The sequence below is a fragment of the Aquarana catesbeiana genome, linkage group LG03 (assembly GCF_042186555.1).
Source record: "Aquarana catesbeiana isolate 2022-GZ linkage group LG03, ASM4218655v1, whole genome shotgun sequence".
Lineage (NCBI taxonomy): Eukaryota > Metazoa > Chordata > Amphibia > Anura > Ranidae > Aquarana > Aquarana catesbeiana.
In genome coordinates this window covers 413,945,701-414,017,789 of record NC_133326.1, presented here as the reverse complement: position 1 = coordinate 414,017,789, position 72,089 = coordinate 413,945,701, and positions in this window count along the sequence as shown.

Here is a 72,089-nt window from a genome sequence, read left to right as displayed (position 1 = left end):
AGTGTTATACATATCAATAGACAGTAGTTGCCAAATATGTTTGGGACAAGAATCAAAAATGCTGGGCTCAAAATGATAGTCTTTTCTATTTGTTAACATTCAATTTGCAACAGTCATGAGCTGAAAATTGTGTGTGATTGGTGAACAAAAAACTAAAACTGTCCCTTTTTCATACACAGGAAAGCCTCAGCCAGGAGGAGGGCGTGGAATGTGGCAGCTAGGAGGAGGCTGTGGAATGTGGCAGCCAGGAGGTGGTGGGGGTAAGTGGCAGCCAGGAGGTGGCACAACCCAGTAGCTTGACTGAATCCCAGGTCCCTCCCATCCACCTTCCAACCAAAAGGCCCAGGAAGGGGAGGAATGTGGAGGAGGCAGCACTTGGGTTGATTCGGGAGGCTAATGCTGCCCTCAGAACCACCCCCACTCTTTAAGAGGCCTTTGCCTCCATGGCTGAATGCACAATGCAGGAAATGGAGGAGGGCCAATGCCTCATCTGTGAGGAAATTATGTATCTGACCCTAAATAAGGGGTTGAGGGGCAAACTCACAACCAAAACCCACCTGTGTAAGTTCGACCATCCTCCTCCTCCACCTCCTACCACAACTCCAACACCACAGCCACAGCCTGGAAGCAAGCGTGGAAGGAAGAAAAGAGTGTGATGGCCTGGGTTCAGTCTGGTTTGACAAAAGATGCAGGCAGTTGTATGACCACAGCCTTGGGACTAGGGATGAGCTGAACACCCCCCCGGTTTGGTTCGCACCAGAACCTGCGAACGGAACAAAACTTTGCACGAACGTTAGAACTCCATTGAAGTCTATGGGACTCGAACATTCAAAATCAAAAGTGCTAATTTTAAAGGCTAATTTGCATGGTATTGTCCTAAAAAGGTTTTGGGGAGGTCCTGCCCCAGGGGACATGTATCAATGCAAAAAAATTTTTTAAAAACGGCCGTTTTTTCGGGAGCAGTGATTTTAATGATGCTTAAAGTGAAAAAAAAAGTGAAATATTCCTTTAAATATTGTACCTGGGGGGTGTCTATAGTATGCCTGTAAAGTGGCGCGTGTTTCCAGTGCTTAGAACAGTCCCTGCACAAAATGACATTTTTAAAGGAATAAAAGTCATTTAAAACTGCTTGCGGCTTTAATGTAATCCCGGGTCCCGATAATATGGATGAATATCAGTGAGACAAATGGCATGGGTACCCCCCAGTCCATTACCAGGCCCTTTGGGTCTTGTATGGATATTAAGTGGAACCCCGCACCCAAATTAAAAAAAGGAAAGGCGTGGGGCCCCCAGGTCCTATATACTCTGAACAGCAGTATACAAGTGGTGCAAACAAGACAGGGACTGTAGGTTTGTTGTTCAGTAGAATCTGTTTGTAATTTTGAACTGGTACATTTTTAAAGTGTAGCTCCAGCCAAAAAAATCTATTTTTAAGCTTTTTGGAAAACATAGGGAAGGGTTATCACCCCTGTGACATTTGTTTTGCTATCTGTGCTCCTCTTCAGAAGATTTCACCTCACTTTCTGTCACAATGACAAATGTTTTTAGAAAATTTGGGGTTTTTAGTGAAACAAGGATTGGTGATAAAGCATCAGTGGAAAGGAGAAACGTTTTTCCCATATTAACTCTCACAGGAGAGAATTTCCCTTCCTAGGGGTAGATTTTATCTCACTTCCTGTTGTCTCCTTCCGTTTGCAAGTAGGAGTCCTTTATAAGTTGGATGTTTGAAAGTAGGGGCCTGCCCTATATACTCTGTAGAAAATGAGGCCTTAGGTGTTGGTGTTGCCACAAGACTGTAAGCCCTCACAGGGCCCTGCTGTGAAATATTAGATCAAGAAATGTAATTACATGCCCCTGTTGAACAGGGGCAGAAAAATTGGGCCTTTGGTGATGGTGGTGGTGCTGGTGCCACAACACTGTAAGTCCTTGCAGTTACTCTTGGTGGGCGCTGGAACGGGCCCTGCTGTGAAATATTAGATCAAGAATTGTAATTACATGCACCTGTTGAACAGGGGCAGAAAAATTGGGCCTTTAGTGGTGGTGCTGGTGCCACAACACTGTAAGTCCTCACAGTTACTCTTGGTGGGCACTGGAACGGGCCCTGCTGTGAAATATTAGATCAAGAATTGTAATTACATGTCCCTGTTGAACAGGGGGAAAAAAATTGGGCCTTAGGCACTGGTGCTGGTGCCACAACACTGCAACCCCTCACAGATACTCTAGTTGGAGGGCAGGAACGAGCCCTGCTGCAAAGAATTGCATCAAAAATTGTAATTACATTAATTGCATGCCCCTGTTAAACAGGGGCTGAAAAATTGGGCCTTAGGCACTGGTGCTGCTGCCACAACACTGCAACCCCTCGCAGATACTCTAGTTGGAGCGCAGGAACGAGCCCTGCTGCAAAGAATTGCATCAAAAATTGTAATTACACGCCCCTGTTGAACAAGGGCTGAAAAATTGGGCCTTAGGCACTGGTGCTGGTGCCACAACACTGCAACCCCTCACAGATACTCTAGTTAGAGCGCAGGAACGAGCCCTGCTGCAAAGAATTGCATCAAAAATTGTAATTACATGCCCCTGTTAAACAGGGGATGAAAAATTGGGCCTTAGCCACTGGTGGCGGCGCCCAGAAACAAAAATATTCTTACAGGCTATCAGTATGATCATTGAGGAGGAAGAGGATAGTCACTCAGCATAACAGGATAGTCACTCAGCATCAGCATAGGCAGTCTTGAAGGGATCTGACATTTCAAAAAAATTTATTCAGTTACATCAGCATCAGGTGCTTGGTATCTGGTGGTGATCCAAGACTGATTCATTTTTATGAAGGTCAGTCGACCGACCGAGTCGGTGGACAGGCGCACCCTGTGATTGGTTACAAAGCCTCCAGCAGCACTGAATGTGCGTTCCGAAAGAACGCTGGATGCAGGACAGGCCAGTAGCTCAACTGCATACTGTGCAAGCTGTGGCCAGTGATCCATCCTCAAGACCCAGTAACCCAGAGGATTTTTGGTGGGAAAGGTGTCCAAGTCAGATCTTGCCCCTAGGTATTCCTGCACCATGTAAAACAGATGCTGGCGATGGTTGCTGGAACTGATCATACTTTGGAGCTGCGGACTAAAAAATTGTCTGAACGCATCAGTCAGATGGCCACCTTCTCCACCGCTCCTTCTTTGACTGACCAAAGCCTTGGCAACACGTTGTCCAGGAACAGGAGTTTGTAACCTCCCAGTCTCTGGGAACGCGTTGCACAGACCTTTCTGCAAGGCCTCCCGAAGATGTTTCATCCTCTGCTCCCTCTGCGATGGCAAGATAAGGTCTGCAACCTTACTCTTGTAACGTGGATCAAGGAGGGTTGCCAGCCAGTATTGATCCCTCTCCTTGATACCACGAATACGAGGATCCTTCCGCAGGCTTTGCAGGATCAGGGAGGCCATGCAGTGTAGGTTTGCTGAAGCATTCGGTCCGGAGTCCTCTGGGTCACTAAGGACGACATGATCCGCAGCCACCTTCTCCCAGCCACGTACAAGTCCATGGGTTTCTTGGGACTGTAAATGATCCCTTAAAGACTGCTGCTGATGCTGAGTGCCAGGCTCCACCTCCATGCTGACACAATCCTCCTCCTCCTCGTCCTCTTGCTGTGTGATCGGCGGGCATGCAGGAACACTGTCTGGATAAAGGGGACCTTGAGAGCTAAGGAAGTCCTCCTCTTCCTGCCTCTGTTCTGCCTCAAGTGCCCTGTCCATTATTCCACGCAGCGTGTGCTCCAACAGGTGGACAAGGGGGACAGTGTCACTGATGCATGCACTGTCACTGTTTACCATCCTCATGGCCTCCTCAAATGGTGACAGGACAGTGCATGCATCCCTGATCATGGCCCACTGGCATGGGGAAAAAAACAAGCTCTCCTGACCCTGTCCTGGTGCCATAGTCACACAGGTACTCATTGATGGCCCTCTGCTGCATGTGCAACCACTGCAGCATGGCCAACGTTGAGTTCCACCTGGTGGGCATGTCACAGATTAGGCAGTTCTTGGGCAGGTTAAATTCCTTTTGGAGGTCTGCCAGCTGAGCACTGGCATTATATGACCAGCAGAAATGCACACAGACTTTCCTGGCCTGCCTCAGGACATTCTGACGTGAGCCAAACAGGGCACATGGGTCAGTTGTCCCTGTCGGAGGGCGGAGAGGAGGTTGGGGTCATTGTCGCAAACCACCATTGCTGGCTTAAGTTGGCATGGCATCAACCACCTCTGAACCTGCCCCTGCAAAGCTGACAGAATCTCTGCCCCAGTGTGGCTCCTGTCCCCCAAACACACCAGCTCAAGCACCGCATGGCATCTTTTGGCCTGCGTACTTGCGTAGCCCCTTGAACGCCTACAGAGCACCGCTTGTTCCGAGGACAAAGCACAGGAGGAGGCCATGGAGGAATAAGAAGAGGAGGGGTGGAGGAGAGAGGTGTGTCAATATCACCAGTAGTGGCATTTTGGAGGTGTGGTGGCGGAACCACGGCCAACACTACTGCACCTTGTCCTGCATCCTTCCCAGCTGCCAGCAGAGTCACCCAATGCGCCGTGAAACTTAAGTAACGTCCCTGTCCATGCCTGCTGGACCATGAGTCAGCGGTAATATGCACCTTACTGCTGACCGCCCTGTCCAGCAAGGCCAAGACATTGCCTTCCACATGACGGTAGAGAGCCGGAATCGTCTTCCGTGAGAAAGAGTGGCGTTTGGGAACCTGCCACTGAGGAACCGCACATTCCACAAACTCATGGAAGGGGCAGAGTCTACCAACTGAAAATGTAGCAGTTGAAAGCTAGCATTCAACCGCTGGGCATGTGGATGGCTGGGAGCGAACTTCTTTCTGCGGTGCAGCAGCTGTGGCAGGGAAATTTGCCTGGTATAATCTGACGTCGGTGTACCAATAGCAGATTGCCTGCAAGTATTTGGCTTTGACACACCTAATTCTACACCTTCATTCCTCTCAGTGCAGGTCTCAGAGAGGACTGAAGGTATAGTGGGTTGGAGAACCCAGCAGATGAGGAGCAAGGAGAGGTCCTCTGTGGTCTTTGGTGTGGGTCTTTTAGGTACGCTTGCCAACGAACTGCATGGCAGGTCAACATATGTCTGGTCAAGCATGTGATGCCCAAGCGGGAAATGTTTTGGCCACACGAGATACTCTTGAGACATATGTTGCAAATAGCAGCGGTTGGATCTGATGAACTCATCTCAAAAAAGGCCCACACCAAAGAACTTTTGGAATAACGCGCAGAGACAGCAGCGCCCTGTACATGCGGAGCTCTGCGGTGTGATGCAGTCAGTGTGCTGCCCTTAGGCTGGCCCCTGGAGGGCATCCTGCCTCGTTGGTGATGTGCCTCCTCCTCTCGCCTATCAGGCACCCACGTGGAGTCAGTGACCTCATCATCCCCTCCCTCCTCATCACTGGAGCAAACCTGGCAATATGCTGCAGCAGGGGGAACATGACTGCCAGATTGCTGTCCTTCTTGGGCACCCCCTCTTTCTGGGCTCACGTTACTGTCTTCCTCTAGCTGAGTACCATCATCGGAGCCTTCAAAACGCTGGGAATCCTCCCGGGGTATGTACCCAACACTGTGGTCAGTTCGGGGGACTCCTCAGGAGGACATGGTGGAGCTAGGGAAGGTGTCAATGATTCCATTGAGCTGAGGGAAGAGGCCGCGTTGGCAGCTGCTTTGCCAGACAAAGTACCCTGAGCCTGGGTGAGAGAGGATGAGGAGGATGAGAACAGCTTGGTCATCCACTCGACCAAGTCTTCCGCTTGTTGCTGCTCAACATGGCCAGCTGCCAAAAAAAAGGCCAAGCATGTCCCATGGCCACGTGCTGATGAGAATGCAACGTGTCCATGACCAGCACTGTTGCCTCTAGACACAGAGCCTGCTTGCCCTCTTTTATTGGCTTGTGACTGTCTGTCTCTCCTTGTTGGCCTTTCAGACATACTATTGTCCTGCAGTGAGATGTAGCTGCATAAAACTGGGATGTATATATACCGATTATACTTCAGCTAGCAGAATCAACTGCCTGCCTGTAGTATTATTAGTATGAGAACACCTGCACTTGTCTTCAGGTAGTTATACTGTAGGTGCAACTATGCAGGGTACACAGTACAGTAACTGGAAATACATAGTTACATAGTTACATAGTTACATAGTAGGTGAGGTTGAAAAAAGACACAAGTCCATCATGTCCAACCTATGTGTGTGATTATGTGTCAGTATTACATTACATATCCCTGTATATTGCGGTCATTCAGGTGATTATCTAATAGTTTCTTGAAGCTATCAATGCTCCCCGCTGAGACCACCACCTGTGGAAGGGAATTCCACATCCTTGCCGCTCATCATCAAGAGCCTACACAAGCACCTGGCTTCAGGTAGTTATACTGTAGGTGCAACTGAGCAGGGTACACAGTACAGTGACTGGAAATATGTCAAGAGCCCACACATGCACCTGGCTTCAGGTAGCTATACTGTAGGTGCAACTGTGCAGTGTACACTGTACAGTAACTGGAAATACTTCAAAGAGCCTACACAAGCACCTGGATTCAGGTAGTTATACTGTAGGTGCAACTGTGCAGGGTACACAGTACAGTAACTGGAAATACGTCAAGAGTCCACACAAACACCTGGCTTCAGGTAGCTATACTGTAGGTGCAGCTGTGCAGAGTACACAGTACAGTAACTGGAAATATGTCAAGAGCCTACACAAGCACCTGGCTTCAGGTAGTTATACTGTAGGTGCAACTGTGCAGGGTACACAGTACAGTAACTGGAAATATGTCAAGAGCCTACACAAGCACCTGGCTTCAGGTAGTTATACTGTAGGTGCAACTGTGCAGGGTACACAGTACAGTAACTGGAAATACGTCAAGAGCCCACACAAGCACCTGGCTTCAGGTAGCTATACTGTAGGTGCAACTGTGCAGGGTACGCAGTACAGTAACTGGAATTACGTCAAGAGCATACACAAGCACCTGGCTTCAGGTCGTTATACTGTAGGTGCAACTGTGCAGGGTACACAGTACAGCACAATACAGTACAGTACAGTACAGTACAGAAATACTGTAAAAACACCTGCCTGCCTGTCAGTATATTCGGAAGAGAAGAACAGGATCTAGCTAAACTGAATACAGTATATATATATATATATATATATATATATATATACATACAACACCTGGGATGCATATATATACACAATACACTGTAAGTGCAGCTAACTCACTCGACCTGCCTACTCTATCTAACTTAAATCAAATGTCACTGTCTCTCTGTCTATCTATCTCTCTCCAGTCTCCACCGCAACACACTACACAAAGCGTCCTTATATAGCGTGGGGCGTGTACTAAACACACTGAGCCATAATTGGCCAAAGCCTCCTTGGCTTTGGCCAATTATGGCTCTCTGTACACACAGCGCTGTGATTGGCCAAGCATGTGGGTCATAGTGCATGCTTGGCCAATCATCAGCCAGCAATGCACTGCGATGCCGCAGTGAATTATGTGCCGTGACGCGCCACTCGAATTTGGCGTGAACGGCCCATATCGTTCGTAATTTGGAAAATGACCAAACACATGATGTTGGAGTCGAACATGCGTTCGACTCGAACACGAAGCTCATCCCTACTGGGGACACATATGTCATCTGCTGCTGTTCCTGATTTCCTGGAGTCCTGGACCTGATTGTGCTCACTATTATATGGACTCCTCAGGCTACCAATTTTTCCTGTAAAATAGTTGATGTGTGCCCTGGGGTACAAAGACTTCTCCAATTTCACCAGTTTCTCCAGCGTTGCCTTCCTCTTTATTTTCTTATGAACCATAATAAATTGGGTGAAATTTTGATTCACAAATGCTTGCCTATGTGTTTTACTTCAAAAAGGACAGTTTGTTTGTGAGAAGGCAGGTACATTTCCTAAATACAATGTCAAATTAACAATGGACACCAACCAACCTCCTTGAAGTTAAAAAATTACAAGATAATAATGGTGTTGTGGTAACTTGACACACAAAACGAAAAAAAAAATTACAGAGATCACTGGAAAAAAAAATATAAAAAACAGGAGATCTTGATAAAAAAAATCACTATAAAAATAAATGTAAACATTATTATGGAGATCTGATGAAAAAAATAAATAATATTATTCACGAGATCACGAGAAATAATAAAGAAATCAGTTTGTCAGAACTCGGTGTGAATATCAGCAGCAAAACAACTTAATTATTCTAGCATTATAAAAAAGAATAGAATGCGCTGCATTAAAAGATTTTAAAATTTGCAGCGTGATAAATATGCTATCCCCATTACGAACAGAACGAGCGCTTCCGTCTTGTACTTGATTCAGAGCATGCGTGTAATTTTGTGCGTCCGAATTGTCTACACACGCTCGGAATTTATGAGAACGGATTTTGTTGTTGGAAAATTTGAGATCCAGATCTCAAATTTTGTTTGTCGTAAATTCTGACGGAAAATGTCCAATGGAGCCTACACACGGTCGGAATTTCCGACAACAAACTCCCATCGAACATTTGTTGTTGGAAATTCCGACCGTGTGTACGCGGCATAACTGCGAAGGCTTACAGTTTCTAGCGCCATCAAAACCAAAGGCCCAATTTTCTGCCCCTGTTTAACAGGGGCATGTAATTACAATTTTTGATATAATGTTTCACAGCAGGGCCCATTTCTGCGCCCAACAAGAGTAACTGTGAGGGCTTAAAATGTTCTATGACCACCAAAACCAAAGGCCCAATTTTTCTGCCCCTGTTTAACAGGAGCATGTAATTACTATTTTTGAAATATTAGTTAAGGAGGGCCCATTCCTGTGCCCAACAAGAGTAACTGTGAGGGCTTACAGTGTTCTGGTACCAAAACCAAAGGTGCAATTTTTCTGCCCCTGTTTAACATGGGCATGTAATTACAATTTTTGATATAATATTTCACAGCAGGGCCCGTCTTTTTGCACTATTTCAATAGTAGATTGCACTTATTTGAAGGTTCATGCACTTTAGCATTCATCTGGATTAATTTGACTGTATATGGTCACTACACTGTTAATGTTTTTGGCAGCGCCACTCACCTCTTTACACTCTATATTATACTAATTCTTCACTCAGTGGAGTTTCCAGGGGAGGCAGCAGCCACATTTATACCTAAGCGCAGAATAATACATATCTTATCTTCTGAAATAATGGTTGTGGAGTACAGAGATGAAGGTGTAATCCTTTACTCTAGGGTATAGGGTACGCCATGAATCGTGTAGGGGTAGCTCTTGCAATTGGATCTTAATTTGAGGGAGAGCTCTGTGGGAAAGAAAAGATGTTCCCGTGGATGTATCTTCAAATGGATTTAAGGCTACATTGAAATCACCTCAGAGTATAAGAATACCGGATTGGAAAGATGCTAAGGTCATGGATATGTCACGGAAGAAGCTAATATGAGTGGAATTAGGGCTGTAGATATTTTCTACCATGATTGGTCTTCCCCATACAGAGCATTTGATAACTATAAAGCGTCCTTTGTCATAGAGAATCAGATATTTCTATGAGGAGGTGCTTGGAAAGTGGGATGGAAACTCCTTTTGCTTTAGATAACTTATTAGTAGGCTTGGTAGGCTTTGGGGAAATTATTATTTGATAAATTGGGGATATTGTTAGACTTAAAATTAGTTTACTGTGGGAGGATTATGTCAGTGTTAATTTTTCGCATGTAAGAGCTGAGATTTTTTTCTGGTAAGTTTAATTCTCTTGCCTTAAAGGAAACTAATTTAATATTCACCAGTTTAGAGTTTGGACATGAAGGGGGCAATGTGAGTATTTGTGATTAGCTGTTAAAAAAAAAAAAAAAAACGTGGGAGGTGGGTGAGGAGGAGATGAACACTTACAAAAAATATGCATGTTTGGTAGAAGCATTTCTCTAAAAAACATGGATATCATTTCAAGGCCGTTGAAAGCCTTCCCCATTTGAATGCCAAATATTCCCATCTGAAAAAAAAACAACCCTGAATAACCTATAGGGCATGTAAACAGGGATGCTGGGGGCTGCAAGAAAGCAAAAAGCAAAAAAAAAAAAAAAGGATGGTAAATCCCCGGGAAGAAAATAAGTCTCAATTCCAGGGGAATGGGTTCAGTCTAGGATGTTATTCCATATAAGACTGGCCCCACATTCAATAAAAATTATTGTATATGCTTACTTGAATTATCTTGTATGTCAAAAACAGCCCAAACAGAGTCCCATATTTGAGATGGAAGATCTCCCAAGGAAAATCAAGATCAGCGATCCTGGAGAAGGAAAACGTGGTTTCACAGCATATCAACCCAGGAGGAATGGTGACAAGAGACGCAATGGCGTCCCTATTATATTGCGCCTGAGCCGGAGGAAGTGACGTGATATGCGTCATAGCGCATAGCCACATCAACGTCGCTTCCGCTCCTGCGCAGACAGCAACACCAACTCAGAGGCGATGCAACACAATGTCACACACACATGGCTGCACATCCCCGAACCAACCAGACATCCAGTCCCACGGAAACAACATCTAGGGGTCGGAATGGCCATTGAATAGAGATGTATTTTTAACTATTAATTAATCAATCTTTCCAGGTGAAAACCCATCCAAAAAAGGTCTATAGCTTTCACATTCATTAAGACCTAAGAGACCTAATCCAATGCATTTCTTGCTGGTGCAGTATTTTATTCCAATACCCCCTGCAGGTCGGAACATGTACTCTATCCAAAACAGTGAAGTTGACCTTTGGCATCCTATAATTATGCTCCCTGGCCACATACGTCCAAGTGGCAAATAAAGGTTGCCTATACTCATTATATGCATGTGCTTGGCAACCCATTGACGTAATTCTTGTTTTGTCTTACCTACATAAAAGGCCCCACATTGGCACTGCATAAGGTACACCACCTCTCGCGTTTTGCAATTGGTGAAGTGTTTCATCTGAAAAAGATTCCCATTGGGCAAATAAAATTGTGTCCTTCTTCCAATCGTCATACATTGAGAGCAGGATCCACATGGAAATGTTCCCCAGATCTTACAGGGGTCTCCTCTTGAATCCCCTTTGTACTCACTTTGTACAAGTTTTCCACCAATCGAACCTGCCTTTTTGAAGGTGATTTGTGGATTTTTTTGTAACTAAACTCTCCAGAATGGGATCCTCAGCTAGAATTGGCCAATATTTGGTAAAAATTTTCCTGATTTTTTTAAGTTTATTTGAACATCATAGGATTACCCTGGTTGTGTTAGTCTCTTCCATATTCTTAGTCTTTTTATGTATTGACCCGGAGTTGAGCCCTTTTATCTCCACCAGTCCCTCCATTACTTACCGCAGAACCAAATCTTCAAAGGATGTACTTATACAAAGTGAATTTATGGGAGAATTTTGTGATGACCCATGTAAGTGTCCGGGTACTATTCGTTGTGGTGGAAATAATTACTGTCAGTATATGTACATTGGAGACAACATTAAACTCCCACTGTTATGTCAATGTGGCTCATTCTATATAGGTAAAACCAAGCAAGAATTTTATAAAAGAGCATATATAGGCATATTTTGAGCATGAAGAAATGTAATCCAGACCTCCCATTAGGCAGACATGTGAGAGATATCCATAGAAGCAAAATTCCCCAGATAAAGTTCTTAATTCTTGACAGAATACACCCAAGCACTCGAGGTGGCAACTGGAATAGAATTTTATTACAGCGTGGAACACGCTGGATAATTAATCTAAATGCCACCTTACCTCCTGGCCTCAACAATATGGTTAGTTATCAACCTTTTTTGGAGGGTTTCTCATCTGGGGGCTGGGAAGAATAGACATTACTTCTAATATCTATTAGCTATGATTTTGCCAACTTCTACTATTCTGTGTTTATTCTTTTCTCTCTAATTTAGGTTTTCTGCCTTATGTCCTACTATTTACTATTTATGAGGTATTTTGGTATATATGCTCTCTAATACACTATTCCCCCTGATAAAAAAAACTCTATGCCTTCTAATATCTTGTATTCAGTCTTCTCACTCCCCCTCTTTCTTTTTCCCTTGATTTTTCCATCTGATTACTAGCTATCCTCCTTTTTCTATTGTGGCCCTTGTCCTCATTGATTTTACCCAGCACACTGGGGGGGCATTAAACGCTTTGTGCACTGATGCCCCTTCATTTTGTTTGGCTTGAGCGAGGCTCCTCTGAGCTCTGCCAATTGGTTGTGAGTGTGTGTCAGTGTTCCCTGAGCGCAGGCCGCCATCACGCCTATTTGGGGTGGCACCCTGCACTCAGGTAACAGTTGGTCCGAGTTATCCAATGGATGCGCATGCGCAGTAATGACTTTTTGTCGCTGGGCCTGCATCATGACGTGCGTGCGGCAATGCGCGTGCACAGACATCGCTTGGGTATTTATCAGAGCCATCAGCGGCGTGTCAGCACAGCTGTGACAGCTCTGATCACTGGCTCGTTTTGTCGTGCTATCAGACGGAGGTAAACAAAAATATCTCTAGACTTTCTGATGCTTTTTTATATGGCTTAATTTAAGCTCTCACTCTTTACAATACACATGCATCCCTGCAGGCACTATTCCTGGGCTGGACATCATTAATGCCAGCCAAAACTTTTTGGGATTTGCAAATATTGGATGCTATTTGAGTGACACCTTTGATATACCACCCACCTAGGTATGTACGCTGAACCTGCCTTGTGTTCTTTTGCCCATACATGTGCAAGGTATATAATTAAACTTTGATATTTGTCTTCCATTTCAGATCATTCAGTCTGATTTTTCTGAGACTCCTCTGGACCTTCGCTAAGTGATCTTTGTTGGACAATTTTTGAGCCTTTTGATAGCAACTTTGTTTATCTATTTACCTTCTTGATACATAAGACCCCCTCAGTTTCCCAGGTTGTTTGGGTTACTGATACTTTCTTGGTACGTGACCTTATGGTGCTCCTTTTCTTTTGCTTTTTCTTGTGTTTTATGCAATTCTATTTTTGATTCACCATGAAGATGTATCTTTGTACTAATGCTTATTTAATGATATATATGTTTCTTTAATAGACACTTGGCTTTGTATGTTAAAAAACCCCTGAAGAAGGGCACCAAGCCGGAAACATCGGGTCCATTCACTAGCCTACATGTGTCTGTATATGTATCAATCTATAACTATGTCTATGCACTTTTTTGTCCTCGATGATTTAAATTATTTTATTGTACATACCATTTTGTCATAAACTTCTGTTTTATATGATGAGATAGTGTTTTCAGTCACTTTTAAAGTCCCACCTACCAAAGGGGTTTTGTGTTTTTTTCCATATTCTTAGTCTTATCCTTTTTAGTTTTTTTAAATATAAGATCATGTCTTTCAAGTTTCCCAGGTTGTTTGGGTTACTGATACTTTCTTGGTACGTGACCTTATGGTGCTCCTATTCTTTTGCTTTTACTTGTGTTTTATGCAATTCTATTTTTGATTCACCATGAAGATGTATCTTTGTACTAATGCTTATTTCATTACATATATGTTTCTTTAATAGATACTTGGTTTTGTATGTTAAAAAACCCCTGAAGAAGGGCACCAAGCCGGAAACGTCGGGTCCATTCACTAGCCTACATGTGTCTGTATATGTATCAATCTATAACTATGTCTATGCACTTTTTTGTCCTCGATGACTTAAATTATTTTATTGTACATACCATTTTGTAATAAACTTCTGTTTTATATGATGAGATAGTGTTTTCAGTCACTTTTAAAGTCCCACCTACCAAAGGGGTTTTGTGTTTTTCTCCATATTCTTGGTCTTATCCTTTTTAGTTTTTTTAAATATAAGATCATATCTTTCAAGTTTGAAAACACAATTTGAGGCTTTTTTTAAACTGGTTTTTGTGTAACCTTTGGCTAAGAGTCTAACAGTGAGGGCATCAGTCTCCATTTGGAAATCGGTTTCTGTAGTACAATTATGTTTAATATGTAAATACTGGCTGAAAGGTATGGATTTTTTCAAAGCCATAGGATGGAAACTGTCGGCATGTAATAAAGTGTTGCCGGGAGTGTCCTTTCTGAATAATTTACTGGAAATTTTTCTGTATGTATTTTTAGACATACTGATATCCAAAAAATCGACCTTATTTGAATCATATTTCCTAGTGAAAAAAAAGTTTAAATTGTTTTTATTCATATGGTTGAGACAACTTACCAATTTACTCTCAGGGCCATCACATATCAACAGCAGATCATCGATGTATCTTTGCCACATGACGATATGCTGTGTATACATCAAATTCTCTTCATTAGCCAAAAAGTTCTACTCCCACTCCCCCAGGTATAGATTGGTGTAAGATGGGGCACAACATGTCCCCATAGCCACACCCTGTACCTGGAGGTAGTGGGAGCCCTTGTAAAGAAAAACATTATGTTTCAAGATGAATTCCAACATGGTTAGTATGAATTTATTATATTTACATTTGTGTGTTGCTCTTTGCTGAAAAACTCTCCCAACAGCCAACAAACCCAAATCATGCGGAATACTGTTGTAGAGAGATTCAACGTCGATCGTCACCAACAATGCTGAACTGGGAATTTCTACATTTTCTAAAATCTGTAATAGGTGGATTGTATCCTTTGTATAGGAGGTTAAATTCATAACATGTGGTCTTAAATGGTCATCAATTACCTGGCTTATGGCTTCAGAGACACAACCATTGCCCGAAATGATCGGTCTCCCAGGTGGGTTGGATAAATCTTTGTATACCTTTGGCAGTACGTACATAGTAGGTATGCGGGGATATTTAGTGCGTACAAAATCCCATAAGTCTCTTGAAATAACAGCCCCCGAGTGTGCTTCATCTACCAGCTGATAGAAATCCTGATTGAACCTACTAGTTGAATCAACTAGAGATGAGGAAATTTTAAGGTAACATTTTTTTTATCCCTAAGGATCTTTAACCACTTCAATACAGGGCATTTTCACTCCCTTCCTGCCCAAGCCAATTTTCAGTTTCAGCGCTGTCAAGCTTTAAATGACAATTGCGCAGTCATGCAACACTGTACCCAAATTAAATTTTTATCATTTTTTTTCCCACAAATAGAGCTTTTTTTTGATAGTAAACAAAAGAAGAGTGACAAGTTTGAAAAAAAAACACAATATTTTTTACTTTTTGCTATAATAAATATCCCAATTTAAAAAAAAAAAAGTCCTCATTTTAGGCTGATATGTATTCTTCCACATATTTTTGGTAAAAAAACACAATAAGCGTATATTTATTGGTTTGCGCAAAAGTTATACCGTTTACAAAATAGGGGGTAGTTTTATGGCATTTTTATTATTTTTTTTTACTCGTAATGGCAGCGATCTGCGATTTTTATCATGACTGTGACATTGCAGCGGACAGATCGGACACTTTTGACACCATTTTGGGACCATTGACATTTATACAGTGATCAGTGCTATACAAATGCATTTATTACTGTATAAATGTCACTGGCAGGGAAGAAATGTATTATATTTCCTTTTACATTTTTTTGGAGTTGATTGTTAGACTTTATCAGGATTTTCCTCATTATGTAACTCATCATCCATGTCCATCTCCCAAGACACATCACTCTCTTGTAGCAGTAGATTCAGATCACGAATGGCTCTGAATTCAGCTGCTGTGAGATTTGGCGCAATATGTGCCTCTTTCTTTAATTTTGTTTTAAATACATGCTTTCAAATAACAATTTTCTAGCAAATAAATTTATATCTTAATTGTAATCTCAAAAATAACTAATGAAGTAAAAAAGGAAATATCATACAATATATGCAAATATATTCAAATAAAACTACCATAAAATTGTGGTGAACAATCAAGGTGCAATAGAGTGCAAATAAGGTGCAATGAAATCTGTCGGCAGCAGGATCTAGTAGTGTTCACATCACACAAGCAAAGCAAATAAAAACAGTAGTGATCCCGCGCTACAGCAATAAGATATTATGAGGTCTAAAAAGTGATAATAAATTATAAAAGTGATAATAAATGAATCTAGGGACACTTGGAATAAATAAGAATCATAAAAATGATAAAGAAGTTCATGCAGTATTAAAACCCCTTCCCGCCGACCGAACGCATATATGCGTCCTCGGCTTTCCGGGGTTATACCGGGATGATGCCCGCAGCTGCAGGCATCATCCCGGTACCGTTGTTTTCAGCGGGCGATCGGCTACCCGAATATAACAACCGATGCGGCTAAAAGCCGCTCGGTTGTTATACCGGAGGAGCGGGAGGGGACATCCCCCCCCTCCCGCCGCCTCCCGCCGCTGTTACCGGGCCTCCCGTGCGATCGGGAGGCCCGGTGTCCGGTCCGCTGCCTTCGGCGGCTGGGGGCGGACTGGAACGAAGCTGCGAGCGGCTTCGTTCCAGCCTTCTTCTTGTAAATGCGGAAGCGACGTCATGACGTCACTTCCCGTTTACTCGGCTGCCAATGGCGCCGAATTTAAAAAAGTACACAGTATTCAGAATCGCCGTTTTCGGCGATCTGAATACTTTGAAGTGTAAAGGAGGGATGGGGGGTCTTTTAGACCCCCGATCCCTCCATAAAGAGTACCTGTCACCACCTATTACTGTCACAAGGGATGTTTACATTGCTTGTGACAGCAATAAAAGTAAAAAAAAAAAAAAAAAATTTAAACACAATTTATAAAGTACAAAAATAAATAAATTAAATAAAAAAAAAAAAAAAAAAATTTTTTAAAGTGCCCCTGTCCCCGCGAGCTCGCGCAGCGAAGAAAACGCATACGGAAGTCGCGCCCGCATATGTAAACGGTGTTCAAACCACACATGTGAGGTATCGCCGCGATCGTCAGAGCGAGAGCAATAATTCTAGCTCTAGACCTCCTCTGTAGCTCAAACCTGGTAACCGTAAAATTTTTTTAAAGCGTCGCCTATGGAAATTCAAAGGTACCGTAGTTCGTCGCCATTCCACGAGTGCGTGCAATTATAAAGGGTGACATGTTTGGTATCTATTTACTCGGCGTAACATCATCTTTCACATTATACAAAAAAATTGGGGTAACTTTACTGTTTGGATTTTTTAAAATTCATGAAAGTGTCACTTTTCCAAAAATTTGCGTTTAAAACACCGCTGCACAAATACCGTGTGATAAAAAATATTGCAACAATCGTCATTTTATTCTCTAGATTCTTTGCTAAAAAAATATATATAATGTTTGGGGGTTCTAAGTAATTTTCTAGCAAAAAATATGGATTTTAACTTGTAAACACCAAATTTCAAAAATAGGCTTAGTCATGAAAGGGTTAAAAGATCTTCTTCTAGTCAGGCATCTTTCTAGTTAACAGTTTCTCCAAAATGCTCTCCTAAAAGGGCTGGGTTATCTGCAAATCCTTACGTGAGTGAGAGATAAATACAATGCGGAAAACGAGCTCACAGAACTCTCACCTTAATTACTTGGGTCATCAGCATGTATCTCTTTTAAATGATTCTTTCCGCTATTCCGACGGCTACCACCAGGGGGTCCTCCGTTCCAGCATATGTTGTATCTATGTGGATATTCTAGCTCTGCATCTTCATATGATCTCACATTCCCAAAGAACAGGGGGCAGGGAGCCACACTGTTTTAAAGTTCAATTTCAAAGCCTTTTTTCTTATTATTGATGTAAGGGTCCAACCTGTTATATTTAATAAAACTAGCTGTTGTTTTCTGACATACTACACTGTTGGAGGTCTTTTTTTCTCCCCCCACCCCCGTTCTTTGGGAATGTGAGATCATATGAAGATGCAGATCTAGAATATCCACATAGATACAACATATGCTGGAACGGAGGACCCCCTGGTGGTAGCCGTCGGAATAGTGGAAAGAATCCTTTAATAGAGATACATGCTGATGACCCAAGAAATTGAGGTGAGAGTTCTGTGAGCTCGTTTTCCATTTTGGAGCATTTTGGAGAAACTGTTAACTAGAAAGATGCCTGACTAGAAGAAGTTTTTTTAATACTGCATGGGCTTCTTTATCATTTTTATGATTCGTATTTATTCCAAGTGTCCCTAGATTAATTTATTAATTTATTAATTGATTTGTTTTCATTTATTCATCACTTTTTAGACCTCATAATATCTTATTGCTGTAGCGCGGGATCACTACTGTTTTTAAGTGTAAGTGAATGTGATGAAAGATTGATGATATTCAATCTTCCTTGTGAGTCATTGGTATTAGTGGGGGTCTGTTTCCTTCTGTGTTGAATTCAGTGAGTTGACTTTCTCTAAAAAATCATCTAATTGAGATTTTGGTATTTTAGGGATGGCTCCCTGATCTTTATTTTCTTTTATTTGATTTACTCCAAATTGTATTGGAGTTCTTAGTGCCACTTGTTGGTGTATTATTGTGTCTAGTGATGTTGTGCCCGTTACTTTTGTCCCCCCCCGTGAGGATTCTAGTGACTGTGTTTCTGTAGTGCGTTTTTTATTGACTTGTTGTACATGACCTTTTATCTCATTTTGTTTGGGAAAAGAACCCTTTCTCTTTTGAAACTGACGATCCGTGAGAGATGAGACAGAGGATGACGAATTAGAGGGTGTATCTGACAAATAATCCCTATTTTTGTTATTGAAATTCTTTTTAGGATATTTTTTATCTTGGTTCCATCTGTATGCCCTACCTTCACCAAAGACATTTTTGTCCCTCCATTATTTCTCTTCTTTTTTCAACAATATCGATTTCCCATACTCCTCCAAATGCTCTTTCAATTTCTTTTCAAATTTTACATAATCCTCGTGTTTTTAATGGTGTCAGTCTGGCATACAGTGCCCCAATGTTATTATCCAATTCAATCAATTGCTGATGGTATTCATCTTGCAATAGCAACATTAAATTCCCGGAACAGTCTTTGAGCTTGTTTTCCCTGTTAGTTTTCAAATCATTGAAAATATACTCTAAAATAGGGAAAATTTGAACCCTCAATCCAATAGGATTGATGTCTTCCCTGATGTATCTGCCCAGGGATTGAATGTGCCAATGCAAGGCTGATTTTTTCTCCAAAAAATTAGTAGGGTTAAAAAACAAAGATGATAAATCAGATTGAACCTGCTCCTTTGATTGATAACTGGCCCGAATGCTGGACATTAGATCCTCCCATTCCTTTCCATGAAGGTCACCCATGGCATGAACAATATATAAAGAGAAAGAGATAAAAAAACAGACAATTTAAATATGCAAATAATTGAATCAGAACAACAAGGGAAGAAAAGATTTTTTTCCCCATCCGAAACAAAAACAGGAAGAGCCTATTTCCAAAAAAGAGGAAAGAGGCTCTATATTGGTCTATCAATTTAGAAAAACATACATTTTGGGACATCTGTGGTCATACGAATCAAACTGAGGAATCCACCCTGGTATATAATGATAATTATGATGATTCATGAAACCACACATGTAAATTGCCACCATCCCTTGATAATATAAAAATAACCTCAAAAATTGGGATTTTATTGGCAATAAAAAATATACATGTATTATACAAAAATTGTGTTTATTTATAGAAAATTGTTAAAAAAAATCTCTCATGTTGAAATTACAACACATCATTGAAACATTGTAATCATGGCACACTTGAACAAATAAAATTTGCAGACATTGCACATAGACTATTTTGAACCACAAAGTGGTAGTCCCAGTCTGCTTGTTACTCCTTTTACTTGTGATTTCTAATAAGGAACACTGCAGAGAGGGATAACCAATGCGTTTCAAAATCATGTTATGAATCTTCAGGATATAATAACACTTTCTGAAAAAACAGCCCATATTAGTACAACATCAACTCAAATTCATACATAATAAATGTGCATCAATTCATCACCAATGAACACTTACAAAAAATATGCATGTTTGGTAGAAGCATTCCTCTAAAGAACATGGATATCCTGTCAAGGCCGTTGAAAGCCTGCCCCATGTGAATGCCAATATTTGTCTTGCAGTCATATTGGCATTTTAAATACTTTAAATTTGTTACATGTTGCCATTCACATAGAACATTTTTAAAAAAGCAATAAATAAATAAATATGCAGCTTAACTTAACATGACAAAATGTGGAAAATTCAAAGGGTATGAATCTATATATTCCAAATCAGCCAGAGATTAGAGCCCTTCAGTGTGAATGTTGAAGTAAGTATTGCGTGTATAGCTTAACATGAGCAAGTGGGGTAGAAATCCAATGGTTCAGACTTGGAGCATATCTCAAGTGAACCGTGGAGTGTGAACTAGGAGATAAAAGGTTGGCGGGAGTTGGGCAGTATTATGGGTTCCTTTTCTCGCATCGCATGAACACTAGATTAAAGTGCCTCTTAGGGGGAATAAGCGCATAGCACATTGTAAGCATGAATGCGATGCATAGCGATATGCTGGGTGTATATAGTAAGGAAAAAATTATTTTGTAGTTGCCAAAGAGAAATAGGGTATAACATTCAGTGTACATCTTAAGTTCAGATCTAAAGCTATAGACAACACATGTGCATCAAAGGAATAGTATACTATGGCCCACTTGTGTTGTTAAAGCAAAGTAACAGGAATACATGCATTTATAAAAAAGAACTATTAAGCAAAAACAACCACAAATAGTGGTTTGATACATATTGTATGGCCCTTATCTTCAAACACCGCCAGGTATCATCAACAGCTAGGATTGGGCGATTTTATGTGAAGGCAAGTGAAACTCGTTGGTTCTCATCTGGTGGGTTATCTTATAACTGAAGTTTATTCATAAGATTCAGTTGAATGACACAGGTATCGAAAAATGTATGGCCTTGAAAAGAGAAATTTTAGATGTTGGTGTGGATAGACAGTAAAAGTCATATTGATAGAATGCTCTGTTACATAGTTACATAGTAGGTGAGGTTGAAAAAAGACACAAGTCCATCAAGTCCAACCTATGTGTGTGATTATATGTCAGTATTGCATTGTATATCCCTGTACGTTGCGGTCGATCAGGTGCTTATCTAATCATTTTTTGAAACTATCGATGCTCCCCACTGAGATCACCGCCTGTGGAAGGGAATTCCACATCTTTGCCGCTCTTACAGTAAAGAACCCTCTACGTAGTTTAAGGTTAAACTTTTTTTCTTCTAGTTTTAATGAGTGGCCACGTGTCTTGTTAAACTCCCTTCTGCAAAAAAGTTTTATCCCTATTGTGGGGTCACCAGTACGGTATTTATAAATTGAAATCATATCTCCTCTCAAGCATCTCTTCTCCAGAGAGAATACGCTCAGTGCTCGCAACCTTTCCTCATAACTAATATCCTCCAGACCCTTTATTAGCTTAGTTGCCCTTCTTTGCACTCGCTCCATTTCCAGTACATCCTTCCAGAGGACTGGTGCCCAGAACTGGACAGCATACTCCAGGTGCGGCTGGACCAGAGTCTTGTAGAGCGGGAGAATTATCGTTTTATCTCTGGAGTTGAACCCCTTTTTAATGCATGCCAATATTCTGTTTGCTTTGTTAGCAGCAGCTTGGATGCCATTGCTGAGCTACTAGGACCCCCGGTCCTTTTCCATCCTAGATTCCCCCAGAGGTTGCCATGTAGTTACCCACACCATTAATTTGTTCAGATCTTTTTGCAAGGTTTCCACATCCTTTGGAGAAGTTATTGCCCTGCTTAGCTTAGTATAGTCTGCAAATACAGAGATTGAACTGTTTACCCCATCCTCCAGGTCGTTTATGAACAAAATAAATAGGATTGGTCCCAGCACAGAACCCTGGGGGACCCCACTACCCACCTCTGACCATTCCGAGTACTCCCCATTTATCACCACCCTCTGAACTCGCCCTTGTAGCCAGTTTTCAGTTCATTTACTCACCCTATGGTCCATACCAACGGACCTTATTTTGTACAGTAAACATTTATGGGGAACTGTGTCAAATGCTTTTGCAAAATCCAGATACACCACATCTATGGGCCTTCCTTTATCTAGATGACAACTCACCTCTGTCTGTCAGTAAAAATCGTATATATATAAAACTATAAAACAAATTAATTTGTTCTATGACTACTAAAAGGAGAAAAAAAATGTTCTCCTTGTATTTGTACACTTCCTAACACATTGAGTTTGTACCGCAAAGTCACTAATAAAAAGAGCCCGTACCATCCACTTGCAACACTGTACAATGAATGGCAGTCTTGCACATTTGATTATCTGCTGAGTATTGTCCTATTAGTGTAGATCAAATTGAAAACGTATTAGTTAGTCAAAAGGCCTATATGTATGGCCCCAAGTCGATCTATACTCAGCCTAAATACTAATCTCTAATCGATGCGATAGGCAGGCAGCCACTTCATGCCCCCTACTGCGACTATATGGGGGAATTGATTTTAGACAATCAAAAATTCCAAAACAATTCCATATATATATCTTGAAGAGAAATGGAAAAAGATGAATTCATGTATATTGCGAGTCCTAAATTCCATATAGAGTGTTTTAAATCTACACTCCCGATCAATAATCACTAATGTAACAGTTAAGATCGAGTGCCACGTTTAACCCCCTCGGTTGGAGAGAATCAGTAAGGTAGATCCACCTGGTCCCGCTGTTAGATATCTCCCTCACTATGTTGGTGCCTCTCCAGGAAGGGGCTAAGCTTATCTATGCCCCAAAACAGAAGACCTGAGGGGTCTCTGTTATGTTTGTGCCTGAAGTGGAGGGACAAACTGTGATCTTTTAACCCAATCAAAATATTGTAAATGTGCTCCAATACACATTTACCTAGTGTCAGGTCACCTGAGACCAGGTGACAGATGCACTCCGTAGGAGTCGGAAGTGCACCGCTAAGATAGTGGACCCTAGAACTGACTGCTGCGGATAGTACCCAGGGAGTTTCAGGAAGCAGGTCTACTGGATCACTAACACAGATCCCAGTGGGAGCTAGAGCATAGATTCCCCAGGGCGCAGTCTAAGAGCCAGCAGGTGTTCACCAGAGCCTCTAGTGATGAGGATGGACTGCGCTGCAGTCTGGCTCCAGGTCGCGGCCCCTAGGGTCTCACAGCTCATGCTCATGGTAGACTGCAGGAGAAGGAAGCAGCAGGCTGGAACAACAAGGATAGTAAAGGGATAAGGCAGAGGTCAGGGCGACTAGCGGACAGGAACAACAGAGTACACACCAATGGTTTAGGGTCACAGGCAAACAGGGATAGTCGGGGAAACGGCAAAAGGTAACAGAGACAAACGAAGAGCACACGGCAAGCAGGAAATGGGAAGCCAAACACACAATGAATACACAATGGTTGATCAGCAAGGTTGGCTTGCAATGCACAGGTTAATATAGTGTTCCTAATTAGAGGCTGAGGTGGAGCAATGCCGAGGGAAGATTATATAAGCAGTCAGGTGAGAGTGGCTGGTCTCTAAATGTGAACACATAGAGGAGGTAATCTGACAGACAAAGATTACTGCATAACCATGACACCTAGAGTTTTTTTGGTACGCCCAATATACATTAGCCCGCAAGGGCATTGTAAGGCGTACATCACATGAGTAGAATTACATGATATGAATTGTCTAATGTCGAACTCCCTTCCATTTGCTGTGGATCTAAAGGTGGTTAGTCCTCTCACTTGTGTATTAACCTGTTGGCATGCTTTACATCTTCGGCAAGCATAAAAGCCAATTCTATCCCAAAACATCTGTGGTTTTTGTGGTGGATCTAACACTTTGTTGACTACACTATCACCAAAGGATGGCTATTTTCTGTAACTGAACAAAGTTTTCCATCGATAATGCTTTATTAAGCACTTTATCCATACTTAGCCTTTTTTAAAAATCTCCTCTACTTCTCTAAAATGTTTTTCATCGCTAACTTTGACTTTATCTTTCAGACAAGGAATGTCCAACATTTTGGATAGCTAAGTATAACTGGTCTACTTTATATCCTTTTTCTACAAACCTCTTTTTTAATACATCTGAATGTTCCATATAGTCTGAGCTGAAGGTACAGTTCCTTCTTACCCACATGAACTGTCCATAAGGTATCAGAGGACTTGAAATATACCTTAGTGACCAGATTGTTATCCTGTCTAAAAACATTCACATCCAAATAATTTACCTGGATAGACCTCTAATGGTAATCCAATTTGATATGATTCTCATTGGCATTGAGACAATTCATAAATTCTATTAACGATTGTTCTGAGCCTACCCAGACCAAGATCAAATCATCAATATATCTTTTGTAGAACATTAGTTCACTTCTCCTTTGGGCATAAATAAATGTAACCTCCCACTCACTCATGAAGAGGTTGGTTAGGCTAGGCGCAAACTTAGCGCCCATTGCAATCCCCCTCTTCTGAGTATAGAACTGTCCTCCATACGAAAAATAATTATGAAAAAGGCAGTACTCAAGAACCATCCTCAATCTTTTTTGTATAAAGGGAATATCATCCCTCTGACAAAAGGTCTTATTGAGGGCTAGCAGTGCGCCTTCGTGCTGAACTATAGTGTACAGAGAGGCAACGTTTGCAGTCTCCAAAATAAATCTTTATCTGGAGGTAGTGTCATTTGATTTTAAAGTTAGAGGAAGTTTTTAGTGTCCTTAAGATACGACTTGGTATTGATCACACTAGACTGAAAAAAAATGATCTAGATTTTGGCCTAACCTTGCAATAACAGATCCTATACTATTCACTATTGGTCTTGCTGGAGGATTCACTGCATTTTTATGAACCTTTGGAAGAGTGTATATGGTTGGTATGTGAATATTACTGGGCACAAGATATCTTTTTTCCTTTTTAGATATTACTCTGTTGTCATAGCTATAATCCACCAAAATTACCAAATCTAGTCTATATGCAATTGTGGGATCCCTCTCTAGCTTGGTATATGTATCTTTGTCAGTTAACATTTCTGTTAACTGTGAGTGGTAAAACTCCTTATTTAAAATGACCGTTCATTCCCCCTTGTCAGCTGGACAGATTATGATGTCATCCCTTTCTTCTAGGGCCATAATGCCCTCTTGTATATATATCTTGGATTGATATTTCTTTTGGGGGTAATTTTCTCTAAGTCTCCTTAAAACTAGTTGTTTACATACATCAATGTGTTGATTCGTCATTGAAGTCACTATCTAGACCTATAGTGCAGCCACTTATATTGTTACAGACCAAAAGGAACAACCTACTACACATTTGCTAGACTAAGGCTTCATGTACACTGCTGCTGGTAATGGAGGTTTAGGAGCAGTAGGGCGTTTTTTTCAGCTGCCCCTGAACTCTCCTCTATGTTATCTTATTAGTACATGTACACACAATCGTTTATAATTGTTTCTAGGCAGCTAAGTTTAGAAGCATTTTTTGGAGAGCAAAAAAATGCGTTCAGGACAGATGTTCAGAGGCATTGGAAACACCAAATGCCTGTAACATCTTGTAAACGTGTGTAAACATGGTAACTTGCGTTTAGCCGCATTTCATTTACAGGTGTTTTTAATGGAGATACATTTTTGACTATTTAAAAAAAAACACGCTTCTAAACGTAAACACGGCTAAACGCAGCTAAACGTGCCTAAATACAAACGTCAGGAGAAGTTTTAAAATGTTCCATGTATATTACGCCTTAAAGCCACCTACAAAACAAAAGTTCATCATTTTTTTTTTTCTAAATTCCCTATGTACCAATATACAATTCATTCTTTAAGTACATAAATTGTAAAAGAGGGAAGACAAATCATATTGGCCCCATAAAGAATGATAAAGGGATTCTGGTTACAAAGGATGGTGAGATGGAGAAGGCTTTGAATGTATTCTTCTGCTCAGTCTTCACAAGGGAAATGGGGGGGCTTCAGTAACCAAAACTGCAATCTTTATCCTCATGACACATCACAGGAAGCACCCCCATGGTTAACAGAGGATAAAATCAGAAACAGACTTGGAAAAACTTAACACAAATAAGTCACCGAGACTAGATGGCTTGCACACGAGGGTCCTTAAGGAACTCAGTCAAGTAATTGCCAGACCGTTGTTCCTAATTTTTAGGAACAGTCTACTGACTGTTATGGTAACAGCTGGTTTTCAGAAAAGCCAATGTAGCACCAATCTTTAAAAAAAGGACCAATATATATCCCTGGGAACTACAGACCAGTTAGCCTAACATCAATATACAAGCTCTTGGAGGGGATGATAAGGGATTATATACAAGATTTTAGCAATGAAAACGGTATCATTAGCAGTAATCAGCATGGATTCATGAAGAATCGTTCTTGCCAAACAAATCTATTAACTTTCTATGAGGAGGTGAGCTGCCATCTAGATGAAGGAAGGCCAGTAGATGTAGTGTATCTGGATTTTGCAAAGGCATTTAATACAGTTCCCCACAAACATTTACTATACAAGCTAAGGCCTGTTGGCATGGACCAAAGGGTAAGTACCTGTATGAAAAACGGGCTACAAGGGCGAGTTCAGAGGGTAGTGATAAAAGGGGAGTACTCTAAATGGTCCAATGTGGAAAGTGGGGTCTCTCAGGGTTCTGTCCTATGACCAATCCTATTTAATTTATTCATAAATGACCTGGAGGATGGGATAAACAGCTCAATCTCAGTATTTGCGGATATTACTAAGCTAAGCAGGGCAATAGCTTCTCCACAGGATGTGGTAACTAGGGATGAGCCTGATGTTCGAGTCGAACGTAAGTTCAACTCGAACATCGGGTGTTCACCTGTTCGCTGAATAGCGAAAAATTTGGGGTGTTTGCGGCAAATTCGAAAGCCGCAGAACACCCTTTAAAAGTCTGTGGGAGAAATTAAAAGTGCTAATTTTAAAGGCTTAGTATTAGTAGTAAGTGCATGGTCCTGCCCCAGGGGACAACAATGTAAAAAAAAGTTTTAAAAACGGTAGTTTTTTCGGGAGCAGTGATTTTAATAATGCTTAACCATTGCTTACTGGGCACTTAAACCCCCCTCCTGCCCAGACCAATTTTCAGATTTCAGCGCTGACGCACTTTGAATGACAATTGCGCGGTCATACAACACTGTACCCAAATGAAATTTTTATCATTTTTTTCCCACAAATAGAGCTTTCTTTTGGTGGTATTTAATCACAGCTGGGATTTTTATTTTTTGCTAAACAAACAAAAAAGTTGGAAAATTTTGAAAAAAAAATCATGTTTCATAGTTTGTTATAAAATTTTGCAAACAGGTAATTTTTCTCCTTCATTGATATGCGCTGATGAGGCGGCACTGGTGGGCACTGATAGGCTGCACTGATGGGCACGGATAGGCACAATTAAGGCGGTACTGATGGGCACAGATAAGGCAGCACTGATGGCCACTGATGGGAGCTGATGGGTGGCACGGATGGGTGGCATGGATGGGTGGCACTGATGGGCACTGATAGGTACCACTGATGGGGGGCACTGATGGGGGCACTAATGGGCGGCACTGATGGGGGCACTGATGGGGGGGCACTGATGGGGTGGCACTGATGGGCGGCACTGATGGGCACTTATGGGCACTGATAGGTGACACTGATGGGCACTGATAGGTGGCACTGATGTGCAGCACTGTTGTTGTGGCACTGATTGTGGGCACTGATGGGTGGCACTGTGGGCGCTGATGGGTGGCACTGTGGGCACTGATGGGTGACGCTGGTGGGCACTGGTAGGCGGCACTGCTGCCTATTGCTAGGTGTCACTGGCAGGGGGCACAGGTGGGCACTGATGATCGCCATGATCGGGGCTGATGTCCCTCTCACGGCCACCGGTGATCGGCCTTTTTTTCCTCCTCACGCTGTCAGCGCGAGGAGAAAAAATAGCCGATTACCGGCTCTGTTTACGTGGTAAAGGGGTCGGGACCGACCCCTTACTCCGATCTGTGATCAGGCGAGTCTCATAGACTCGCTGATCACAGAGTGCGCCACGCGCGCCCTGCAGGGGGCACGCAGGCCGCTCGTGCATGGGACGATGTCAATAGACGTCGTCCCGGCAAAGCAGGTCCGCGCTGTTGCCGTCATTCAGCTATAGCGTGGATCTGAACTGGTTAAAGAGAAACAATAAAAGTGAAATATTCCTTTAAATTTCATACCTGGGGGGTGTCTATAGTATGCCTACAAAGTGGCGCATTTTTCCCATGTTTAGAACAGTCCCTGCACAAAATGACATTTCTAAAGGAAAAAAAGTAATTTAAAACTACTCGCTGTAATGAATTGTCTATGGGAGAAATCAAAAGTGCTAATTTTAAAGGCTTATATGCATGGTATTGTCATAAAAAGTGTTTGGGGACCTGGGTCCTGCCTCAGGGGATATGTATCAATGCAAAAAAGTTTTAAAAACAGCCATTTTTTCAGGAGCAGTGATTTTACTAATGCTTAAAGTGAAACAATAAAAGTGAAATATTCCTTTAAATTTCGTACCTGGGAGGTGTCTATAGTATGCCTGTAAAGTGGCACATTTTTCCCATGTTTAGAACATTCCCTGCACAAAATGACATTTCTAAAGGAAAAAAAGTCATTTAAAACTACTCACGGCTATAATGAATTGTCGGGTCCCGGCAATACAGATAAAAGTCATTGAGAAAAACGGCATGGGATCCCCCAGTCCATTACCAGGCCCTTTGAGTCGCCGTATGATGATTCAGCGCCAATGACAGTTCTTTTATAAGTGAAGGCGGGGCCACACGGTGATGTACCCGGGTGACCTCGCCCACCTCTGATGCACGGGGACTTCTCAATGGCTTCCCCGTGACATCAAAGAGGTGGCCCCACCCTCAGTTATAACAGAGCTGTCATCGGCACTGAAGCGTCATATGGCAGGTGCCTCCCATGAAGGGGCGGATCTTTTCTATTTTTTGGTCCATCGGCGGAGCCATAGAAGAAGATGAATGGACTTTGTGGGACATTTTTATTTTTTTATTTTTGTCCCAAGGTGTGTTTTTTTTAACATTTTGACACTTTTTTTGTGAAATGGTACTGGTACAATGTACCCGTTACCATTTCAAACAAGGGGGGGGCCAGGATCTGGGGGTCCCCTTGTTAAAGGGGGCTTCCAGATTTCGATAAGCCCCCCGCCTGCAGACCCCCACAATCACCGGGCAAGGGTTGTGGGGATGAGGCCCTTGTCCCCATCAACATGGGGACAAGGTGCTTTGGGGGGCTACCCCAAAGCACCCTCCCCATGTTGAGGGCATGTGGCCTGGTACAGTTCAGGAGGGGGGGGCGCTTTCTCATCCCTCTCTTTTCCTGTGGCCTGCCAGGTTGTGTGCTCGAATAAGGGTCTGGTATGGATTTTTTGGGGGACCTGCACATCATTTTTTTTATTTTGGTGTGGGGTTCCCCTTAAAATCCATACCAGACCTGAAGGGTCTGGTATGGATTTTGAGGGGGACCCCTACGCCATTTTTTTTTTAAATTTGGTGCTGGGTTCCCCTTAATATCCATACCAGACCTGAAGGGCCTGGTATGGAATTTGGGGGGACCCCAAGGCAATTTTTTTTTCAATTTTGGTTCGGGGTTCCCCTTAATATTCATACCAGACCCAAAGGGCCTGGTAATGGACTGGGGGATCCCATGACATTTTTTTCAATGACTTTTATCTGTATTGCCGGGACCCGACAATTCATTATAGCCACGAGTAGTTTTACATGACTTTTTTTCCTTTAGAAATGTCATTTTGTGCAGGGACTGTTCTAAACATAGGAAAAATGCACCACTTTACAGTAATACTATAGACACCCCCAGGTACGAAATTTAAAGGAATATCTCACTTTTATTGTTTCACTTTAAGCATTATTAAAATCACTGCTCCCAAAAGAATGGCCGTTTTTAAAACTTTTTTGCATTGATACATGTCCCCTGGGGCAGGACCCAGGTCCCCAAACTCTTTTTATGACAATACCATGCATATAAGCCTTTAAAATTTGATTTCTCCCATAGACAATTCATTATAGCCGTGAGTAGTTTTAAATTACTTTTTTTCCTTTAGAAATGTCATTTTGTGTAGGGACTGTTCTAAACACGAGATAAATGGGCCACTTTACAGGCTTACTATAGACACCCCTCAGGTATGAAATTTAAAGGAATATTTCATTTTTATTGTTTCCCTTTAAGCATTATTAAAATCACTGCTCCCAAATTTTTTTTTGCATTGATACATGTCCCCTGGGGCAGGACTCAGGTCCCCAAACACTTTTTATGACAATAAATGGCATATTAACCGGGGGGCGTGGCCTGACGCGGACCATGATGGATGCCTAAAGCCTGAGCTCTGCGCCGCTGACGGGATCTAAAGCTACTCTCCGCCACCATCCGACCCCCGTTCCGATCCCACGGAGGGGGGAAGGTAGCAGGACCATCCCGGGCATGTCTAGAAGGTGGAATAAGCCGCCAGCACCTCGCCGCCTCACAGACTATTATCCCCCTGCAGCTATGAACGAGGCCCAAGATGGCGCCGGCGCCGGGAGCTTCACCTCAGAAGCGTCCCGCGCTGCACTCGCTGAGACACAGCTGACAGCTTCTCCTCACAACGATCTCCTCTCCCAGCCACTGGATCGCTCATACAGGGAGGACATGGACACTCTCCCATCACCAGATGTCTCCTCCTCACAACTTGGCACAGATAGAGGTAAGAGACTCCTCCCCAGCCATCTCCCCCAGTAAGGAGCCACAGCACAAATGACATCAATGGGCTGACAGAGAGCTTGACACAGCACACACCCCAGCTCTAGCAACCATCCCTGTCTCTGATAGCCCTGTGACAGAATCAATGATGAGAACTGCAACTCTCTTTCTCTCAGATACATGGCAGAGTAGATCACCTGGCAGAGAGAACGACTGTGCTTGAGGATAACATGCAGGACCACGTCAGGGCCCACAATGAATTACTTGACGCACATGAACACCATGCGTCTGAAATACACCAGATGAAGCTTAAATTAGCAGATTTGGAAGATCGTTCCAGAAGGAACAACATTAAATTCAGGGGTGTCCCCGAATCTGTTAAGCCGAATGAAATCACGCCCTACCTGCGAGAGATGTTCTCCAGCTTACTACCTCGCCTAAACACATGAGACATCACGATTGATAGAGCACACAGAATTGCCAAGCCAGCACACCTCCCCCCTGACACCCCCAGAGACATACTAGCGAGAGTGCATTACTTTCAAGTTAAAGAGCAGATTCTACAAATTGCCAAAACCACTAAACCGCTGCCAGCACCTTACACTAATGTCCTCATGTTTAGTGACCTCTCCAAGGCCACGATGGAGATGAGAAGAGCATTCACCCCTGTAACCTCTGTGTTACACCACTGTGAAGCTGATGAAGACGGCAGGTACCTGATTCTCTCAGCCACGATTGCAAACCAACGCCTCACCCTAGTAAACCTATACGCCCCTAATACTGGCCAAAAGAAATTTTTCAACACACTGATCTCCAAACCGTATAGATACCACACCGTATAGATGCGATCCAGTTATACTATGTGGAGACTTTAACAAAATCGTTGACACAACCCTAGACACATCCAACCCAACTAAACGCAGGCCCTCTGCCTTGTCCTCCCTCCTATATAAAGAAGATCTTTATGACCCGTGGAGATGTACCCATGACATAGAGTGAGATTACACCTTCTTCTCCAGCCCCCAGCAGTCTTACTCTCGGATCGACATGTTCCTCACAGATAAATTTCTCCTCCAATCAATCACTGAAGCACGCATAGGTACAGTCACATGGTCGGACCACGCACCCATATCCATCACATTATTTAATTGCAAAAAGACTACTAGTCATACTATTTGGAGACTAAACACATCCCTCCTCACCAACCCATCCTTTAAGAATGAGCTTCGATCCGAGATTGAGACATACTTTGATATCAATGTACATTCTACTGCTGACCAATCCATGGTTTGGCATGCGCATAAAGCTTTCTCACGAGGCCTCCTCATTAAATATGGAGCACAAACTAAAAGACAACAAACGGCCACCACGGAAACACTACTAAAACAGATCAGAGCCTTAGAATTTGCTAATAAACAAACTCCATCTACCAAATTGTCCCTAGAACTCAAAAACCTACGATACGACCTTAGCGAACACCTCCACAAAAGATTTGACTATTACGTTAAACGTCTTAAGCTACAATACTACTCCTCAGCCAACAAGTCAGGTGCGTTCCTGGCCAAGCAACTACAAAAACACCGGGCCAATAATAAGATACAATACTTATCCAACTCCCAAGGTAAAAAAGTTCATAATCCTCTAGATATAGCAAATGAATTCAGTACCTTTTACGCCAAACTTTACAATCTCAATGACCTAAATCACGAAACCAAGCCAAAATTAGCAGACATAGATGAGTTTCTCTCCTCTATTCACCTCCCCTCAATATTCACTGAGCAACTAGACTCCATCTCTGTGCCTTTTTCCCCTGAGGAAATTCGCACGGCCATCAAACGATTACCCCTACACAAGGCCCCAGGGCCCGATGGATTCCCGAACGATTATTACAAACACTTTTCGGACGTGATCACCCCGCACTTGTGCACTACCTTTAACCAATATACTCATACAGGTAAAATCCCCACAGAAGCCCTGGAGGCCCTCATTGTCACCATACCCAAACCAGGCAAATCTCCTGATAACCCAGCCAATTACCGCCCGATCTCACTCCTGAATACTGATACCAAACTATGCGCAAAAATATTAGCCCAATGATTGTCCAAAGTAGTCCCCCTCATCATACACCTGGACCAGGTCCGATTCGTGCCTGGTAGGCAGGCCTCCGATGGTACCAGATGCCTTATTGACTTGATCCAATGGGTGGAGCACAGTCAAACGCCTTCTCTCTTCCTCTCACTGGATGCAGAGAAGGCGTTTGACAGAGTGCACTGGAAATACATGGAAAGGGTCATGCTCAAGTTCGGACTGACAGGGAATATCCTCCAGGCTATACTCAACCTTTACTCCTCCCCCAGCGCCCGAGTTTGGACCTCAGGCATAATATCAGACCCCTTTCGCATCACTAATGGCACTAGGCAGGGGTGCCCACTTTCCCCCCTGATTTTTGCCATGGTGATGGAACCACTTGCACAAGCCATTAGATCCACACAGCAATATCGGGCATTACTGTGGGGACAGTTGAACATAAAATCGGTCTATACGCGGATGATGTTATCATTACCCTCACAAATCCCAGATCTTCCCTTCCCAATATCCAAAAAACATTGGAAAAATTTAGTTCAATCTCTCTATATAAAATAAATCACAGCAAATCCACCATGCTGAACCTAGGGATAGACCCTCAAACTTCACATCACATCTCAACAACCACTCCTTTCACTTGGGCTAAAAATTCCTCGCTCCCATACCTGGGTATCCAACTAACCTTCCCCAGTAAATCTACGCTTCAACTAAACTACGCTGCCCTACAGGAAAAGCTTCTGCGCATCTCCAAAAATATGTGTAACTATACTGTCTCTTGGGCGGGTAGAATAGCTCAAGTCAAAATGTTTTTACTGCCACATATTTTGTATATGTTTCGCACAATCCCGATACCTATGATACCCCAGCAACTGGCACAGATACAAAGTATACTTAATACACATATTTGGCAACATAAACATCCCAGACTCAAATAAGAAATCCTCTTGTCTCCTGTACAAAATGGAGGAATAGGAGCCCCCAACGTCCACGCATACTACAAAGCAGTCATACTGGATCAACTACGGGAATGGTGGGCGCCCACCTCGACCAAGACCTGGACACAAATTGAAACCATGGCCCTCAACGCGAACCCACAACACACACTAATGGCTGCACTACTCAGCTTGCAACCACATCGACACTTCCTACTTACGGTAACCGCAGCCATCCGAGTGTGGTCAGCCACTGCAAAAAAATCCATGGGCATACCCAAAGCTATCCTTTCTAAAATACACCTCCAAGCACTAGAGTTGATCTCTCCTAATTTATCCTTTTGGGTATGGATACAACCAACTTGGGACAACTCATTTCCACGTCTGGACCCCACCCTTTCCCACATCTACAACAATCTTTTGATCTCCCTGCTAATACATCTTTTTTGTATATGAGGCTCCGCTCTATCATCGGTAAACTTGATCTCACAGCATGTGAATCCCAAATGACTGACATCCTGAATTTTTACAATACCCCGAACCCAGCAGTTAAAGGCATTGCATGGATTTACAGGTTGTTAACAACGCTCTCCGACGATCACACCTCTTCATCCATCACATTCTGGTCCACATTCACAAGCTCGCCACCAAAGCCCCCATTGTGGCACAAAGCCCTGACCATCCCTCTTAAAGCTTCAAAATGCATATCTCACTGGGAATCGACGCAAAAACGATTCCACAAGTGGTACTACACCCCAGCGAGATTGGCAAATATTTACCCGGCTACCTCCTCTCAATGCTGGAGAAACTGCCCAGGCAAAGGCACCCTGAGACACATTTGGTGGGACTGTCCTAACATCCACCTATACTGGAAGGAGGTCTCTGACCTCATCTCACAACTCTGCAAAATCCCCTTGCCGCTATCCCCACTGGACCTCCTCCTGGGTCTCAACATCCCCAACTGGCCCAAAAATATCAGAGTCCTGGCGACACATATACTCATTGCAGCCCGTTTAGCTCTAACGAAAAAATGGAAAGCCTCACAAGCCCCCTCTGGATCGGAACTCATCGTTCTACTAAACAACCACTTCCTAATGGAATTCTCCTTTGCTAAGGCCAACATGCATACCGCAACATTTCGTCTCAACTGGGAACCATGGATCACTGACCCGAGGAATACAACATTACCCTGATTGTCTTCTTCTTTTACGTTGTGACATATCTAAGGTTCTTCATCTTTACCCCCGTAGTTTGCTACAACCCCGCATATCTAACATGCACAGAAAGTAGGAACCCCCTCGCCATGCACCGCTCCGCCTAGGGGCACTTCTCTCAGATACTACTTAGGATGGGACATGCACACATGTCCTACACTCATAACAAGTAGGCTCACAAGTTACCTTTGCTCTACAGTTATTTTTTTTGTTTTTTTCTTTCTTTTTAAGCTTTACATATCTAGAATGTTAGTAGTTCTGCAAGTTACCTAGCTCTGTCAGGTGGATGGTTGGTGGCGCTACCTCTAGTCCCATGGCACAGTAAGTACCCAGATGGGGTGTCGGGGATTGGAGATGGTGCCTCCATTCATCGAACTTCAACTTTAATCACTATGTATTCACTATATGCATTTGTTACAGAACAACACTGGTTAATGAACTATGTACTAAACCATGTAACTTTGCTATTACATCAACCGTCTGTACTGATACCCTGTGAAAAATTCAATAAACATATTGTTAAAAAAAAAAAAATGGCATATTAACCCTTAAATTTGCACTTTTGATTATTTCACATTCGTGTCCCATAGACTTTAACGGTGTTTGTACAAATTTTTTGCCTGTTCGCATGTTCTGCTGTGAACCGAACCGGGGGGGTGTTCGGCTCATCCCTAGTGGTAACCTTGCAAGAAGATCAAATTAATTGCAAATGAGGTTTAATGTAGAAAAATGTAAACTAATGCATTTAGGTGGCAAAAACATGAATGCAATCTACTCACTAGGGGGAGAACCTCTGGGGGAATATAGGATGGAAGAGGACCTAGGGGTCCTATTAGATGACAGGCTCAGCAATGGCATGCAATGCCAAGCTGCTGCAAGCAAAGCCAATAGAATATTGGCATGCAATAAAATGGGAATTAAAGGGGGTGTAAACCCTCATGTTTTTTCACTCTAATGCATCCTATGCATTAAGGTGAAAAAATTTCTGACACTGACCATCCCCCTTGCCCCCCCCCCCCCCCCCCCGTTTTACTGACCATTTTACTGTAAACTCATGTAAAAGCTGTAACCCAAGTTTATGCATGTTGCATGGTTAAGCGTTTTAAAGAGGAACATGTAAGATATGGGAAAAACACAATTTGTACCACATGCTGTTGCCTTCAGGGGGGGTGGGGGCAGAGAGAGACAGGCAGACCAACACAGACAGAGAGAGAGACAGAGAAACAGACAGAGAGAGAGAGGGAGACAGACAGAGAGACAAATAGAGAGAGACAGAGACAGGGACAGACAGAGAAACAGACAGAGAGAGATAGAGAGACAGAGGACAAGACAGATAGAGAGAGGGAGACAGACAGAGACAGAGAAACATACAGACAGAGAGACGGAAACAGACAGAGATACAAAGAGAGAGAATCCATAGTTAAAGCACATTGCTTGCTCTTCTCTTACAGAATGGCTGACATAGTTAATAATACTTGTTTTTCATGCATTGTGGGAATTTGCGAGGGTCTCCTGGGGTTATCTTTAAAAAACGCTTCTAACCCTAAATGCTCATAACTGCTGCTAAACACGCATAAACTCAGTATGTAAAAGTTGTAACATTGAAGTTTTTCACTGTTGGTTATCAGCTGTCAGTTTCTAGTGTTCAGAAAAGGTTTTTAACTTCCCTGTGTACATTAAGCCTACACAACCTATATTCTAGGGCAGTGGTTCTCAGCCCTGTTCTCAAGTACCCCCAACAGGCCATGTTTGCAGGTTTTCCTTTATCTTGCACAGGTGCTTTAAATCAGAGTCAGTAGCTTGGTATTTTGGACAGCTTTTTAATCTGAGAGAAATTCCCAAAACATGGCCTGTTGAGGACAGGGTTGTAAACCACTGTTCTAGGGCATGCTACTTCCTGGTACAAGTCACAGGATGTGAAAACTGTTAGGCCCCTTTCAAACGGGCGTTCCGTATGCCTGTTTTTCATCCATCCGTTGACGGATGAAAAACGGACATACATGTATCTCTATGGGATAGTGGACGTTAGCGGATTAACATCCTCTGACATCCATCTCCGTTAAGCTCAGTTAAGTGTCAGAAACCATGAATCAGACCGAGACAGAAGTACAGTTAAATCACAATTGTTTAATAATAATAATAATAATAATAATAAAAAAGGTAAACAGGGTAAACATAGTCAAAAAATAGCCAGAGTTCAACTAAAACGAATAGTCAGACAAGCCAAAACATCAGGGAGCCAGAGATCAGTGTAGTAGAACAGCAAGCAGGATCTAGAACCAGAAGGAGCGTCAGCCAAGCAAGTCTTTAACAGGAACACAGGAGAGCGTCTCTAGAGATGTGACCAAGGAAAAGGCAGAGAAGATCTGGACTGGACGGCTTAAATAACCAGGACTGACGAGCAGGATATCATCAACAGATGAGTCACTATGGAGAGATAGGAGCTGGCAATTAACCGACAGCTGAGCTGCCAGCTCAGAGAAGGAAGAGCTGAGCCCAGCCCTGACACTAAGCTCACTTTTTTAAGACAGAAGAAAACCATATCTTCTTCCGTTAAAAAAAAAAATGGAACAGACGAAAAACGGATGTTAGCAGACGATCCGCTTACATCCAATCCACTGACATACGCTTTTCAACCCTTTTTTTCCCCACATTAAACAGACTATATATAACTGGTTGCTAAGGAGGGGGGCACAAAGCCGGCCATGGCATCCTTAACAACCAATGAGTCATCAGCTGTCAGCAGGGTTTCCTAGCTGACAGCTGAATGTAAAAAAAAAAATTGCGGCGTGGGGTCCCCCCAGGTCCATACCAGGCCCTTCGGGTCTAGTATAGATTTGGAGGGGACCCCCCACACCAAATGTTTTTTTAAAAATGGCATGCCCCCCAAAATCCATGCCAGACCCTTATCTGATCATGCAGCCAGGCAGGTTAGGAAGGGGAGGGGATGAGTGAGTGCCCCCCTCCTGAACCATACCAAGCCACATGCCCTCAACATGGGGGAGTGTTAATGGGGACAAGGGCCTCTTCCAACCCTTGTCAGGGTCTGTGGTTGAGGAATTATCAGAATCTGGAAGCCCCCTTCACCAAGGGGCCCCCCAGATCCCACCCCCCATGTGAATGGGTAGCGGGTACATTGTACCCCTACCCATTCACCAAAAAAGCTGTGAAAAGTAAAAAAAGAGCAGTTTTTTGACAAGTCCTTTATTAATAGCTCTTTGCTATCTCCTCCCGCTGCAATCTCTACCACTGCCATCTTCTCCTGGTGTTGTCTCTCCCTCTGCTGTCTTCTTCCTCGCAGCTGGTTACCCGCTAAAAAAAAGCCAATGTTGTTCTCTGGCTGTCTTTTTCTGTTGTATTGTCGCTCGCTGTCTGGCCTCTGTTATATAGCCATGGGGCGTGGTCATCAGATGATGTCACCTGGAGAGCCCGCCCCCTGTGACATCCTGTGACATGTTGAGGGCATGTGGCCTGGTATGGTTCAGGAGGGGGGTTGCTCACTTGTCCCCTCCCTTTCCTGACCTGCTGTGCTGCATGCTTGAATAAGGGTCTGATATGGATTTGGGGGGGATCCCATGCCATTTTTTTTTTTAAAAAGGACCAAGCCTATTTTTGGCAATTGGTGTTTACACATTAAAATTTTTTTTTTTTTTTGCTAGAAAATTACTTAGAACCCAAAACATTATATATTTTTTTCGGACACCCTAGAGAATAAAATGGCGGTCGTTGCAATACCTTATGTCACGCCGCGTTTGCACAGCAGTCTTACAAATGCAATTTTTTTGGAAAAAATACACTTTTCTGAAAAAAAAATAAGAAAACAGTAAATTTAGCCAAATTTTTTTCTATATTGTGAAAGATATTGTAACGCCGAGTAAATTGGTACTTAACATATCATGCTTCAAATTTGCACCCGCTCGTGGAATGGCAACAAACTTTGGCAATTAAGGCTTAGGCCTTTTCCAGGAAAAGAAATATATTTCATATTTAATATATTTCTTATTGTAGTCATCAGTATAGTTTCTTTTTTTCCACATGTAGTTAGAGAAAATTCATTTAATTCTTTGATAGTGACGAGTGAATCACTGCACAAATCAAACTGACCTTTGATCCATTTCTTTATCAGCTACACATTATGTTTATTTGTAGTTTAACAGTATGTTTTAACTTCTTTCTGATATGTTGTTTTTTTTTTTCTTTAATCTATTCTATAGTGACAGCAGTGTCAGGTAACATACAGCCTAGTTGACTCCAACTTTGAAAGTCTGTTGATCATATAAACATGATAATGATCAAAACAGAGAGTGGTGATTGATGTGCTAGTTTCTGACAGCTGTAGTGGTGAGATTCCCTGGATAGCTCATCACTGCATTAGCATACTGACAGCTCAGCATTTAGGGCATTATTGTAATTTATCCTGCATTTATTGTCACCTGCTCTGTCAGAGATTCTTTCTAATGATTGTATAACTATTTTGTACATTTGTACTGCATTCGTTTCATTTGGCTAATGCCCCTCATTAAATTGTGCTTGCAAAATGAGAGTAATTAAGTGTTTCCTATAGTTCAGATGCAATGATTAACTCTGAGAGCTGCAACTGATTATGTTGTGTCATTTATCTCTATTAATCCAAGTGTAATGCAGATGATAAATTTATACAACGTGTTTGCTTTAGTAGATAAATTGAAGATGTACATGCAATAAATAACAACAATATGAGAGCATAAACATATTTATTTTATCATGTAAGAACCCTGGCTAGATTACATTTTAGAAAATGCTGGCAAACATTAAGAGTGCTAAAACAAAACATAAATAAAGGTAGTTTTTTTTCCCCTACAAAATATTTTGTTGTCTTTCTGTGCATTATGTATAAAATATACTTCAAGCTTAGGAGATAGTAACATACATTTATGGACAAACATCTACATATATGCATCCCCATTCCTGTATGAGTACATTTCAAAATTGTTAAACACTATTGTGTTTTGAAATAAAATTATATTTTTGCCACACTTAAGTAATTTTTGATATACTAAGTTGAGTGATTTGGATAAAATGGCAAAGGGAAATCAAAACAAACCTGTACTTATATTATGCAAGGTAAAACATTTACATATTCTAAGCAAGCAGTAAGAGCACGTTAATGCACAACAACACACATTACATGTATTCTTAAAGTGGTATTAAACCTAAAAGCAAACATTTATCATATTGCAGTTTACCAATCTATAGATGTAATGGCTGCATTCATTTTCTTTTTTAGGCTCCTTCTTTTTGACTTTGTATGTTTCTTAGGGACTCTGTTGGTGAGTTTTCTATAGGATTGCAATTGCCTCTCTCCCTGAAAAATTTGTAATCCCATAATTTATTTAAAACTAAAATCCAGTTTGTAAAGCTATAACGGACTACCACACACATAATTCCCCTGAGGTTTCCCCAGTTACGTTATGGGAAGCTCACAAACCAGTTGTTTGAGGCTCATTTATAGACTTAGCCTTAAGCATCAGCAAATCCATCGTGCCCTTGATCAAACTTTTCAAATATGTTTCATAATGACCCTATCTTGGCCAATAAGCTTCTTTTAGACAAAGCTTGCACAGAGCTAGACTTCTTTTTAGTTGAGTCAGCCAAAAAGTCCTCCATCATGCAACCCATAAGTACTACAATAAGGCTAATAAGCCTGACACTTTTATTGCTCTAGCCCTCTGTAACCTTGATCACTGCCATTAACCAATTCATCTCAAAACCACTCAGCATATTTAAACGTGTGACCCTCTTAAAGTTCTTCAAATATTTCATAAGCATCTCTCCCAATTTTACAAAGTTACAGGGCATTTTGATCCATCTGTGGTGGACTCTCTTCTGTCCATAACTCTTTTCTCCCTATTCACGACTCAGGATTTGTTGGATCTCCCCATCTCCCCCAACGTGGTTCTAGTCACCATCAAAGCACTTAAACCAGACAAAAGACTGAGCCCAGATGACCTTACAGCTTCCGATTACTAAAGATTTGCAGACCTCTTAGTCCCTATGTTATTGAACTCCTAGAATTCCCTACTAGATCATCATTCTTTTCAGCCTGAAACATTGACTGCACTAATCTAGATGATACCTAAACCTAATACTGATTATTCAGCCTGCTCTAATGTTCCAATTCACTGGATATGAAACTATTAATCAAGGTCCTTGCAACTTGTCCTAACACCCACATAGGCTCTCTCATCTATAAGGATCAAGTGGGCTTTGTGCCATCACATCAAGCTGGCAACAACATACAATGAGTGTCTTTACTGATCCATGCGGCTCGAATTCCAGTGTGTCTTTTGTCCTTAGATATTCGCAAGACATTTGACACAGTGTCCTGGCACTATCGCCACTATAATCTGCAGCGTTGGGGATTTGGTCAACATTTCCTCTGCTGGGTCATGTCACTCTACCATAATCCTCAAGCTTACATTTGTTACCCTGATTACTGTTCTGACATGTTTCCCATAAGCTGTGGCACCAGACAAGCTACCCACTCTCCCCCTTCTTTTCTGCCTGGCCTTTGAGCCTTTGTCTCAATTAATCCATTTTACTCCTGATATTCAGGGGGTTGAGATGGGGGGTGTACAAAATAAACTGTGCCTTTTCGCCAACAATGTCCTCCTCTTCCTGACTTCCCCACTGACATCGTTGCCTACCCTCCTCCAGAAGTTGGATGGCTTCACTATGATCTCTAGCCTGAAAGTCAACCCACAGAAATCCCAGGCCCTAATGTCTCCCTACTCTCCCTATACTCTGGATGATATGTATAAGCTTAACTACCCCCCTATACTTTCCTACTCTCCTGTTGGTCCTCTCTTCTGATTTCCTGGATTGGTAGGGTCAATCGGTGAAAATGACAATACTCCCGAAATGTGATAATTATTCCAGGTGCTACTCACACCAGTTTCAGGGTATTTTTGCTGCATACTTCAACATCGGATGTCTTACTACATTTGAGGGAAACCTTGCCTAGCTGCATGATACTGCTCTTTCAACTTTTCGGGCTAAGTCTCCCCCATATAGCCAAATACCATAAGGCTGCACACTTTTGCATCCTGCCCAAATAGCACACGGTTCATGAAAGTCCATACCGCCCAACATTTTGAGATGGGAATGAGGGACACTCATTACCAAACGTATGTAGGCATAGGGCACGCCCTCTGCCACACCCCCTTAAAGGGGAATTACCCAAAAAAGTTCAATAAATCCACTGCTATTACTTTATATTAGTTTTTAAAATTTACAAATGCAACAATTTAGAATTTGGATGAAAGGTTTAGCACTGGGAAACACTTTTTGAAAGATAAAAAGTGCATTTTTTATACAACTATATGGATCAGACCAAAATGAGGGACAAATCAGAGGGAAAGAGGGACAGAGGGACATTGCTCTAAATCAGGGACAGTCCCTCAAAATCAGGGACAGTTGGGAGCTATGTGAAACTCCCCTCTGTGTTGGTTTTTAAGACACTCCCCCAAGACAGGAAGTACTAATACATGATTATACATAACACTGTGATATTATCATCTAACACTAGAGGGTATCAGGTCCCTACAAGCACATTGAAAGTGATAAAAACACTGCTGGTAATGTCTGTCTGGCACTGCTGCTCAGGTCTCTCTCTTGATCAACCTTCAAACATTCTTGGGCAGACTGGCTTCCTACATGGCTGGAAGCTGCCTTTGAACCAGTAATCCTCCTGTCCTTGAAAGAGTGTTTCTTTACATGCTACCCCAACCTCTTCTGCTTTAAACCTGTTCCCCTGATCCTGCTGTCTCTACCTGTTTTCTTTTTCCATGATTCTCCTTCCTACCCCATCTCAATGACATTTTTTTGCATCATCTGCCTGACCCAGCTGTTAGTGTATATAGTTTTTCACTAGGTTTCACTTGTTATGTGTGCTTCACTATTGCTTTTATACTGCGTCTGGTGTAATATTGTTATGCTGTGTTATTAAAAAATCTTATAACTTCACTTGGCTTGGGTCCAGCCTCCTTTGTTCAGCTACTCAGATCTGGTCACACCCGATTTTGCTGGATATTAGCACTTGGTATTCTAACATTATATTGAGGCCAATAATAACCATCTGCACTGGGGAGCTGTGAGGTGTTTGAAATCCTTTGCTGTCTTTTTGGTGTCAAGATGCATCCAGAGGAGGTGCTATATTATGTGTTATTAGCACTGGATGATATACAAATTTTTATTTAAATATGCCCTGAACTGACTTTTTATGGTAATCCTAATGGTGGAGATGATTTTTAGTGTGGTTGTTGGAAAATGATAAACTCTACTTTAAAAAAATGATCCAGTATAATCACTAGAGGCTCTGCTGGATTGTATCAATTTGGTAAGTTCGCTAGTCAAACAAGGGAATTACAAGCCGAGTTTTGTTCAACCCCTACTTCACGTAAAGTCGTAAATATTATCTTCAGCCTCAGTTAGCTTGCACCAATCTTTTCCTGCCTCAAGACACCAGGTTCCTGAAAAATCGTCTTCATTTTTACCCATAGCAACCATAGCTGCAACTCTGTACACTTCATTTTCAACCATATATCAGTACACTACTCCGCAGGCTGTTCTCCCTGCTCACACTAGCTGTACAGCCTCTGTAATCAGTCACCTGAAGTATTTTTTCACAGCCCGTTACCTATGGCAACCCCTCAGTACCCTATCCTGCCACTGCTACTTTTCCGCTTCAACTTCTCACTGCTGTTCCAACTTTCTTGCTAACAGAACTAACTGATCAGAACCAGGGGTGGCCCATCCATTAAATCTGTGTTCCACCCAAAAGTGGAACTTCCACTTTAAGCACTCCTCCCCCCCTTACATGCCACATTTGGCATGTAATTTTTTTTGGGGGAAGTGGGTGACTAGAGAGGGACTTCCTGTCCCACTTCCTCCTTCCGCCCACAGACCGCCTAGACGACTCCTCCTCTCCCCTAGGTGGTCCCTTCCTCTCGGCAATCTTCTGGGACACGTGACAGGTCCCAGAAGACTGCCTGTCCACTGGGAGAGTGCAGCGCTTCTCATGCATGCGCAGTGTGCCCGGCCGTGAAGCCACAAGCTGTCACGGTTGGGTGCCCACAGTTTCAATGAATGCACTGAGGAGAGGAGAGGGGAGGGAGAGGAGCGGGGCTCCATGTGGCCGCATCGCTGGGCCGTGGAACAGGTAAGTGTCTGTTTATTAAAAGTCAGCAGCTAAACCTTTTGTAGTTGCTGACTGTTAATTAAAAAAAAGCTTGGAACTACGCTTTAAGGGCGAATGGGCGCCGCCTCCCCTATCCATCACCGCCACCCTCCTATCCATGAGCCCAGCCCCTTTTAGGACACCAGGCGCATGGATTCCAATGCGGGGTGGGTGGTTTTTGGAAGCACAGATTAGAACCAGATGCTCTAATAGGCTTCAAAATAGGGTGGGCTCAGGCTGCTGAGAATGCGCTCAGTGCCCACCAAGGTGTGTGAGAATAGCGAATGAATATTCCCTATTCTTACACTAAATTGCCTCTCTGCCAATCAGGAAGCGCGGGTCTGAGACCTGTTTCCTGATTGGCCGAAAGGAGAAACTTTCTGATTGGCCGTCGAGGAGGAGACAGAAGCCGCCAAGCAGGGAAGGAGAAGCTGCTTGTGATGCCCGTGGAGGAGGGCCGTGGAAGCTGCCCGTGATTGCCCTCCATGGATGGGGTAAGTGCACTGACCGAACCCACGGGAGGGGGGCGTGTGAAATGTTTGCCGCCCCCCCAAAAAAATTACCACCAGCCTCCACTGATCAGAACTGATCAAGTTATTGTCCACTATTGCCTCAACCATTTTTCATCCTGATCCTGTGCCAGTTCCAGCCTCCATGCAGTTGGACCTTGTTCCTGCTCCAGATCAACATTGTACTGCACAGCCCTCTCACCAGTATGTGTTGACACCAGCTTCCATCAGGCCTGCATCATTAGTAGGCATCAACCAACCATCCTGTCTCCAAGCTTCAGACTAACCTCCCTCCATGTCTGCTGTCTTAGACCAGCCAGCTTTTATGCCTGCTGTCTCAGACAATCCTGTCCCTATGCCTGCTGCTCTGGGCAAGCCTGTCTGTATGCTGGATGCTGCAGTCCAGTCATTTTCATTGCAATGAGCTCCCATCCAGCTTGTTCCAGCACAACTGCTAAAGTCTAGCCTGCTTCTGTGCCAGGTGTTCTAGTCCAGCCTGCTTCTGTGCCAGCTGCTGCAGTCCAGCCTGTTCTAAAAGCAACTGCTGCAGTTCTGCCCATGACAACTACTTCCATTCTGCACATGCCAGCTGCTGCAGCCCTGTCCATGTCAGCTGCTCCACTTTAGCCTGTAGCCCTGGCCAGCCAGACTCTGCTCATTCTAAGTTTGCTGCCCAGCCAGGCCACTGACCACATGTTGAAAACCTGTCCTGTAGTTCTGGGAAACTTGTAAGTCTAAGGGAGATGATCTAGAGCTACCATATTTATCGGCATATAACATGCATCTTAATTTGGAAGTTTCAGGAAAAAAATTTAAATTTTAAATAAAGAATTTTGAAGCAAAATAAGGGTCAGTGCCCATCAATGCAGCCTTATCAGTGCCCATCTGCAGCCTTGCCCTTGCCCATTAATGAAGCCTGATCAGTGCCCATCTGCAGCCTTACCATTGCCCATCACTGCAGCCTTGCCCATCATTGCAGCCTTGCCCATCATTGAAGCCTAATTAGTGCCAATCTGCAGCCTCGCCATTGCCCATCACTGCAGTCTGATCAGTGCCCATCTGCAACCTTGCCATTGCCCATCATTGCAGCCTTGCCCACCATTGCAGCCTAATTAGTGCCCATCTGCAGCCTTGCCCATCATTGCAGCCTAATCAGTGCCCATCTGCAGCCTTGCCCATCATTGCAGCTTAATCAGTGCCCATCTGCAGCCTTGCCCATCATTGCAGCCTAAACAGTGCCCATCTGCAGCCTTGCCCATCATTAAAACCTAATCAGTGCCCATCTGCAGCCTTGTCTATAATTGCAGGCTGATCCATGCCTATCTGCACCCTTGCCATTACCAGAATAGACAGAGCCGGATCTCCTGTGTGTTCGGCTTGGCTCGCAGTCCCGCCCCTTGGCTTGGCTCTGTCAGGGCTGGGATCAGCCCTTCCTTCTCTGAGCTGGCCGCTCAGCTGTCGGCTAATTGCCAGCTCCTATCTCTCCACAGTTAGCTGTTGATGATATCCTGCTTGTCAGTCCTGCCTACCAGTCCAGAGGAGCTCTGCCTTTGCCTTGGTCAACATCACAGAAACTATGTGCTGTTACACTACATTGATCCCTGACTTCTGGCTTGGCTGATTATCCGTTCCGGTTACTGAACTTTGGCTATGTTTTGACTACGTTTGTTTTTTTTACTTTTATTATTAAACAAGTGTGATTTAACTGTACTTCTGTCTCGGCCTGATTTCAGGGTTTCTGATAGTAGGCGAAGGCCATGAATTCAGAAGATGCAGTCAATCCACTTGTTGGTAATATTTTTTCCAGATTAAATGAATGGGATCACCACAAGGATCAGTTTGCAATGGCGTTACAAAGGCTCCTGAGTTGCACGGCTTACATGGAATCTCCCACTGTGGCTGCCCCGGTACAATCTATGTTGCAGGCCGACCCTGCTGCTGCTCCAGTCTCTGTGCAGGCACCTGCCTTGAGTATTACCTCTATAAGAGGTATGTCTGGTTCCGCTCTGCTACCCCAGCGATTTGGGGGTGATCCAGTCCAATGCAGAGGATTTCTCAACCAGGTTTTATATATACTTTGAGATGCTGCCCCAGGTGTTTCCCACAGACAGAAGCAGAGCAGGTTTTGTGATATCTTTGCTTTGCTGAGAGAGCTTTGGCCTGGGCAAACCCTCCATGGGAGACGCAAAAACCTGTTATCTTGAGATACCCTGAGTTTGTGGCTTTGTTTAAAAGAGTATTTGATGTTCCCGCACTCTCCGCTTCTGCTGCCAAGTGCCTCATGTCCATTGAACAGAGTATGAGAACTGTTGCGGACTACGCCATTGAATTCTGTTCTCTGGCAGCAGAGGTTTGCGTGGAACAACAAGGCCCTAGTGGCTGCTTTTTCTCATGGTCTCTCGGATACCATCAAGGATAAGATAACAGCCCGAGATATACCCACTGAGCTGGAGAAGTTGATCACGTTTGCCATCCTCATTGACTCCAGACTCAGAGAAAGATTCTCTTTTAAGGAGCACTTGTGGAAGCCTCCTGTACATTTGTCTGTGTTGCAGTTTCACCCATGCCTCCCTCACCTCCCATGCCTCCTGGTACCGAGTCGGTCAGTGAAGGTGAACCCTTGCACTTGGGTTTCACGCATCTCTCTGCAGATGAGAGAACCTTTAGGAGGAGGGAGAGATTGTGCCTTTATTGTGGCCAGGATGGTCACTTTTTGAAGTCTTGTCCTACCCATCCAGGGAACGCCCGAACCTTGAGGTCCTGTCAAGGACAGACCTTAGGTGGCGTTGTTTCATCCCCAGTTATCCAGAAGATTAAGCCTCTGGTTTTGGTCACCCTTTCTTGGGCTGAGTCGTCCATCGAGATACAGGCTCTAATCGACTCTGGGGCTGCAGGCCTGTTCATTGATGTTGCCTTTGTATTGAATCACTCAATTTCGCTGCAGCTGCATGACACTCCACTTGCCATTGAGGCTCTTGACGGAAGGCCTCTACAGCCTGCCTATGTGACTTATGAGACGGTTCCATTGTCCATGGCTGTAGGGGCTCTTCACCATGAGATAATCCAATTCCAAGTTATTTCCTCACCTAAGTTTGCACTGGTTATTGGTTATCCTTGGTTACAGAGGCATAACCCCTCTTTTGATTGGTTCTGTGCTGAGGTTCTCTCCTGGTCACCACAATGCAGTGAGACATGCTTCAGGAAGGTAGCCAAGGTCCTGTGCACCTCTTCACTCTCCTCCCTGCCGGAGGAGTACTGCGATTTTAGCGATGTCTTTGACAAAGTTCAAGCCGGTAGTTTGCCTCCACTCCGGCCATATGATTTCGCAATTGACCCTCAACCTGGTGCCATACCCCCTCGTGGCCGGGTTTACCCTTTGTCAGTCTTGGAGGATAAGGCCATGGAGGAGTATGTTGCAGATGCACTTTCTCAAGGTTTTATCCACAAATCCTCGTCTTTTGCTGCCTATCTGATTCCATTGATTATGGAATTATTTGACCGCCTCAAGGGAGCAACGGTTTTCACGAAGCTTGATTTTAGAGGGGCATACAATCTTGTGAGGATTAAGGAGGGCAACAAGTGCAAAACTGCGTTTAATACCAGAACAATCCATTAGGAGTACCTCGTAATGCCTTTTGGCCTTTGTAACGCCCTGGGAGTTTTCCAGGAACTTATTAACAGTGTCCTCTGAGATTTGTTGCAATTATGTGTGGTGGTTTATCTCAGTGATATCCTCATATTTTCCAAGTCCCTGGAGAGCCACAGATGTCTGTTGTGTGCTTTAGAAACTAAGAGAGAACAATCTCTATTGTAAACTGGAGAAGTGTTCCATCGTGAATAGGTTAAATTCCTGGTTTATGTCATTTGCTGGTTTTTCGATGGACCCAGAGAAACTTTTGTCAGTTCTACAGTGACCCCGACCCATGGGTTTACATCCTCTGCAGAGTTTCCTGGGCCTTGCTAACTATTATCAGAAGTTTATTCGTAACTTCTCATCTCTGGTCAGACCCCTGACTGATATGACCAGAAAGGACGGTAACCCACAGAGTTGGTCTCTGGAGTCCATTAAGGCCTTTGAGAGTCTCAAGGCTGCCTTTGTTTCTGCTCCTGTGTTGGCACATCCTGATCCTATGTTACCTTTTATCCTTGAGGTTGATGCTTCTGAGACTGGTGTTGGCACCCTTCTGTCTCAACGTCCTACCTCTGAGAGCGCAATGCATCTTTGTGACTACTTTTCCAAGAAATTGTCACCTGTGGAGTGCAATTACAAGATTGGTTACAGAGAGCTGTTAGCGATCATTTTTGCACTGAACGAATGGAGACATCACCTCGAAGGTATCACTGTGCCAGGTCTCATTCTTACTGAACATAAGAATCTCACATTCTTGTCTGAGGCTAAACTCCTCTCTCCCAGAACTGCGCAATGGGCTCTTTTCTTGTCAAGTTTCAATTACAATGTTTCATTCTTACCCGGTACTAAGAATGTAAGGGCTGACGCCTTATCACAACAATTTTACTCCACCTCCAAGTTGGAATCGGTTCCGGTTCCTGTGATTCCTCCTGATCTTATTCTGGCTAAGGTTCGCACCAGTCTCACTTCTCCTTTGAGTGACAAACTTCTTGCTGCTCAGGTCCTTGCTCCCCTGAGAAACCTTGTGAACGCTGCTTTGTCCCAGAGAGTCTCAGTACTGCCATGCTCCAGACTTACCATTCTCCCAAGACTGGTAAGGCCAAGGCCACCCTGGAAAGAATCAACTCTTTTGGGCCATTTCCCAACAATTCTGGTGGCCTAGTCTACGTGCTGATGTAACTGCCTTCGTAGCTGCCTGTTCCATGTGTGCTCAAAGTGAGACTCCACGACACCTTCCAGTGGGCTGCCTACAACCCATACCCAATGGAGAGAGGCCCTGGACCCACCTGTCTATGGATTTCATTGTGGAGTTACCCAACTCACAGGGCAACACAGTTATCCTTATGGTGGTTGACCGGTTCTCAAAGATGTGTCATTGTATTCCACTTAAGAAGTTGCCCACTTCTAAGGAACTGGCTTCCATTTTTGCTCGGGAGATCTTTCGCTTACATGGGCTACCCAAGGTGATTGTCTCGGACCGAGGTAGTCAGTTTGTCTCCCGGTTCTGGCGAGCCTTTTGTGCACAGTTGGGAATTCAGCTTGCTTTCCCCTCTGCGTATCACCCACAGTCTAATGAGGCTGCAGAATGAGCCAATCAGTCCTTGGAACAATTGCTACGTTGCTATAATTCTGACCATCATAACAACTGGTCAGACCTATTACCATGGGCAGAGTTTGCTCACCATAGTGCCTTGAATTCTGCTTCCCGATTGTCCCTGTTTATGGCGAATTATGGTTTCCAACCTTCCATGTTGCCTGACTCGTTTGTTCAGCAGAATATTTCTGCGTTAGAGGAACATCTCTGTGGTCTTTGTTCCACTTAGGCACAAGTCCAGGAGGCTTTGCGACTGCTAATGATAGGTACAGACTCCATGCTAACCGCAGACACCTGCCTGCGCCTTCCTACCAGGTTGGGGACAGGGTCTGGCTGTCATCTTGCAACTTCCGACTTCGTGTTCCCTCACTGAAGTTTGCACCTTGGTTTATTGGGCCTTTCTGTATTCTTTGCAGGATTAACCCTGTGGCTTACGCATTAGACCTTCCTTCTAATATGCATATTTCGAATGTATTTCATGTCTCCTTATTAAAACCTTTGGTCTGCAACCACTTTACCACTAGGTGCCACATCCTCACCCTGCACAGGTTGAGAACCATGAGGAGTATGAAGTACAGTCCATTGCTGACTCCCATAGGTTCCGTGGGTGCATACAGTACCTGGTGCATTGGAAAGGGTATAGTCTGGAGGAACGCTCTTGGGACTCATCCTCTGATGTACATGCCCCTGTCCTCCTCCGTAATTTCCATAGATGTTTTCCCCTCAAGCCTGGTGGTCTCTTTTGCCAGGTTGGACATTTTTTGTACCCTCATTATTTTAGCCAATTCTACTAACTCTGAAATCCATCTCTGCCCATCTACTACTCTAATTGGTTTGTCAGACATTCCCTACACTTAATGTTTAACTACTTCCCGCCCAGCCCATAGCAGATGACGGCCGGGTGGTGATTCAGTTATCCTGACTGGGCGTCATATTACGTCCAGCAGGATAACATGCCACCGCGCGCCCGCGAGGGTGCGCATTGCGGCGATCGGTGGAGCGGTGTGTCAGTCTGATCAGCTGTGTCCAATCACGGCTGATCACGATGTCAATAGGAAGAGCCGTTGATCGGCTTTTCCTCACTCGCGTCTGACAGATGCGAGTAGAGGAGAGCCGATCAGCGGTTCTCCTGACAGGGAGTTCTGCGCTGATTGTTTATCAGCGCAGCCCCCCTCAGATCACCACACTGGACCACCAGGGATCGCCACTAGGACCACCAGGGAAGGGGGCAACATGTGGATGGCCAGGTATGTACCCCATGGCCATCCACATGTGCCCAATGCGCCCAGTCAGTGCCCAATCTGTGCCAATCAGTGCCCACAAATGGGCACTGATAGGTACCATTATATAGCACTGATGCCCAGCAATGCCACCCTTAGGGGCATCAGTGCCATCAATCAGTGTCATCAGTGCCACCCATCAGTGTCCATCGGTGCCACCTGTCAGTGCCCATCCATGACCATCAGTGCCCACCTATCATTGCCCATCAGGGCCCATCCGTGCCACCTATCACTGCCACCCATAAGTACCCACCAGTGCCACCCATAAGTACCCACCAGTGCCACCCATAAGTACCCATCAATGCCACCTACAAATGCCCATCAGTGCCACCTATGAGTGCCCATCGGTGCCACCTATGAGTGTCCATCAGTGCCGCATACCAGTGCCACATATCAGTGCCAATTAGTGCCACCTATCAGTGCCCATCAGTGCCGCCTATCAGTGCCCATCATCAATGCCCATCATCAGTGCCCGTCAGTGCCACTTCATCAGTGCCACCTCATTGATGCCACCTCATCGGTGCCCATCAGTGCCGCCGTATCAGGGCCCATCAGTGCAGCCATATTAGTGCCCGTCATTGAAGAAGAAAACGTACTTATTTCCAAAAATTTTTAACAGAAACAAAGAAAAACTTGTTTTTTTTCAAAATTTTCGGTCTTTTTTTATTTGTTGCGCAAAAAATAAAAACCGCAGAGGTGATCAAATACCACCAAAAGAAAGCTCTATTTGTGGGAACAAAATGATAAAAAAATTGTTTGAGTACAGTGTAGCATGACCACGCAATTGTCATTCAAATTGCGACAGCATTGAAAGCTGAAAATTGGCCTGGGCGGAAAGGTGTCTAAGTGCCTGGTATTGAAGTGATTAAATGACTCTCTGTTTACGGATCCCATTACCCACCAAGTAATTTCTACTGCTATCCAAGAGTACTTTATTTTGAACTCCACACCAGATATATCCTCTGGTACTCTGTGGGTGGCCCACAAGGCAGTTTTAAGAGGCCATCTAATCAATAGTGCCTCATGGAAAAATAAAGAGCGGTGGCAACAAATTTATACGTTAACCACAGAATTAGATAAATTACACATACTACAAACTGGAAACCCAACATTATCTAATAGACAAATAATAGCTCAGAAACGCTTAGAGTTAAATACCCTGTTATCAGCTAAAGTGGAAAAGTCCCTCTGATGGTTCAAAGCCAAATTTCTCCTACATAGCAACATGGCATCCTCCATGTTCGCCCGTAAACTTAACCATACCTTGCACCCCTCCATCTATATAAACTTCACAATGCCACAGGCAATATGGTATCACTCCCTAAGGATGTCCTCAATATTGTTGAAAACTTCTATTCCACTCTACTTGCCCATTCCCACTCCTCCCCTTCACAAGCATCACTCAATTGGCTAACCTCACTTCCTCTGCCTTCCTTGTCAACTTCTCAATTAAAATCTCTCAACGCTCCCTTTACAGAGGAAGAATTACTTGGAGTAATCAAATCCTTAAAATGTTCGGTAGCTCTGACCTCTTCTGATCAATCAGGATTCATTCTGAATAGACTTATCACAGATAATATTCGTCTGACTATGAATTTTCTCCAAGACACTAACCTCCATAAAAAGCAGGTCCTTCTATTGAGCCTTGACATTAACAAGGCTTTTGACAGCGTTCTCTGGCCTTACTTGTTCTCAGTACTACAACGTATGGGCTTCAAAGATGAATTTTTAATGGGTATACAGGCACTTTACCTACATCCCAAACCTGGAATCAAATTACTAGGTTTCAACATTGACTTTTTCACACTGGACAGGGGTACTCGACAGGAATGTCCCCTGTAACCTTTATTATTTGTCCTAGCCTTGGAACCCTTAGTAATCGCTATTAAATAAAAAAACTAGAAAAAGGGTGCAAATGAATCAACAAAACTGTAAAAGAAATATCTAAATAAATATAGTGACTGAAAAAATTGGATAACATTAAATGATTGGATAAGTGAATATTCCCCTCTGCAAACAGAAAAAGTGTCCATCCACCTCTACCTCATGGTTAGAGGCAGACAACATGTATTTAACAAGCCCAGGAATGATGGATCTCTCCCTCTGTTTTTCAATTTCACTGCAGTCTAGATAATAACAACTTTTGTCCAGTGGTCCTTCACTAGAGTTCTTGTCCTGCTGATTATTTGCCGCTTGGTAACATGATAACCAGGAGGGCACTCACAGTGTAGTACTAAAAAGCTTTATTAAAATGTATATACATAAAGCTCCAAATCAAACAGCTAAAAACTTACAAGCCACTGCAGCCTAGCTAGACAGCAGCATGTCACATCAATAAGCTCAAAATTCCACCCTATGAATGTTTCGTCCAATGAGACATTATCAGCCCCAATGATTTTCTATGGGACAAAGCACAGATAGGGCAGAATTTGAGCTTATTGAAAAAACATGCACTCTAGTACAGGACTGCTATGCTGTTGTGATCCAGGCTGCAGTGTGATGAAGAACAGAGGGAGAGATCCATCTATCCCTGGGCTTGTTAAACATGCACTGTCTGCCTCTATCCATGAGGTAGAGGTTCTGGTAAACTGAATACTTACCTCCAGGTGTTGGGCATTCTATCCCTGATAACTGCAGATCCAAAACATAGATGTCACGGTGACTGATTTTTTTGGTGGATTACACTTTGCACTTTATTTATGAATGATTTTAGGGACACTTTTTCTGTTTGTACAGGAGATTATTCATTTACCCAGTTTTGGATGTTATATGATTAGTTTAGTCACTTATTGATCTATTTTTTTTTTTGTTTTTGTAGAAAAATATTAATATCCAAACTCTTTGAAAGACTGTTTGGTGCTTGTATGTTTTCTAAATTGGATCCCATAGGGGCCTATAATCTCATTAGGATGTGGAAAGGCAACAAGTGGAAGATGGCCTTCAACACAAGGATCGTGCATTATGAGTATCTTGTGATGCCATTCTGCTTGTGCAATGCCCTGGCTGCCTTCCAAAACTTCAGCACTGAAGTTTTCCCTGACCTCTTCTAAATGTGTGTTATAATATACCTAGATCAGGGATATGCAATTAGTGGACCTCCAGCTGTTGCGGAACTACAAGTCCCATGAAGCATAGCAAGACTCTGACAGCCACAAGCATGACATCCAGAGGCAGAGGCATGATGGGACTTGTAGTTTTGCAACAGCTGGAGGTCCGCTAGTTGCATATCCCTGACCTAGATGATATTCCTGTTCTCTCATCAGACTTGTACACCCATAGTTGTTACATAAAAAAAGTTCCACAGTGGCATTGGGACAACCGTCCTTACACAAAGTTAAAAAAAAGTGTCTTTCGCAACAAACTTAGGTTCCATTGCTTGGCTACATTGCCACTGATCAAGGTGTGCTCATGCATCCAGGCAAACATTGGACTTAGCCTGGACTCAACCAACTGGACTGAAAGCAACTCAATGATTTTTGGGGTTCAGCAAATATTACCAGCAATTCATCTACAGCTATTCTACCATGTACAAAGAAACCATGCATACAAGGTCCGATAGTAAAATGAAAAAATAAATCTCAAACAAATGAATAAGAAATATGTAGACAGAGTCCAACAACTAAATAAATGTTGCTGAGAATCCCTATATGAAGCAAATCTAAAACACCTGCCAAAAAAAACACCATGTGCCCATGATTAACAAAAAAAAAAGGGGTTTATAAGGTTTGTAGCATGTTATCAAAGTTCACATGGAGCATTAAATAATTTTATCATCCAGTGCAAACTCCAAGTTGGACACAGGGGTAAGTGAATCACTTGTTGCTGTTGCACAGTTCTGAGGATGATTAAAAAAGACAAATCTCATCTCCCGTTAAAAAAAAAAAAAAAAAACATTTGCCCATTAATAGCAAAGTGCACACTCTAAGGAGGACAAAGAGGTAAGTGAATGACTCTTTACTATAGCATAAAGCTCTGTCATTTCAAAGCCATTGTTTCTAATTTTTAAGGATCCTTTAATGACTGGCATAGTACCACTGGATTGGCGTGTAACTCCTATATTTAAAATGAGGTCAAAGTCTTTACCAGGTAACTATAGACCTGTTAGTTTAACGTCTATAATTGGGAAGATACTGGAGAGTTTAATAAAAGACCACATAGATGAGTTTTTGCTAGAAAAAAAAAATACATTTTAAACAAAAGTCAGCATGGATTTAAGAAATACAGACGTTTTCAGACAATTCTGATTTATTTTTATGAGCAAAACCTTAGATAGAGGGGTGGCTGTGGACATAGCATATTTGGATTTTGCAAAAGCGTTTGACACAGTTCCTCACACACACAGCTAATGTGTAAGGTAAAGTCTACAGGCTTGAAAAAAATCAATTTGTAAATGGCTAGAAAACTTGCTAAAAGACTGTATTCAGACAGTAGTGGTTAATGACTCTTACACTGAATGGTCCAAGGTTATCAGTGGTGTACCCCAAGATTCAGTGTTGAGACCCTTACTTTTTAATATCTTTAAAAATTATATAGGGTCTACGATAAACCAAAAGCATTTGTACAATACACTGGATTTCGATCGCCCCCTTTTGAGATTCGAAGCGGCACTAGACAGGGTTGCCCTTTATCCCCACTATTGTTTCTATTAGCGATTAAAAATAACAATTATATTAAAGGTTTGGAAATTGCAAGTCATCATCATATAATCTGCCTTTTTGCTGATGATGTCATCTTATTTATAACACAACCCTTGACCACCTTACGCAATCTAAATTTAGAACTAGTTGCCTTTCAAAAAATTTCTGGTCTTTATATTAATAATATTAAATCTAAAGCCCTGAACATTAATATGTCAAATGCCGATATTATTCATATTAAAACACATTTTCCTTTTCCCTGGGAAGACTTTGCCTTTTCTTATTTAGGCATTAAAATGACCTCTTCTTACGATTATCTTTATAATGCTAATTTTCCATCTATTATACGTCACTTGAATTCTCTTCTTGGGACATGGAAAAACTATCAAATTTCATGGTTAGGACGCATAGCATCTATCAAAATGTTTTTTTTTTACTAAAATTACTGTATTTATTTAGAGTACATCCTATTATTATTCCTTCCCGTAGTCTAATATCAATTCAAAATTTTGTATTTATCTTCATATGGCAAAAACGAAACCCCGAATAAATAAAGAAACTCTTTTCCAAACTAAACAAAAATGGAGGACTAGCTGTTCCTAATATTTCTGCTTATTATTCAGCTGCTCAAATATCTCATCTTATGGGTTACCATAACTGTTCAGACCCTCCCTTCTGGATCTCCTTGGAAGCCTCCCAAATAGACCCTATAACCACGTCCTGTGGTCTGGATGAGACCAAGATAAACTTATTTGGTTCAGATGATGTCAAGCGTGTGTGGCAGCAACCAGGTAAGGAGTACAAAGACAAGTGTGTCTTGCCTATAGTCAACCACGGTGGTGGGAGTGTCATGGTCTGGGGCTGCATGAGTGCTGCCGGCACTGGGGAGCTACAGTTCATTGAGTGAACCATGAATGCCAACATGTACTGTGACATACTGAAGCAGAGCATAATTCCTTTCTTCAGAGACTGGGCCGCAGGGCAGTATTCCAACATGATAACGACCCCAAACTCACCTTCAAGACTACCACTGCTTTGCTAAAGAAGCTGAGGGTAAAGGTGATGGACTGGTCAATCTCCAGACCTAAACCCTATTGAGCATCTGTGGGGCATCCTCAAACAGAAGGTGGAGGAGCGCAAGGTCTCTAACATCCACCAGCTCCGTGATGTCATCATGGAAGGGTGGAAGAGGACACCAGTGGCAACCTGTGAAGCTCTGGTGAACTCCATGCCCAAGACGGTTAAGGCAGTGCTGGAAAATAATGGTGGCCACACAAAATATTGACACTTTGGGCCCAGTTTGGACATTTTCACTTAGGGGTGTACTCACTTTTGTTGCCAGTAGTTTAGACATTAATGGCTGTGTGTTCAGTTATTTTGAGGGGACAGCAAATTTACACTGTTATAAAAGCTGTACACTCACTACTTTACATTGTAGCAAAGTGTAATTTCTTCAGTGTTGTCACATGAAAAGATATAATAAAATATTTACAAAAATGTGAGGGGTGTATTCACTTTTGTAAGATATATATATAAAATGATTTTTACGTTGTTTGAAGAAAAACTTTCCAAAAAACTCTCTAGAAGCCCTATTAAATCTCAAACCAATAAACTTTACCAATACCCAATTCCATCTTTTGACATTTTTATTCATTGCTGCTAAACAAACCTTGGCAAAAGCATGGTGGTCTTCCAAAAGCATGGTGGTCTTCCAAATTCCACTTCAGTCAGGAACAAAATGAATTGGTTTTTGTCCAATGAAGAACTTGCTGCTATTGTTTGTGATGATAAAAATGCAAATTTTTTTATGTATATGATTTGTACTGTTTTTCTTTCTTAAAAACAATAAAAATATTTATTACAAAAATTATATAGGGTCTGGGAATAAAAGTACAATTTCAGTCTTTGCAGATGACGCCAAGCTATGCAATGGAATAATGCCCTTCAGGATGTCTCCAACTTACGAGCTGACCTCAATGCACTGTTTAATTGGGCAACTGTGTGGTAAATGAGTTTTAATGTTGATAAATGTAAAGTTAGGCACTTATAAATAATAAATATGCATGTATCATACATATTAGGGGAGTACAACTGGGGGAATCATAAACTTAATAATGGCATGCAATGCAAGGCTGCAGTTTTCAAAGCAAGCTAAATCCTTTCTGGTCTAAAAAGTAGTATGGACTGCAGAGAGAGAGAGAGAGAGAGAGAGAGAGAGAGAGAGAGAGAGACATAATTTTGCTGGGAGAACTGGAGAAAGTGCAGAGAAGGGCAACCAAACTGATAAGAAGCATAGGAGAGCTCAGCTATGAGGAAAGATTAGCTGAACTGAATTTATTCTCTCTTGAGATGAGGAGATTAAGGGGGATATGATCAACATGTTTAAATATACAAGTGGTCCATTTTGTGAACTTGGTGTTGAACTTGGTGTTGGTATGAACTTGGTGTTAAGGTCACCACAGAGGACAATATATATATATATATATATATATATATATATATATATATATATATATATATATGAATAATATTTAAACCTCTAACCAAAATGAGATAAAAATAGTGACGCTAAAATAAATAATAAAGTCAAAGTAAATATAAATTGCTGAACATGCAACAATAAATATTAACCACCCTGTGACAAGTGTGACAATAAGAGAACAAATAGTGTCTATAATAAAGCAGCCAAAATCTTCCAGTATTAAAGCTTTATGTGATGTCTTCTCAAATCTTCCACCACACCACTATGTGATAGTGATTCCGCTCCCTTCAGATAGCACACTCACCAGCTTCCAATGCCTTACACTTCTGAGCTTGGCTATAACGCTTTCAACCACACACAAAAGGGGTTAAGTGAATTCCAGAATCCAGCTGTGAACATCAATCAGGGTCTCTACAGAAGGCAGGGGATCTAATGTCATACTCTGCACAGCATAGAAAACTATGTAGAGGGGTTGTGTCCTTTCCCTCCACTCAGAGCTCAGATTGAACTCATCTCCCTGCTCTATGCTGTGCAGTGTATGACATCAGATCCCCTGTCTTCTGTAGAGATCCTGATTGATGTTCATGGCTGGATTCTGGAATTCACTTAACCCCTTTTGCTTGACACTCCTTGAAGTGCCCAAAGATTTATGACGCACTGAAATGTTTCCAGGTATATTAAATAGTGAATGCCCAATTCAATACTGTATTAATCACACTAATGCCCCGTACACACGGTTGGACATTGATCGGACATTCCGACAACAAAATGGATTTTTTCCGACGGATGTTGGCTCAAACTTGTATTGCATACACACGGTCGCACAAAGTTGTCGGAATTTCCGATCGCCAAGAACGCGGTCACGTACACCACGTATGACGAGACTATAAAAGAGCAGTTCAGAATCAAGCGCGGCACCCTTTGGGCTCCTTTTGCTAATCTCGTGTTAGTAAAAGTTTGGTGAGAGACGATTTGCGCTTTTTCAGACTCGTGGTTTTCAGATTGTTTTCTGCTGTTCAGTTTGTGCTTGTGGGTTTGTATCTGGTCTTCAGTGCGTGCAGCGAGTTATGCGTGACTCTGTCATTGTGTTCTTGTTCGTTTGTTACTGTTTTTCAGGTCGCTCTTCACAGGCCTTGCTGTTCTTCAGTGCGTTCTGTTACTTCGTTCTGAGCAACCGACCGTTTTCTAGCCATGTTGCATATACGTACTCCTTGTAGAGTTCGTGCTGTGTGGGGACTTGGTGTTGGGGTCCTTACCTTGACACAAGTCCAGTCCATGAACAGGGTGGGGAGGAGTTCATGGACCAAGAATTGGTTGCTCCATCGTGACCAGTTCTGTCATATGCCTTTGCTCCGTGAGATCCGTGAGAATAATCCTGATGATTTCAGGAACTTTCTCAGGATGACGGACCCCGTATTTGCCCATTTGTTGGCTTTACTGACCCCCTATATCAGCAGGTAGGATACCTGCATGAGGCAAGCCATCACTCTGGAGCAGAGGCTGGTCGCCACCCTGCGGTAGTTGACGACGAGGAGAAGCCTGCAGGACCTCAAGTTCTCGACAGGCATCTCCCCCCAGGGGGATCATTGTTTAAAGTTTTTGTATTCTATTATTATCTTGATAGGTAATAGCAGAATGTAAAAATCTGCTTCCATTTGTACAGTGTGTATTTTTAGCTTTGTATTATGACACTTCTTACCTGTCCAGTGGGCTGTCAATAGTGTAAAGTAAGGAGGGGCTGACCAAAGTAATACACATTATTTAGGCATTCATCTCTCAATGAAGTGGAGAGGGTTACCTGTCCCAAACATATCCCAACCCATAAAATTTAGCAAATGGCCCATGAGAGGGGGGGTCTGATAGGTGGACCTTATACCTTTGTCTTTAAATACTCCCTAAAATAAATGTTATACTGATGTTGGCCAAGAATGTTTGTGTCTAATCTTCTTTCCATGTTTATGTGCAAAATTATTAATTTTATTTTCTTGTTTGACTCCACAGTTTCCTTCCAACCCACAGGAATGACAGACTGTGGCCTCCCACTTTGCCCAGCGGTGGGACTTTCCTAACTGCGGAGGGGCAATTGATGGGAAACACATCCACATCATCCCACCACCCAACTCTGGGTCATACTATTACAACTACAAGGGGTTCAATAGTATTATGATGTTGGCGGTGGTGTCGGGTACTTATGAGGTCCTGTATGTGGACGTGGGAAAGAATGGCCTGATGTCCGATGGTGGAGTCATCGCCCAGACGGAGTTCTACAGGCATCTCCAGAATGGCAGCTTGGACTTGCCACCTCCAGAAGACAATGTGGAAGGACTCCCATTCGTCTTCGTTGTGGATGAAGTGTTTGCGCTGGGGGACCATCTTATGCGGCCATTCCCTATGAGGACCCTCACCCCAGACCAGAGGGTTTTTAATTACCGGCTGGCCAGAGCCAGAAGAGTGGTGGAGAACACATTTGGAATCATGGCCAGCCGGTTCCGCCTATTTCTTACACCCATACACATGGCGGAGTATAAACTGAATCATATAATCCTGGCGTGCTGTGTTCTCCACAACTTTTTAAGGCAAAATTCTGCCAACTATGCTGTCTGGGTTGGACCTGAGGCCGGAATTCCTGGACCTGAAACAACCCTGACGGTGCTTGAGGCTGGCCGTCCTGGCTTGCCCCCCCTGAGTGCCCGCGAGGTCCGTCTTGGCTACCTTGAATACTTTGCGGGTAGGGGGGCCATCAATATGCCAGACAATGTATGATACATTTTTCAAATTAAAAAAGCATTTTAACTACTAAAATCTTTGGTGACATTTACTGCTTGCATTTCTTTTAGCTGACCCTGACAGAAATGTGGGGAGTCCTGAAAATAGCGTGATTGTGTAACCTAAAAAAGCACTGTTGGGTTTTATTTACTAAAGGAAAATCCACTTTGCACTACAAGTGCACTTGAGACTGCACTGAAACTGCACTTGTAGTGCAAAGTGGATTTGCCCTTAGGAAATAACCACCATTGTCACTGACAGACACAATTTTACCACCACAAAATTTAAGGAGCATTGAAACAATAATCCACACATTCTTGAGTATCAATCTTTTTAATACCAGCACAATCACGTGTGCATTTATAAAAGGTTAAAACAAACCAACATGTTTGTTGTATAACAATTTTTTGGATCACATTAATAAAAGTAGAAATGTCCATTTAAGTTAAAACAGCCATGTTTCAAACCAACAATAAATACACAAATCTGGAACCTACAAAGTTCAACTTTTGTAGAAATTGAAGGCAATATCACACATGAGTATTTAGAAACTGTGTTTGATATTGCGTTCAGATGGGGTGAAGTCACCCCTGGAAAAGCCAAATTTTGAAGATGCACACAAATTGCAGAATGTCAACATGTGCTAGCTGCCATCATGGGGGATCAAGGGATGTGTTTTGGGGGTGCAACCCCTTCCTCACAGCTACTTTATTATTGAGGAAGGGGTTGCATCCCCAAAACGCCTACATTGATCTCCCGTGATGGCAGATAGCATATGTTGACACACTGGGGGTCATTTACTATAGTGCTATGTCGCTAATTCGCGCAAATTGCCGCAAATTAGCGCTAATTCACGTTAATTTAGCGCAAATTAGCGCTAATAGCGCTAATTCACGCTAAAACGGTATTCACTATAGCGTTGGTGAGAAAATACTCCCAAAATCGAATTTACTATAGCTCCCTGAAACTAAATAGCTCCCAAACCCTTACTCTGCTAAAACCTAGAGAATTGCACATGGAAATAATGTTTAGAGCATGATATCATTGCCTAAATGGTACTGAAATATGCGGTATATTATTTAAAGATTATCTGCTTTTAAAATGTGTGAAAAAGTGATTTCTACACTGAAATATCTTTAAAAGTCTGAAAAGTGAAAAATTCCCCGTTTTGATCAACTAGGTGCCAACACAACTGAGCATGCTCAGACCTGAATATAACTCTCATTTTAACTCAAGTGTCTTTTTTACCCGGAGCTATAGTAAATACCAAAGTGAGAGCTAATTAGAGAGCATTTTTTGGGAGTTAAAATCTGCTCTAATTTAGTCCAAATGAAGTTTCAGTCATTGATTCTATTGGAACAATTCTAACTTTCACAAAAAAACCTTTTAATGTTGAGATGAAATGTACCTTTCTGTGAAATAAATTTTCCTTTGCAACATTGTTGCTTCTACTTAAAATATTTTGATTTTAAGAATGCTACAATGTGGAATGTTTTGATGTTTTGGTAAAATATATTTTTCTCTGTCACTTTCACTTGTTACTCTTCATCTCACAACAATCTTTACCCCAAACTCACACAGGTGTCTTTACAATCCACAAACAATACCATTGCTGATACAAATTTAAAATGAATCACAATTTTTTGTGCTTTTTATTATTTCCAAATATTCATAATTTGAGCCCAAAAAATGTGATATGTGTACCAACATCAGAAAGCAAAATGTAATTCCCAAAAATTTGAGGGTAATATTCTACTCTCACCCACAAAAAAAAACAAATATCACAGAATAAATCAAGAAGAATAACTCTTGAGTAATGTAATTCCATCACCTGTATGTCCATTGAAATGCAGTAGTTATGTGTTTTTATGTGTATTTATGTGTAGTTATGTGTAGGAGGGTCTCACATGTGGCAGCTCTGTGGCTTAGAGGTTAGAACTTCTGCTTAGTATCTCTGAGGGCCTGGGTTCAAATCCCAACCATGTTACTTCATGTAGAGAAGTTGTCTTATCTCCCAGGTCCTATAACTATGTCTAAATGTAGTAGTTATGTGTAGGAAGGTTCCACCACCATTGTAAGTCTTTTCCAGATACACTATATAGCCAAAAGTATTGGGACGCCTGCCTTTACACACACATGAACTTTAATGGCAGCCCAGTCTTAGTCCATAGGGTTAAAATTTGATTTGTCCCACCCTTTGCAGCTAGAACAGCTTCTGGGAAGGCTGTCCACAAGGTTTAGTGTGCCTATGGGAATGTTTGATCATTCTTCCAGAAGTGCATTTGTGAGGCCAGGCACTGATGTTGGATGAGAAGGCCTGGCTCGCAGTCTCTACTCTAATTCAGCCAAAGGGTGTTCTATCAGGTTGAGGCCAGGACTCTGTGCAGGCCAGTCAAGTTTCTCCACCCCAAACTTGCTCATCCATGTCTTTATGGACCTTGCTTTGTGTACTGGTGTGCAGTCATGTTGGAACAGGAAGGGGCTTTCCCCAAACTGTTCCCACAAAGTTGGGAGCATGAAATTGTCCAAAATGTCTTGGTATGCTGACGCCTTAAGAGTTCCCTTATCTGAAACTAAGAGGCCAAGCCCAACCCCTGAAAAACAACCCCACACCATAATTCCCCCTCCACCAAATGATTTGGACCAGTGCACAAAGCAAGGTCCATAAAGACATGGATGAGTGATTTTGGGGTGGAGGAACTTGACTGGCCTGCACAGAGTCCTGACCTCAACACAACAGAACACCTTGGGGATGAATTAGATAGGAGATTGTAGGTCAGGCCTTCTCATCCAACATCAGTGCCTGACCTCACAAATGCACTTGAAAGAATGGTCAAACATTCCCATAGACACGCTTCTAAACCTTGTGGACAAGAAGAGTTGAAGCTGTTATAGCTGCAAAGGGTGGGCCAAATGAGTTTTGAACCCAATACTAATACTGGGATGCCATTACAGTTCATGTGTGTTTAAAGGCAGGCATCCCAATACTTAGGCCAATATACTGTATATTGCTTGTGACACTGAGCATGGCTATGGACTTAGGGCTGGTTCACACCACAGAAATGCTGAGAACATGTGTGGGGCTGCCTGGTGGCTAAGTGGCTAAGTGTGTAGCAGTTCTGTCTAGCAGCACCTGGGATGTTGGTTCAATTCCCCAACATGCTAATCCTTGTGTTGAAGTTTATATGTTCTCCCTGTGTGGGTTTCTCACCACAATCCAAAGACATGCTGGCATCTTATTTGTCTCCTGTCGAAATAGGTTCTAATGTAAGAAAGTTAATTTTGGACTTTATATTGGAAGCTCATTGCAGCCAGGGACTGATGTTAATGTTTATTAGCACTAATCATGCCCAGGGACTTGGACATTTCAAATTTTAGGGTTTACACTGCACAGGTACATATGATTAGAAAACTGTTGCTTTGTTTATGTGGATGCAAATGGACTTTGATCTTTGGCCTGTAGTTGGAGATTTGATGCACATAGCCAAGGCTAACACAGTTGCAAATACTATTATGTGTTCCTGCTCATCAGGTGCAATCACTTTAGACATACATGAAGAGACAGATTGAAAGATACTGGTGGGCGTGTACTTCTATTGGGTGTGTCAGTGTGCTAACAATACAACCTCTCTTATATAAAGGCCTGCAGCAGGGGGGTTCATTTGGCCTGAGAAGGAATGATATTGGGAGATTTGATGAAATTCTTGTGCATTTTTTCAATCAAAAGTGGGTTTATGTGGCCATGCTGTCAATGTTGTGTGTGTGTATTGTTCCTGTCTGATCATGCAAACATCATTTGGAAGCATCTGCTGACCTACTCTTTTTGATCTTGTTTAATCGTGTACACCGAAATGCAGCTTCCAGCAGAACATGGTCACCAATGTATGTATGTGTGGATTGTGGGCTGGTGGTGGGTGTTTTGAATAAGTCTTTTGTAATATGTTGGAATGCTTTGTAAGAATGACTTAAGTATGTTTCTATAATCTTGCAGATAATGTGATGTGTTGCCCGCTATACACTGAAATTAAAGCTGTGTCCACTCTAAGGTTTTGTCTAATTTTAGATTGTAAGCTCCTATGAGCAGGGCCCTTAAAATTCCGATGCTAAATGTAGCACCATATATCCTGTCCAAATTTTTTTGAAGCTAGTAAATGTAAATTTATTTTTTTTCTGCTGGTAAAATAAAAGTACATTATTGAGCTTTTGTTGTGGTGTGTGTGTTTTTTTTGTTTTTTTTTTTTTTTTTTTTTCCTACTTTTCTTTCTCTTTAGTTTTTGTGGGTGGTGGTTTTGGGAAAGTGCAAGATCTCTTATATTTTATTTCAATATGTATTTGTACACCAATAAACTAATCTCTTTGCCCTGGTTCACATGCTACTTTGAAATTGTGCTACTTCACTTGAAGTAGCACGATTTCAAAGTAGCAAGGTCAGCATGATTTCAGGTGGCTTCATACACAAATGTCTATTGAAGTCGCACCTGAAATCGGCAAAAGTAGTATAGGAACTACTTTAGCAAATTGATGCGGTGCCACAAAAAAAATGTTGCATTGATTGGAACAGTGCCATTGCCAATAGTCATGCGATTTGATCTCTCAAATCGCATGTCCAATTGCTCCAATGTAAACCTAGGCTTCTGCACAACTGCAAGTTATATATAAAGATTCCACCTTTATCATTAACAGCTGTGGAGAATTGCAGGTAATGAATTCAGCTGGTGGATAGGCAGTGTTTGAATGTGTCAACTCTGGTTCACCTTGGTGTGATTTGACATGTCAAATCTATGGCAATTGCACTGTTCTAATTGGTGCAGAAACCTGCACTGATGTCTCTGATGTTGCCCCCACAGTCGGGACTGACATGCAGGAATGAAATTGTGGGAGTTCAGCTGAACGCTTTCCTCCTGCTGTCAGTGTGAACCAGGGCTCAAACTGGGCCTTTTGCCTTTATAATTCACCTGCTGCTAACCCAGGGACACCATTTCTTATCAAACTCCCTTAAGTTTACCTTCAAATATATGTAGAAATACAGATTTGCATATCTGAAAATAAAAAATACTATTCATGGTTGAGATCAAATATTTGCAGCTGCAATCAAAAGTGTGGTTTCACCTTCTGACCCGGAAATTAGTTATTGTATGCACCCAGAAGTTCCTGTGCTGGTCAGGATCTCCATCTAGGTGGAAATGGCGAGGTCTCTTTAGCAGAGAGGAGGTGCTGTTAATTGGCCGGGTAAGTGTAGGATATGTACTTGTACTTAATCAATGCGGGGGTTGATGTCATAGTTAGATTTGGTGTGGGTGGGGTTCATTGATTTGTTTGGCATCACCACACATTTGCTTCCCTTCCATGTGCACACATCACTTCCTGCATTTGTTCTGCTGATGTAAATCAGTAAGGACTATGCAAGTATAAATGAGAGCTCCTTTTATTAAAATATATATGACTTGTTTCACAGCTGGGCGAATTTTCCAGCAAATTTGGACCTCTGAGTTGCATGGCAAGTTGTACCCCATGATTCTCAATGATAACCATTCATATCTGTGCTACTTTAAGTCGCACCAACTTCAAAGTAGTCCCTGCAGAGGCGTATCTAGTGAAAATGGCGCCTATGGCAAGAACTGAAACTGCGCCCCTGTCCAGCACCCAAAAATGTGGTAACATCAGCACCCATAAATACAGTAACATCAGCACCCATAAATGCGGCCTTACCAACACCCATAAATGCGGCCTAACCAGCACCCAAAAATGCAGTAATATCAGCACCCATAAATGCGGCCTTACCAGCACCCATAAATGCGGCCTTACCAGCACCCAAAAATGCGGCCTCACCAGCACCCAAAAATGCAGTAACATCAGCACCCATAAATGCAGCCTTACCAGCACCCAAAAATGCGGCCTCACCAGCACCCAAAATTCGGTAACATCAGCACCCATAAATACAGTAACATCAGCACCCATAAATACAGTAACATCAGCACCCATAAATGCGGCCTTACCAGCACCCATAAATGCGGCCTTACCAGCACCCATGAATGCAGTAACATCAGCACCCATAAATGCAGCCTAACCAGCACCCAAAAATGCAGTAACATCAGCACCCATAAATGCAGTAACATCAGCACCCATAAATGTGGTAACATCAGCACCCATAAATGCGGCCTTACCAACAACTAAAAAAAAGCAGTAACATGAGCACCCATAAATGTGGCCTAACCAGCACCCAAAAATGCGGTAACAAATGCTTTGAAGTTGGTGCTGGTTACTGGTACACATGCACAAGATGATCAATATCATGGTGACAGGTGCTGTACAGTACTAGTACCTGCTGCTGCTTCCTGGGGGGGGTTCCAATTGGTTTTCTACTCTCTGATGTCTCTTTCTTCTCCTGGTCGCCAGCCTCCATGTTCCCCTATAGAGTCCGTTGCCGACCACGTCAGAGCACCGGGCGTCAGCACGTCACAAAGACCCGACCCGGCCCGTGAGACCCACCAGAAGAGAAGCCGAAGTAGCTGCGCAGAGGAGGGTAGGCGGAGCATTAGGCTCCGCCTCCGCCAGTTACTTTATCTCTACGTAGATGACCCAGGGGCGGTCACTCTGGCCAGACCAACTCATCGGCCGTCAGGGGGGCGCCTGTCACGAGCTTCCCTCCTGGCCTCCTCACTTGCTAATTTGCTGTGCCGGCGCTGCGCTCCAGCAGGCCGGTCGTGGCGCCGGGGACAAGAATATAGCGGGAGGCGGCTGCGAGAGGACCCTAGATACGCCTCTGAGTCCCTGTACTACTTTGGTGTGACTTGAGGTATATCGGGTACAATATTACAGCGGCATTCCCAGAAGTTGGGGCCAAGTTGCAGCGGCAGAGTGGCACCAAAATAGTGTGACTTTCAGGTCGCAGCAGTGTGAATGAGATTCAAGGATAACACCTTTGAATTTGGCCCTATTGTCACTTGTGCATCCTGAAGGTGTAGCAAATTCGTCCCTGCACTACCTTGGTTTGACTTTGATGCAATTTGAGGTCCATACACCACAAGATTACACAGACATTGCTTTAAGTCATGACAAAGCTGTGCAATTTTAAGGTCGCACAAGTGCAAATGGGGCCTTATTCAAAGGTGTTATCAATTAATCGCATTAGGTTACTTTCACACTTGGGTGACTTTTCATGGAGCTTTGGACCTCAGAGTCACATGAAAAGTTGTCCCCCTTGATTTCCATGCATATTTATTAGAGCTGCACGATTAATCATCATCATGATTTTTTTCCCCTTTACGATCTTGAAAAAAGCGTTTCACGATTCTTGCTATGTAAAGAACTCTCTCTGCTCTTCTGAAGCCACAGCCGAAAAACCAGGAAGTCTGCCAAGAATTAGAACATTCTTTATCAGTGAACTTAACTAGAAACCTTGTAACAATTTGTCAATTAAATAGAATTCTGTGTAAGGCCCCATTCACACTAGCGCGTTTTTTGATGCATTTTGCATTTTGCAGAAATGCACGGGAATTTTTTAACATGGGTTCCTATGGAACATGTTCACATCAATGCTTTTTTGTATCTCCGCGTTTTTGGAAAGGGTCGGGGACTTTTTCTCATGCAAAATGCAGCGTTTTGCATGTAATGGTTTTCAATGGACAAGCATCAAAAACGCAAGTGCACCTTTTTTGCAGCGTTTTTGATGCGTTTTTGGTGCGTTTTTGCCGTTTTTTTTTTTTTTTTTTTTTGTAATTTTTTTGTAAGACTGTAAAAAAAAATGAAAAAAAAAAAAAAAAAAAAAAAACGCAAAACGCAAATCGCGGCAAAAACGCGGCAAAAACGCCGCTAAAACGCGGCAAAAACGCGGCTCAAAAACGCGGCAAGCATGAAAAAAAAACCTCCAAAAACGCTCAAAAGCAACATGCATAGGTGTGAATCGAGCCTTAGTGAGGAAAGTTTAACCACTTAAACACTAAACATTTTTCTGACATTTGTTGGTTTCAGGTTAAAATCATTTTTTTTTTGCTAGAAAATTACTTAAAACCCCTCAACATTATATATATTTTTTTAGTAGAGACCCTAGAGAATAAAATGGTGGTTGTTACAATATTTTATGTCACACTGTATTTGTGCCTTTCAAATGCAATTTTTTTTTGGAAAAAATTACTTTAATGAATTAAAAAAAAAAAAGAAGTTAGCCCAATTTCTTGTGGGATAATGTGAAAGATTTTACATCGCGAGAATCGTGATCTTTTTATTCTAAGCAAAAAAATTGTGATTCTCATTTTGGCCAGAACCGTGCAGCTCTAATACCTATGCAACTTCACCCATGTTCACATAGGTCTGAATTGACATGTCAAATTGTAGGCCAAATCGGCGCCTATTGATGGCAATGGAACTGTCCAAATTGGTGCGACGCCACAATGATTCTCAAAAGTAGTTCCTGCACTACTTTGGGCGACTTCAGGGGGCGATTTCTTACCTCCCAACTTTTTGAGATGGGTATAAGGGACACCTATTAGCAAAAGTAGGTAGGCATAGGACACCTTCTTAAAGGAGAACAGTTGGGACCTATGTGATTTCACTAGACATCTGTGCAGGAAAGTGCACTGATGTCTCTGAAATCGCTGACAAAGTCGGGCTGAGTCACACTTGTGCAACTTTGGACATCAGAGTCGTATGACAAGTCATACCCCATGATTTTCAATGTGTACCATTCATATCTGTGCAACTTCAAGTAACACTGACTTCAACGTAGTCCCTGTACTACTTTGGTCTGACTTTGATGCGAGTTGAGGTCCATAGACCTCAAGTTTACACAGGCATTCCCTGGAATTGCGGCAAAATTGCTGATGCAAAATCGTGGGAAAGTTGCATGTCTTTCCCTGCGACTCCTGCGTCCATAGACCTCAAGATTACACAGGTATTGCTTAAAGTCGCATTAAAATCTCGCAACTTTCAGGTCGCACAAGTGTGAAAGGTGCCTAAGTCACTGTGCTGAGTACTATTTTATACCTAATATATAAAGTAGTCCCACCATCAAACACTAGTAAACATATGTTCTCAATATAATTGTGCTCAAATGGCTGAAAATCACACAGATGGTATCACCTACTGAAAGCTTGCATTGTACTCAGCAGCATATGCTGAAAAGAGGCAAATGCCTATTAGCCAATGCCACATTGGCATGAGCATGGTTATTACTATAATATTAATGCCTGAAATGCAAAACATTATTGTATTGAATCAAACATTAGTAAATGTATTTTCTCTGTAGGTAAGTGCTCAGCTCTGTAGCATAGCGGTATACCCTGCTGCCCCCAAAAGTTCAAGCCATGAATTCAAATCCCACTGACAGTATCACCTCCTGGAAGTGTGCATTGTACTCAGAAGCATAATTAGCCAAAGCACATCAGCTTGCTTTATTCCATATTTTAACTCTTCAAATGCATGCAATGGTATGTACTTATTCAATAATATTATGGTATGGAATTCCAAAATTCAAGGAAAAAAATGTCGTAGGGTCCCCCCAGTACATACCAGGCCCTTCGGTATGGACTTTAAGGGGAACCCCACACCAAAATGTAAAATAAATTTGATGTGGGGCCCCCCAAAATCCATACCAGACCCTTATTCAAGCATGCAGCCTGGAGGTCAGGATAGGGGGGGACGAGTGAGCACCCTCCCCTTCTGAACCTTACCAGGCCACATGCCCCAAAGCACCTTTTCCCCATGTTGATTGGGACAAGGGCCTCTTCCCGACAACCCTGGTTGGTGGTTGTCGGTCTGCAGGCAGGGGGTTTATCAGAATCTGGAAGCCCCCTTTAAAAAGGGGCTCCCAGATCCTGTCCCCTATGTGAATAGGTATGGGGTACATTTTACCCCTACCCATTCACCAAAAAAAAGCAGTGAAATGTAAAAAAAATCAATAGCCGGTTTTTGACAAGTCCTTTATTGTAAAATAGCTCCAAGCTGTCTTCTTCCCTGAGCCATCTTCTCCAGACGCTGGCTCTCCCTCCTCCATCTTCTCCCCGAGCTGTATTCTCCCAGAGCCGTCTCTCCTGCCGCCGCCATCTTCTCCATCTGCTGTGTTCTTCCGCACCGCTGGTTACCCGCTAATAAAAAAAAGCTGCTCTTCTTCCATGGTGGTCCTCCTCCGCTGTGTTGTCACCCGCTGTGTGGCGTCTCTTACATGACGCCATGGAGCGGACTCTCCGGGTGACATTATCGGATGGCCACAGAAGACCGCCACAAGAAGAGCGGCTTTTTTTTTATTAGTGGGTAACTGGCTGTGCTGAAGAACACATCAGCGGGAGAAGATGGTGGCAGCAGGAGAGACAGCTCGGGGAGAAGAAACATCAAACACTAGTGAATGTATTTTCTAAGTATTTTCTAGGTATTTTCTATGTATTTCTGTGCTACACCCAATAGGCTAGCGGTCAGCACTTCTACCTTGAAGAACTCATGGGTTCAAATCCCACAGAGAAATACTAAAAGATTGAATTGGTGAAAAAAAAGCAAAGGACTATTAGCCAATTAGCCAAAGCAGCATATGCTGAAAATAGGTGAATGCCAATTAGCCAATGCACTTTAAATTTGGCTGATTCTATTATATTAACTCTTCAAATGCATGCAATGATATGTAAGTATTCAATACTATTATGGTGTGAAATTCCAAACACCACACACTAACTAATGTGCAGATTACATTTTTTTGTTTGTTCATTTTAATTCGCTTGTGCACTGAAAAAATAAACACAGCTGGGGATGGTAGGTTGGCTGGTATTTGAACTTGTACCGTGAGTGCTGTGGAGACATCTGAGCAGACTACTAAGCCATTGTGCTAAGTATGAGACCTGCATAATAGTGTAGTATGATTAAAGAATGAATATAAATAATTACCGCTTTATAGTCACCTAAATAAAAAAATAAAAAACAACATACAACAAATAGGTAACCTAAATGTTTAATACATGTAACTTTACAGAATAGCAGACATTACTATGTAATAATCATTCATAACTGCATTAGTTAGCAAAAGAAGGAAAAAAATAGGAATACTAATTGCAACATACATCAATAGATGCACACGAGGTAGAGCACATCTCACATAAAAATGTTTCTTTCACATACATGGATCATGGTTACAGTGCAGTACTATATAACAACTTGGTAG